Here is a 72,089-nt window from a genome sequence, read left to right as displayed (position 1 = left end):
TTTACATTTTTATTGTTTTCATACTGTGGAAGATTTATTTTTCTATACGTGTATTTTGAAGCTGACTTTCCTACTTAATGAGTAATTATTATGTTTCATTCATACCACTAGGTGGGAAGGTATTCATTTGACAGCTATACAATATTCTATTGTGTGACTGTTCCATCATTATTCATTGCCCCTCCTATGGATGTTTGGCTTGTTTCCAGGTTTTGCTATTGTAAACAATGACCTCTTTATGTCTGTTCCCCATTGAACATTAGGTGCTGTGCCCCTGTTTCCTACCACTCTACACTTCAGCCCATGCTCTGTGGCTTTCAGAGGAGCATGACTAACACATGCGCCTTGGCTGGAATTCAGGACAGTTCTATAGAGCCCAGAAAGGACCTCCCCTGCAGACACCATATGGAAAAGCGATATGACCCTATAACAGGAAAAGGAAAACATCTCAAAGTGGAGAGAAAACAATGGTTACTATAAGCAAAAATAGATGTTTATCCGACCCTGAAGAAGTCCATAAGTGTTTGGTGATGTGAGGCATGGGACTGAGAAAGAGCAAAGTCCATTATCAAGTTAGTGGACTAACAGCTAGGAGGCTTAGGGAGTTCAGAAACTGGAAGCTGGAGTAGCCTGAGATGAGGACATGTCTGGGTGAGCCCACGTCTACAGAAGTGTAGGCCCACAACCAGTGCAGGAAGCTTGAACTAGCATATGGGGAAGAAGATAATGTGCCTTCATTATACAGTAATCTCAATGTTGATATATTTTTATCAACTATATTAGCACTATACCTAGGCTATCCAAAATGTATAAAAGCAAAAGGTAATATCACATTACAAGTGTGCATCTAGTTTAAGTATAGTCATTAGGTTAAAGGGTCCAGTAAACGTGGTCTCACAGACAATCAAGAAATGCCGGAATGGAAAATTACCTGTCCCACTCAGTCGAGTCTCTGGAGACATACATAACTCAGGTGATGAGCACAGTATGCACAAATAGTTTAACCCTACAACCTTCTCACGACAAATGGCTTGGTTGACAGGTGATAACACTAGTCATGTATGGTCAGACACTGACACATTAATAAAAGGGGACAAAACTGCTCCTTCCCTCAGTAGGCCAAAAACTGCCACAAACAGCTATGTGTTTTAGTGTTTGGTAGGCCAGAGAAAAACTGTTCTTGCCTAAAATGACATCATTCTTGCACCCTGTTTACTGTACCCATATTTCATCCTCCCATCACGGCACCCTGCTTTGTCTCTATAATTTATACACACTAAACTCTTGCTTAATGTTCTGTTCCTGTGAATAAATGTCTAAACAATTGTTCTTACTTAATTCAGTTTCACTAACATGTATAACTTCTCCAAGAGAAGTTCAAGTCTCATGACAAAGTTTCTATTTTAGCACGATGCTAGATAACTGGAAAATTGTGACCCATTATTATGGTACAAATGTATAATGGCATATAAATATAACATGACATATATCTCTGCAATTTTCTTAACTTACTAATAATAAGACAAAGAAAAACTAAGTTTCTTCATGAGTTCCCATTGCTTATCCTGCAAATGGGTAAAATTATTCCACAATATTGCTAGTAGCTTAAAGGATAATGGTAAATTACCTACCAAGTAATATAATGCTCAGCTAATTATTTCCAGTGTTCAACAATATAAATGCAGTATTTTAACAATCAGGGAGCTAGGCAAAGATAGTTCCAACAATCCACAATAGATAAGAAAATACCCTTGAATAGGGCAGTTCATGTACTCAATCTATAAAAAAAGAAAAAAAAAGGCTGAATGTGAGCAGAGGTAAATGAATTAGATGAGAGTATTTGTGTCTGCTTAAGAAAACAGTAGCTTTGAATCCCAGAGGTTGTGAGGAGCAGATTTATTGCCATTAATGATGTGTTACATTCTGGGTGTGTACCTGTAATCAATAAAATCTTATGCTGATGCTTTTTTTTCATCCAGAGTGCTTGGGAAAGTCTGAGAATGCGTGTCTGCTTCCTCCTCACAGGAAATCTTTGTTCTTCTACTCAGCCTACAATGCCCCAGTAACGAAAGGTGAAGGAAACTGGGCTTTGTGTTCACAGCAAAGCTATTTCCCTCTGTCCAAAAGCAAGAAGCTGGCACTCTGCATGAGGAAAGAGTAGAAAGAAAAAAAGGAAGGAAGAAAGAAAGAGAGAGAGAGAAAGAAAGAGAGAGAGAGAGAAAGAAAGAAAGAAAGAAAGAAAGAAAGAAAGAAAGAAAGAAAGAAAGAAAGAAAGGAATGACTATCTTACATAAAACTGAAAATCCCAAAGCTTTAATACCACTTCCCAGATTCTGTCATTTGGAGTCATCCCCACCCCACCTCCAAGCCCTGTATATGACAAATAAAAATAAAATTTTGTCTTTCACTGGATTCATCTAAACGAAATCTTTTCTCAGAGCCCCACCTCCTTTTTTCTTTCCGTAGAGTCAGCATCACAAGAACACCTGCTGATGCAGGATGGGGTCAGAGAGCAGGGTGGTCAAGGGAGCCTAACAGAGAAAGCTGCTCCAAGAGAAACTTATTCCACCTCCTGGGGTGTGGGCTGCCCTACAACAGCCATAATAAAGCTAGAGTATCAGGAGGCAGGAACGAAGCCCTTGTCTTAAGTGAAATGTAGCTTATTTCCTATGACTAGCAGTTAATGTGTATTAGGCTACTGTGCTCTGAAAATGTTGTCATTTCAGAGAACGGGCAGCCACAGGAAGCAGACCACACAGAATGCTCCAAAAGCAGAAGAATATAGATTCAGTCCCTGCCAAGATGTAGGGAAAAAAAATGCCTAAGGAAGGTCAATTTGATTTAGAGGGATTTATTTAGATTTTTTTTCATTCCCCCCCCCTTCTTTTGAAAGCTCTATTTAACTTTACATGGCTGAGTGGAGAACAAAGAAAAACAACATATTTGGTTTTATTTTCCCAGGATGTGAAATGCTTTAGCACACAGAACTTCCAACAGATTTAATCAGCCACTTGAATGATTGCCCATACTGAAACTGTGCATCCCAATATAAATTAGTAAAAATATTTTGATACACCCATGATAGCTATCTTCTAAACTAAATTACATGAGGAACCACCTCAGGCTGTTGGCAAGATCCTAAGATGACTACAAGAAAAGAGGAGCAAAATGTATATTCGAAGAGGTTTCCTTTCCATTCCGTTTGGGGCTTGCATCATTTTCATCTGTCTAAGTCCCAGAAGAGAGAGCAAGTGTGAGGATGTGACTCACAACAACTAGACAGTTATGGATAAAATTGAGTGTCTGTGGACTGTGTTTGACCACGCGGTCCTTTGCATGTAAGCAGATGAAGGAGATATAAAAATCCAATACGCATGGTCAGATGAAAAGATACGTGTCATGAGCCAAAGCCTTCTACTACAGTTAAAACTGTTCGTGCTGTAGAATTGCGTTCTCAAGAAATAGCAACTTGTAATCAAAATAAGTCATCTCGGGTCTCATTTCTTCTTCCAAATTAGGTCTTCAAATTAATTTATAAAAAGATTTGATCAACGGTATCAGTTTTCCCAATTTGTATGTTAAGTGGAAACAATTCTTGATGTATCAATCACACACACAAATTCAGACGGAATTTAAAGATCATGTCCTTCCACAGTCTTCAGTTGTCTTCTCTGTTCTTGTCGAGAACAACCCCCCTCCCCACACTCCCAACCTCCCAGTACACACACTGTCAAAGGAGCAGATTCGCTGACACTCACTTACCTACTGACCCTTCAGGCCTCAAAGCCAATAAGAAAGGATCTTAGAGGCTTCTCTCCAAGGCACTCTGAGATGCCTCAGACACAGCTTGTGTTTCCAAGGACAGGGAATCCACTGTGTGATAAAGAGCATGCTTTAATCCTTCCAGCTAATTCAGATAAACTGATCTCCTCTGTGGGAGCCTTGACGCTGGTTCACGGCTTCAGCATTTCTTGCCTTTTCTCAAGGCTCCCAAAAGTATAGAATCTGCATCTGGGGAGTTGGCTCAGTGGGTAAGAGCACTCACAACAAACACGTGGGCACAGGTTTGAACCCCTAGCAGGCACACAAAAGGCTGAGTATGGCCATGCACACAGCTGCAACTCCAGCATTAGGGAAGGTGGGAGAGAGAGGGAAAGCAGGAAGGTTTCTGGGTTTGCTGGCCAGTAGCTTAGCTCCAGGTAAGTGAGGAGCCAGTTCTCAAGAGAACAAGGCAGAGAGTGGTGGTGCAGGGTAAATGATGACCTCTCTAGCTATCACAGATGCCTACACACATGTGCATATACCACACACACGCACGAAAAGAAAAAGTCATGGATCTGCGCTCCTGGCCACCCTTCCTCAGAGCCTCTCCACCCTCTCAGTCTGCAGCCTTCCATTTGCTGTATCTCCTACAATTTGCAAAAAGCAGTAACCACCTTAGAGGAAAGCAACATTTAAATACATATTTAAAAGGGTAATATCCCACTTTGAAACAACCACATCTTTACAATACCTTTTTATTGGTTAAGTGTGGGGAAAAAATGGCTGTTCATTTTCTGCTGGTGAGAATCTATACTGAAAAAAAAAAAATTAAAGACAAATGGGCAAAAGCAATGAGCTCTAACTGTATCTATTTTTTGACTCAGTAATCCCACTTCCAGGAATTGATCCTGAATAAACATTGGAAAAATATGCATTGAAGTATAACAACAATAATAAAAATGACAATAACATCATAGTAAGAAAACAGGATGCAACCTAAGTAAAGGCCCCATGTCAGGGAGCTGAATAAATGAGGGACAGACATCCATGCAGTGTCTCTGTACGTGATAATAGCTTGTTCAAAATATTTATCAGCAAGAAAAGAAAATCATGGAAAGAGGGTGAGTGAGAGACCGCATGTAAAGGTGCTTTCTGCCAAGCCTGACCATGGTGTTTGATATAGCGGAGGCAGAGAGCTGACTCTAACAAAGTTGTCCTCTGGCATCCACATGCCTGCTGTGCACATGCATGGGCACATATACACACAGCCACGCACAAACAAATAATAAGAAACATAAACAAACTCTCAATGCAACATCTAACTAATGTATGTGATAATCTCTCCATTTGTGTGTAAACGTATGATATGAAAGAGCATGTATATAAGTACATGCTTATGCATATAATGTTTAAGAAAAGATGGTCTAGAATCATATAAACTATGCCATTTTGTTTGCAATAATAACATACTCAATGCTAGTTACTTTTTAAGAGAAAGGTTTTCAGCACAGAGTTTCAGAAGCTGTTCTAAGATCTGCTGGTTCCATTTGTTCAGCCTGATTAGGGGCACCTTGATTGCATTACATCATGACATATAGCCTGGTGGTAAGAACCATAGGAGAGATCATGTGGCAATATTATCACAGATATACATAGGTACTGAGTTTGATAAACGGTCTAAATGAATAAGAAATGCAAGAACCTAAGAGTGCAATCTCCAAAAAAAAAAAAAAAAAAAAAAAAAATAGTGCTGTCTTGCAAATACAATCAATCAGACTTAAGGCTGAATACTTTTCAGAGGACACATTTACATAAGACCCCCCAAATATGTGTGTGAGCTTTTTTCTCTAAGTGAGCTGGCCTATTTATATACCCACTCCTTCTTGATCCAAACTTGTCATTTAGTGCCTTGATCAGGATTCTAAAGTTCCTAGACCTGGTCAGATGATCAGATGAGACAATAATGAACCCATAGGAAAATAAAAAAAAAGAATATCTGTGTCCTGAGTGTGCCAAAGTATATAATAAGCAACAAACAGTATTCATTAACAGTGTCCTGTCTATACTTTTGCCTCCATAACCCGCATACTCATTGTGGTGGTTTGAATGAAAAGGGCCCCCACAGCCTCATTGCAAGTGGCTCTGCAGCCTCATTGAAGTAGGTGTGTCCTTGATGAAGGAAGTGTGTAACTTGTGTGGGCTTTGAGGTTTCAGAGGCTCAAGCCAGGCCCAATGTCACTCTCTCCTCCTGCTGCCTTTGGATTCGGATGTAGAACTCTCAGCTACTTCTCAGCATGATGTCTGCCTGTAGACTGCCATGCTTTTTGCCATGATGACAATGAGCTGGAAGACACCTCCCAATTAAATGTTTTTCTTTATAAGAGTTGCTGAAAGCTGGACATGGTGGCACATGCCCTTAATCCCAGCACTCTGGGAGGAAGAAGCAAGCAGATCACTGTGAGTTTGAGGCCAGCCTGGTCTACAAAGAAAGTCCAGGACAGCCAGGGCTACATAGAGAGCACCTGTCTCAAGAAAAAAAAGGAAAGAAAGAAAGAAAGAAAGAAAGAAAGAAAGAAAGAAAGAAAGAAAGGAAGGAAGGAAGGAAGGAAGGAAGGAAGGAAGGAAGGAAGGAAGGTAGGAAGGAAGGAAGGGAAAGAAAAAAGAAACAAAAGAGTTGCTGTGCTCATAGTGTCTCCTCATAGCAAGAGAGCCAAAACTAAGACACTCCTGTTCTTGCTTTTTGTTTTTGTTTTTGTTTTTTAACTCTCTTTGTCCTATATGTCTCAGTTATTCATTCCTCCTCAACAAGTCTCTAGAACAGTGGTTCTCAACCTGTGGGGTCCAACCCCTTTGTGGGACAAGCAAACCTCTCACAGGAATTACATATCAGGTATCCTGCATATTCAATATTTACAGTTCAGTTCATACCAGTAGCAGAATTTTATGGTTGGGCTTCACCATCACCTGAGGAAGGGTATTACAGGGACACAGCCTTAGGAAGGTTGAGAAGCACTGCTCTGGAGCCTCTGCCTCTTGATACTTGCATTGTGACAAGAGCCTGCATTTGTTCCTCTCCAGAAACCACCAGTACCCATTTAAGTCATCTGACAATGCTTCTGCGCCAGTCTACCAAACACAATGACCTCCTGTTGCGTCCAAGACAAATTATGAATGTGTAGTAAACCATCCATGTGAGTCCCTTAAATCTGTGCCTCTCATCTGCCCTTCCCAGTTTACCTTGCACTGCTGTGAAACCATATAGAATTTGTACAAAACACCTAGAAAGCAACTCATCTCTGAATTGATGGGGCATACATCCTTTTCTCGTGTAAACTGTTCCATCTCCAGGAGCGCCTTCCCTTGTCTTCTGTGCATTGACCCTAGAGCCCTAATATTGTGGATTCATATGGATGTATCTTTGTTGATGTCACCTTTCTGTAAATGAATGAGCTTTATCTCTTCTGAAAAGCAATGTTCCAATGGCTAGAAGAAAAATTCAGGAGGGGTGCTATATGCTCTACAACACAAATTTAGATGGGAAAATCCAACCAACAAAAATCTGCACCCTGTTATGAGCTCAGGGTTATAGTGATATCACTGACAACCCAAATGTCTCTTTTAGAAAGGAGTCTATGATTCATTCCTTTCTGACCAAAAATATTGGCTAAAAATATATAAAGAAAAATTGGTTCAAAATTGCTTACATAGAAATGTGAATTATCTGCTTGAATGTGTGGGAAATGCAGCCTTCAAAGAAAAATCTGTAAAGAATTTTTTAAAAAGTGAGTTCCAAAGAGTCTTTAGATATGTGAGGAAAACAAATATTACACATTCAAATTTACTGTGTAGGTAGACTGGGGGGGCTTGTAGTTTAGAGTTATATATTTTACTGTTGCTTGGACTTAAATGAGCTAGTCTACTCCAGTATTCTGATTTCATAAACACAATTAAATATTTTGTTCCCCTCATCAGATACTTTGCCATGTGACCCTCCCCTCCCCTAGGGATGCTGATGTTTGGATGGGAATAGGAAAAACAAGACACTTGCTCTAACTTTCACACTATGCCACGTATAGTCACTCTACTATCCATTAGGATTTTGTAAATTATTTTGAATTCTTCTTTTCAGGATTATAGACCATAGGCATGAGCATGATGTCTTATAATTACATAGAATGAGTCTGTTCCTTTCTCCCCTTTATTCTATAGTGTTCTTCTAGCTTGTTCCCAGGGTCAGAGGACCCTTTGGTTCAAAAGCCTTATGAAACTTCTCAATTGGAAAACTCTATGTAGACTCCCATAAATCCCATGGTTCACACTACTATTTAAGAATTTTTACAATCTGGTTCTCAACTATCTGCTCAGTCTTACCTCTTGGTGACTTCATACTTCATCATATCATATATTCACATAGTCTTACTATTTTCTCTGTCAGGAATATTTCCTCCTCTTTCTGACATCTTTCTACCCATTAAACTCAGCATCAACTCCTTTGCAAGGATTCCCTCAAATCTGCCATTTAATTAGTTGCTACTTCTTTATTTTACAAACACTTTCTCATGAAATCATGGCCCATGCACTAGCATTTTCTTTAACTCATATCAATTTGGAATTTATTTAGGACAAGAGTACTGACCACATTAACTTTTACTCTGTTTATCTTGGTCCTAAATCTGAGTGGATATGGATTCAACAAAGAGTCACACATCTGAGTTAGCCTCTGAAGGTGTTTCCAAGATTAACTGAGGAAGGAAAACTCTCCTGCAGAATGGACAGCACCTTCAGGCAATGTTGGTCCAGATATAAAGAAGTTTACAGGTGAAGTTTCTGATTTTGCCTGGTCCTCCAGAGAACTCTGACCAATATATTGTGGATTTAAACGTTTAAGGATCAAGTCACTGACATTTGAAGCAAATATTCATTATCACTGTTTCCCTTCACTATTTTTGCATGATAGGTTGATTTTATCATATAAAGTTATCATATTACAGCACTCTGATAAACACTACATCATGCTTTTCTTTCCAGCCCAAGTAATGAATAATGCCCAACTTCATCACTTCTGCCTCCCTCTTTGGGCTTTATCATCCCCATAACTTGATTTGGCTCTTTTTTTTTAATTTTAATTTTATTATTTACAGTTTATTCACTTTGTATCCCCCTGTAGCTATCTTACTCCTCCCCTCCCAATCCCACCTTCTATCCACCCATGCCCCTCCCCCAGTCCACTGATAGGGGATGTCTTCCTCCCCTTCCTTCTGATCCTAATCTATCAAGTCTCATCAGGAGTGGCTGCATTGTCTTCCTCTGTGGCCTGGTAAGGCTGCTCCCCCCTCAGAGGGAAGTGATCAAAGAGCGGGCCAATCAGTTCATGTCAGAGACCGTCCCTGTTCCCATTACTATGGAACCCACTTGGACACTGATGGGCTACATCTGTGCAGGTGTTCTCGTTATATCCATGAATGGTCCTTGGTTGGAGTATCAGTCTCAGAAAAGACCCCTGTGCTTAGAATTTTGGTTCTGTTGCTCCCCTTGTGGAGCTCCTGTTCTTTCCAGGTCTAACTATTTCCTTCTACTTTCATAAGATTCCCTGCACTCTGCCTAAAGTTTGGCTATAAGTCTCAGCATCTGCTTTGATACCTTGCAGGGTAGAGTCTTTCAGAGGCCCTGTGTGGTAGGCTGTGTCCTGTTCCCTATGTTCTCCCTCTTCTGATGTCCATTCTCTTTGCATTTCTGAATGGGGACTGAGCCGCTTAGTCAGAGTCCTCTTTCTTGATTAGCTTCTTTAGGTGTACAGATTTAATGCTTATCCTATATTATATATCTAATATCCACTTATGAGTGAGTATATATCTTGTGTGTCTTTCTGATTCTGGGATACCATACTCAGGATGATCTTTTCCAGTTCCCACCATTTACCTGAAAATTGCATGATTTCCTTGTTTTTCATTGCTGAGTAATATTCCATTGTGTAGATGTACCACAATTTCTGTACCCATTCCTCAACTGAGGGGCATCTGGGTTATTTCCAGGTTCTGGCTATTACAAATAAAGTTCCTACAAACATGGTTGAGCAAATGTCCTTATTGTGTACTTGAGCCTCTTTTGGGTATATGCCTAGGAGTGGTATGGCTGGATCTTGAGGAAGCGCTATTCCTAATTGTCTGAGAAAGCACCAGATTGATTTCCAGAGTGGTTGTACAAGTTTACATTCCTACTCAATGTCCTTAGTCATCAGGGAAATGCAAATAAAAACAACCCTGAGATTTCACCTTACACCCATGAGCATGGCTAAGATCAAAAACTGAAGTGAGAACACATGCTGGAGAGGATGTGGAGAAATGGTAACTAACCCTCTTCCACTGCTGGTGGGAATGTAAACTTGATTTGGCACTTAATGTTAACTGTTCAATAATGTCTTAAGTAATAACATCTTATGAGAAACAATCTAAGCCCACAAAGATGCATAGACAATGAAATTATTATGATTTTCCTCCCAGGTAAATGAACTGAAGAGAGGCCAAGCCAAGCCTTATAATAGAAAGGGGATGGTTACTTCTTGGTCTTGAAGATCAAGAATCACTAAATAAAAATAATAAGGTAATGTCTGAATTGGAATTGTCTCTTCTAGGAAGACAGTTGGCCAATAAAAGTTTCATGTAGAAGAAACATTAAATAAAGATACAGAGTGTATGAACAGCATATCTATGTTTCTAGAGAGCACTTAAAGGGCAGGTACAGAAAAAGGCAGAATACAGGACTGTAGATGCAGGAGAGGGACATATCAAAGGGTCTGGCTCAGTTTACCAAGAATTTGGGCTTTGACTTCTGTATAGGTAGGCATCTAACAGCTCTAAGTAAGGACGTTACATAGTAGGTTTTTGTTGGAGGGCGTTATTGAGACCAAAGGAAAGAGCAAAAATGAGGAGATAATGACAACAACCTTGGGAAGAATTAAAGAATATCAAAACTTCGAGCCAGGGAGAAAGGAGGGAAGGAGGCAGTTGGCACTGATTTAAAGGCAGCAACACAAATTGTTGGAAACACTTGTATGCAGGGGGTTTCAGGAAGGGTGGCTAGAGCAAGCCTTGCTCTCCAGCTCATGTGTCTGCCGGTGGCAGAAAAAGATCCCTGGTTCAGCCCTGGGCAAAGTGAGTCTGTGGAATCTGTATGAGCCTTTGATGTGCCCATGCTCTTCTTCCAAATGGCTTACTTTTAACGCTGGGGTGGGAGTCAGGGTGGAAAAAATAAGACAGAGGAGGGAGAAAAGAGTCTACATAATCCCTCATTCATTTGTTCTGATTCCAACATTGAGGTTTTTAGAGCAAGAGGTTTGAAACTACCAAAATAAACATGTAATTGCAAGAGAAAAACGTTGCCTTTTCATATTTTGAATATTTCTTGATAGGTCCCTAATGAAAACCTTTCTGAACAGTTCTGTTGAAGGTAGAAGGGGGAAGTTGATACTTTTTACATGGTAAAGCTTTATATAAATTACATTTTAATTCTTACAATACGCCTTCATAAATTGGTGTCATTATCTCAATTTTACAGATGTGATACCTCAAAGCCCAGAGAAGTTAATAGAATTTCTCTAGCACCCCAGATGGAAATGGTAGAAGCTAAGTCTAAATCTACAGCTGCCTACTTCTAAACTCCAGGCTTCTTCCATTACATGATACTGGATGTCAATTACTCAGGGAATAGCTTGGCTCCAAAAATGAGAGTCTCAAAAATAGCTAATTATGGGAAAACTGAAGGGTTTCTTTGTCCTGCAAGCTGTCCCATGCTCTTAAAAAAAAAAGAAAAAAAAAGCATTCCTTTACAGAAATATTCCTGCCAAAGGCTGAGACTCAATTTTACAAATGATCACACTTATCTTCCTCCATCCAAGAAACTCTTCTCATAATGTGTTAAATGAAAACCAGTCAATCACAACTAGATCAGTGAGAAAATACAGTGAGTAGGACATTCCCTTCCAAATCTACAAATTAGGAGGCAATTCTTATGTTGTTCTTTAGCAGTCAATACCAACCCCCAGAACTCTTCACCTAGGATAGACCTCTGTCCTAATAGAACCAGGGTGACTGCAGAGGCCAAAGGATTTCTCTTGGAACTGCTGTCTTAAGAAGTCAAAATACCATTTAATGGGCACTATTTAATGGGCATATTAGTACAGTATTGTTTTTTGATGTGACTAATACTATCCGGCATTGTGGGTACCTTTTCCTCAGAAGTTTCAAAGCAGCCTTTCCATGACCTTGGAAAGATGGGCGTGGAGAGGGGGACTACTTGCAAAACAATTTACATTTGCTTAGGATCCCTAACCACACTGTACAACATATGTCAAAATTTTAAAGAGAACAGAACTTCTTTCCTCTGTGCAATGTATACAGTTCCTAGTCTTTGATGTTTCTGCTTCTGCCCCTTTATTTGTACAAAATTGCTTGTTTTTTTTTTTTAAACAAAAAAACTTTTATGTCTCAAGACCGACCTGTCAAACATTATTTTAACTTAAAGAATAGCTGACTGCGTGCAGCAAACCTGGAAAAGCCCCTGTTTAAAAACAATCTGCCATTATGCTATGTGTATTTACTGTATTTTAATTGAGGGAGTGTGCCGCTAAGAGAACTCTTGTGTGTAGACTTGAGTGATTGTAGACACGAAAGTGGCAGCAATCACCTATAATCTGCTATGTCCATTGCTTGTGGCTCAGTGGGTCCGACTGGAAATGGAACCATCCTCTTAACACCAGTTCTCTAATTATGCATGCTCGCAGGTTAAGAGTGATCTCCCAACTCTGGAATCAATGGACTCTCTTTAAAATGAACTGAATATTTCGTTTGGAAAAACCTCTCACTTGACTGCTCTACCTCTACCAACCCCCACATTTTCCCCCATTGTTTGACAAGTATTGACTTGACTCCCCCTGGCCAGTCCTGTAACCCTCCTGCAAGAACTGTTTGAAGTGTTTCCTAGCAGCCTTGCTGAGGGGGAGGAGGAGGAGGAGGTCACAATGCACAGAAATGCTGTGTGACTTAGTGAGCTTGAAAGACCTGGACATCAGAGGGAAGGAAGTAGGGGGATCTGCATAAAAGGAGTGCTGCTCATGATTAAACCCAGCGGAATGGTTGGGGAGGAAGCGATGCCTGCTCCCCCCATTCACAGCGGTAGAGTTCTGCCAAGAGGCAGAAGGTAGTTGGAGACACTATAAATGGACCCTTACGACTGTTTAAAAGCCCTGGCATTGTCATCAATGGCGCTTTTTCCATTTATATCCTGCAATTGTTAATCATTGTTTCTGAGAATACGGAAAATTATCTTGTATTATTTGCTGTTGTGTGAGTTACTTTAGTTGATAATGGGCTCTAGTCAGAGATTTTGAATTCTATCTTTACCTCAGAGATGCTGAATAATCAATCATCCGTGGGGATGACCATAAATGAGGACACAAAGAAAAAAAAAAAAAGGCTAAGAGTTAATTAAAATACACAACAGTTGAGAAACATTTCCCTTGGAATTGCTCTTACTTTGAGGATTTAGAATACAAAATCTGAAATTAAATTCTTAATTTAGTCCCTGGATTCCAGTAATTTTCTCTAAGACACACAATGTCTGTGGTCCTATCTTCTAACTACAGCAATTCATTTTAAAAATATTTATTTATTTAATTTATGTGTATTTTTCTGGGTGAGTTTATATGTACAGCATGTGTGTAGGTGCCCACAGAGGTCTGAAGAGGGTGTTGGGTCCTCTGGAACTGAGTCCCCATGAGGGTGCTGAGAACCTTGGAACCAAACCTGGTTTTTCTGCAAGAGTAAACTGAACAGCCAATCCAGTCCCTATGACCCCTCCCCTAAATAGAAACTGCCAATGCAATCCAAGGCACTGTGCTTCAATCAGAACTGAACACCCCCTTAAATTTCTATATAGGACAACTTATATCTTTTCCAAATACTGCGTGCTAGCTTCATTTGGAATTTTCACTTAAAATATATACATCTTTAATGTTAATACATTTATTAGTTGAGTGTTGTCATGAAACGGATATAGGTTCAGGAAAAAAAAAAAAAAAAGCTTAGAGTATGAGCTGCTGTCTCCCCAGGAATAGGGAAAATATTCCAGCCTGAGAGTGTAGGAAGGCCCAGGCTCCACCAGAGCATTCATTATTCTAGTCAAGGAGAGAAAGCTAGTGAGTAACAAATGAGCTCCAGTCAATATGATCACATAGGGTCAAACAGATAAAGAGGTCGCAGTGACCCCTGGTCGGACTTCAAGGGGTTTACAGGAATTTTGAGATTTTATAGGAAAGGGAAACAAGGTTTCACAGCCCCCAAACAAATTATCTCAGTCAGGGGGATGGTGTGGGTGCTTTTCATCTCTATTGTGCTTCTGCAAGGTGGTTCCAGAGACATAAGTATCACTGTTGCTGTCAGCTGTCTGTTGCGGAAAAGTGATTGTTTCTGCTCCAAGGTGAAGCTTCAGGTCCGTCATAGGCAGCTGCTCCCACATGGTGGATGAGTGATCAGTTTTGTAAGACTCCAGTGGCTTAAAGGGAGTCTTGATCCCTTGTCATAAAAGATACTTATCAGCCCTGTCCTCCCTAGAATCCAAGATAACTGCAGAAGGCAGTGCAGAAGCAGGAAATAAGGAGGGAAAAGAAACAGAGACAAACGGGTGACTCAGGCCAAGAACTGAGTTCTCTTCATTACAGTTCTTTAACCCCCCCCCCATCGCTTTTCTTTGAAATGCAGAAATTTCTTACATTTCCTCATTATATGTTTAACATTCAAATAAACAAATAAGGGCAATAATTAAATAAAGAACTTGCTTCAGAGGTAGCTACTGTGTATATGTTGTTAAATAGTCTATGGGTAAGTGCTGAGGGATTTATTGTTTCAGTTAGAAAATTCTTTAGTTTGATGATTTATTTGTTCATACATCAGTTATCTTATTTGAATATGAGTTTGCATTTGACTATGAGGATGAATTTGAATTTCTTTAGGCTCTGAATTAAAATAGGATCGATATCCCTAATGAACAGTCATGGGTCAGTACTCTAAATTTTTCTTGCTGTAACCATTCTTTCTGGCTGGTACTCAAAATGTATTTACCATAATGCTTTATGGGTGGACCAGACAGCTCAGTAGCTTTTAGGGAAGGTCCTACTGAGTTCAGTTCTCAGTACCAACATCAGGAGACTCATGGCCTGGAACCATAGCTCCAGAGGGACCCAGAAGTCACCAGCATTTCCATACAAATACCCTCACATCAGTTTCACTTTTAACCTTTTATCCCTCTCACTGTCCCTCTGCCAAGGAAGTCTTCTATTCCTGTGTCCCTTTCACCTCCTCTCCCTTTAAATGCCATCTTCATGGCTTTGACCATAAGGGACTGCACCTGAGGAATTACAAAACGACTTATTTTTTGCCCCTTTTCCTATAAATATTTCAACGAGTTGATTTTATGATTACTTAGTATCAGTTATTTTTGACATAGATGACTTAACCTACATTATTCTTTCATTTGTTTGTTGGATCTTTCCACACAGGAAATTGCTTACAGTGTACCTCACATACTAGGAAAGCTGGTTCTCCACTGCTCTTGCCTAACTTTTGGGATCCTATTTAAACCAGATTACTTTTAACATCTTCTTTTCACACTCCTCTTTCTCTTCTAGGTAGACTTCTGTGAAACAATGAAATACTTGTTTCCTTTTGTTTTTAAATTAACAAAAAAAGGACAATAGAATATACCAGTAAATCCCTAGACATCAGCTCCCTGTCAAGAGAAGGGTGGCGCCAAGCACTTTTGCTTGTGTTCTGTGACCCTCTTTCTCTAAGTGACTATGTTCTGCCTCATATCCAGCCTCAAGTTGCTTTTGTACAACAAGGGAAATTCATTAAGAACATAAAAACATAAGTGCAAGTGGATGGAACTTAAGGTTCTTAAGAAATATTCATGAGAAATGGAAAGCAGTTTTAAAACAGGAAAACAAATGTCTACCATAGACTCAACAGCCTCAGAAAATAGCAAGGAAGATGGACTAAATCATAGGCTGGTAACCTGTGAATGCTTAATCAAGCCAGCAGAAAGGGCACAGAGCTAGACATAAAAGCCTGACAGTTAGGAGATGTGGGCCTCCGAGCCAGCCTCCCCACAGAGCCTGTGGCTTATGTGCCCGCACTGCTGGTATTGTTTATATATAACACAATGGGAAAGCGCAGCTCTGACATAACTAAAGCACAATTGTCTTTTATATTCCATTGTCCCTTGAAAATAGATTCACTGACGGTGCCAGCAAGTTTACTAGAAACACTAATTCAGTAAGGCTTCAGGATGAAACCAATATATCTAAAGTCTTTTTATTTCTGTGTAGTATTAAAGACTCTCTGAGAAGTAAATCAAGAAAACAAAGCCATAGCCAGAAAAGAAAAAAAAATGCTGTGAAATAAATGTAAGCAAAGACATGACAGATATTTCCATTAGAAAATGTAAAGCATGAATGGAAGAAGTTGAAGGACACACAAATGGTAGGAATGGGGTCCTCTATTCATAAATAGAAGAACTTATTTTGCTAGTATGTTAGTACTGTCTAGAGTGGCATACAGATTCAACAGAAGCCTAGCAAAATTCCTATGGGCTAGGTATGGCTGTGCATGGCTTTAATCTCAGCACTTGATAGACAGAGGCAGGTAGATTTCTGTGAGCTCCAGGCCATTCAGGATTATCAGCTAATCAGCAACAGAACCCTAAGGAAAAAGATACCCCACCCACCTCCTTCTTTCCTGTATCCCTCAAGGCTCCCCTGCTACCTAACTTGTTCTAGGCCCTACTTAGAGGCATCCTTTTCACATTTCACTGAGAAACCCTAACTATTGGGCCTCTACATCATAAATGAACTGGAACATTTACAAAGACTTCATCAGGATATCCCTGAGCTCCTATTTATCTGCCTAAGTCACATTTCACAGCAGGATCAGCCCTTGTCAGTAACAGTTGTAGGACCCATGTCAGCAAACTCAACCCATTTCCTAGAGGTTGTACATGAGCGACACTGGCCTGGAGGGACTGCAGATTCTACAGTGAGGATTGTGACACCAAATATTCCAAAGTTTCTTGGAAAAAAAATTTATGTGAGAAATTATATAATTGAATGATGTCTACAGTAAATCTTGATGCTCAGATATAAAATTATATTGACATTTTCACTGAAACATAATGTATTACATTTTCTTTAGAGATGGCATTTTTTTTTATTAAACTCAGTCATAGGCCCTTCTCTCCTCTCCTCCCATTCCCACCCTCCCTTCCTCATCCCCTCTCCTCTATTCCTGAGAATAGGGGAGCTTCCCCTATCCAGAGAACTCTATTCCCATGAAGACTGAATTTGTCTTCCTCCCCCATGGCCTTGTAGGAGAGTCCCGTCAGGGGGAAGTGATCAAAAAGCAGGCAACTTAGTCCTTGTCAGAGACATCCCCCATTCTCCTAATTAGTGGGTCTGCATGAAGCCTAAGATGACCGTCAGGCTTGTCTTCTTGGGGTCTGTGCATTGCAGTATGTCTATCCTATGCTATATGACGAAAATCTGCTTATAAGTGAGTATATACCATGTGTGTCTTTCTGCTTCTGGGTTACCTCACTCAGATGATCTTTTCTAGCTCCACCAATTTGTTTGCAAATTTCCTTGTTTTTAATGGCTAAGTTAGTATTCCATTGTGTAAATGCACCACAATTTCTGTATCCTTTCTTCAGTTGAAGGACATCTAGGTTGTTTCCATATTCTGGCTATTACGAATGAAGCTGCTATGAGCATGGTTGAGCAAATGTCCTTTTGTATGGTGGAGTATCTTTCAGGCGTATGCCAGGAGTAGTATAGCTGGGTCAAGTCTCCATAATGTAGTCTTAAAATGTTTTTAAAAATGTTTGTTCGGAACTTATACTAAAATATGCTTAGGACAGATTAACGGAGAATGCCACTCCATGAACACACAACAGAGTTCCCTCAGACATGCTCAGCTCTCACTCAGATATGTTTGCTGGCAAAGGCTCAGACAAGGAGACAAAAGCCGAACATAACAGATTACTGTTCTGCCTGAAGCATTTGCATACAAGTACTATGAACAAGACAATCAGTGTTGATAGGGAAGAGCGTGAGTGCTGGGTGACAACGCGCTTTTGCTTTTCGGGTTAGATGGGAGCCATTTTTCACCTTTCTTGTGTATTTACAAATATCCAGACTGGTCAAACAAACGGACAAGTTTCCTTTAACCGCACTGATTTTAGCCTAAGCATGTGTCTCTTCCTGCTTTTCTTTACAGCTCAAGGGCTAGTGCTGATGTAAAAGTCACAGGTCACTGTCTACAAGGGGATTACTCTCCACTGGGCTGATGCATTTGCAACCTAATTTCAGAACATTTTTTTTTCCAGATGCCTTGAACCAACAGAGCTTAAGCTGCTGAATCTTAGATACCATAGAAAGAAGGCCAGTGGAATCTTCACTATGCACAGAAATGCACCTCCACAGATGACCAGATTCTTTTGCCAACAGTGCAAAGAAGAATGTTTTAAACAGTGAGGCAGGACATTCATTTACTTCTCAGACTGCTTTTGTTTACATTCACAATTTTAATGACAAGTTGAAAACTGAGAGGAGAAGTGGGTGTAACAACCATCAATACAACCAGAAGAAAAGATTATCTACCTTAACTAATTTTTATTAATAAGATCATCAAATATTATAGTCTCTTGTTCCCAGCACCCTGAAGAATCTCCTGATAGTTGTACTTGAAGCTAGAAAGCTGATATGTCTTGTTGGTGAGTTACACAGGCAAAATGTATTACCAGCTCTGAACCCACCTTTTTTTTTTTAGTTATATGAACAAATTAAATTAAATCATTTGTATAGGTTAAAGCTTTTGTGAGAACACACAACATCACACTGACCTCAATTTACTAAGTACATGAATAGGCAAATCCAAATCATAGTTATGACAAGTTGAAGCTATTAGCGTATATAAATGAACTTTAACATCTGCAAGCTTTCTAAGCCCTGAATCAATTTTTATATGTCCAATTTTAGTCCTTGAGAATCTGAATTCAGTCCAAGCAAAATGAAGAAAAGAAAAACAAAAACATATCAATTTAATTAAACAGAAGTACACGACTAAAAACTGAATTATCCAGAAAAATAGGAAGGAAAGAAAGAAGGAAGGAAGGAAGGAAGGAAGGAAGGAAGGAAGGAAGGAAGGAAGGAAGGAAGGAAGGAAGGACAAAAGGAGCCATAAACTTAAAAGACAAACAGGTAGTCATTGAGAGTCAATTTGGTGGCTTTTAGGTAACCAGTTTTATCACACGACAATGCCAAAATGGAATTCCAAAATGGAATTCACTCTAACCGTTCTAATTCAGAACACGCTAGCGAGTGTCAGACACACCTGGCTCTCATGCCAGTCAGTGCCCAATACAAAATGGTGCCCAAAACACACAGTAAAACCCATTGCCTCTGAGCATCTTTGGCTGACCCTGAAAACCACAGTGGAGCGCCTCATCTGCTCATGAGAAAGACAAATGGTACAAACAGAGAACAATGAGTTCTGGGCTGCACGCCATCAAGACATCGCAGAATAATAAACGCTGGGCTCCTAGATTCTGAAATATTTCATTTTATCACAGGAGGAAAGGTACATTGACACCGGCTCAGAGGGAAAGGAGAGTCCCATGATAAATCTGCAAGCTCTCTGGCTCTTAACTTTTGTAGAGGGCTGGCAAGACAGGCCTGAAAGAACGCCGTGGTCTCTTCATACCCACACGGAGCCGCCAAGTTCTGTGTCACCTACCAGATCATCTTACTGGCCATAACTGACTGACTCTCCATCAGCAGCTTGCCTTATCTAGAGAAAAATGCCATGAAATACATACACTGGAAAAACAGACTGATTTAAGTTTGGGCCAAAACCAAAGAGAGAACCTTTATCCGTTGACACTTCCTCCATATCAGTACTAGAGTTTAGAGAAAGGACAGAAGAGAAGCCAGAAACCTTTATCTGCAGATTTGGCTATGGGCCCCAGAATAGGACCTGAGTACACAGCCTTCTCTTGAAGGCAGAAGTCATTTTGGAGCAGGCCATTTTCATCTAAGCATGACACATCCTACAGGAAACTAGAACTAAAAGGACAATTTTATTTAAAAAAAAAAAAAGTCCTAATTTCAAAGAGGGTCAATACAATATTTTAAAAGTATGCCAGAACTAAGAATGACAATTTTGGGAGAGCTCTGTTACAATTTTGACAAGAAAATTAAATTGAACAACCCAAACAAATGTTTATAAGGCTACCCATTTTTCATTAATGGAGTTTATTAGCCACAGAGCAAGTTGAATTTTGTTGAATCTGTTAACCGTGTTAAGTCAAGGAGAATTTAATGATTATACATGGCAACACATGTGTTTACTAATATGAACAAATATCTTGATAATTTCATCAATTAAAAATAAGCCTTAGAGATAATGGTTTAATAAAAAATTTTTAAGGTTTTGTGTACTGTCCGCCCAACTTATCATTGATTGAATACAGCATAATGTATGATCAAAGGCAAAGGCTTAAAATAATTACTAAAACAATAAAAAGTAAACAAACGCTAACTGAAGCAGACTACAACTGCTGTAGAGGAACTCCAGACTCCAAGTTCATTTAAATTATTAATGAGAAAGTGTGTCTCAAGGCTGCTGACGTACATTGAAAAGTACTGTACGTACTACATGGGTCCACATACATATCAACCTGAGACATGTAAACAGACATATGAAGATTCCTTTTCAATTTTTATTGTAAACAGTCAGCAGTGGTTGAGGTATATTTTACCACAGTGTAACCCAATTGTTTTCATCTCAAATTTGTAATTTAAAACAGCACGTGTAAATTGCTGGTGTTCAAGGAGACTCCACATCTCTAAATGGCATGTGACTGCACAAAGACCTCAGACCCCTACCTCATTTCTAAAGGTCTAAAATGACTTGGGGGAGAGTTAAAATAACAAGAAGAGCAGGGCAGCTGCAAAGCAAAACTGACTGGTTCAAACACCTCGTTATTACAGCTTCTTCAAATTGTGGGTATTGAAGAGAAAGATATTTTTATTAGAGTCAGAAAATGGAAAGGAGGAAACTGTAGCCAAAGCGTTGTCACATTAAAAGCAGAACCAAGCCTTCATGATTTTCCCCAGTTTTTCCTTCAAGCGAATCAAAGATGCCTCACTTACTTTAAGTCCAAGCTGCCTGTGATCTGCTTCGTTTAAAAGCCAGAACATTTAGGTTGGGTCCAGAAACACATTTTTCATTAGCTGCAGATTTAGAAACTGGAAAATCCCGTGTCAGCTGTGAGTGGAGATATTTAAGAGAGTATGATCAGTGGAGATGTTAAAGAAAGTGTGGTTAACAGGCATTCTGGGAAGGAACAGCAAAACCTTGCAAAAGCCAAAGTCTTTGTCTAGAAAGATGACTTTTCATCACAAAGGACCACAAAGAGCCAGGACATTTCCAGTATGTTTGTTGTTATCAGAATTGTTGTCCTTCCTGCCATCTAAGACACCTTGTCAGTAAATAGAATTCTCCGCTAGACTAGGTACTGGGAAATGTCTACCTGATTAGTTAAGTAAGAATGACTTGTATATAAAACATTGGTGGTAGATGATAGCTTGTAGATTCACATTCAAAAGTAGCATAAATAAGACAAATATGGCAAGTCTGACCAAAAGCAACAATAACACTCTATGAACTTTATAGCATTCCTCTCCAAAGACTTCAAAGCCTCTGATAAATTGTGTCATGAGCCAGTCCATAGACAGACAGGGAAAATACCATTCTCCTTAGCACATGGGCATAATATCAGAAAAGATAAAAGGAGTGGCCCTCACTCAGACTTTTCTTCAGTAAAAAGGGCAAAAGGGTCACCATATAAATCTAACAGAATGCTTCCAAACAGAGCTTTGTGATTAACTTAAGCAAAAGAAGGCTTCTTTTAGTAGTTACCAGGATAATTTTCACACACTGACTGCCTAGCACCCTCACAGATTCCGTCTTCAGGCAAACCTCCAGTCTACCCAGCAAAATCTGCTGTTGTCTTTTGTTATCTTAATGCATATAGACCTGATTAATGGAAAAGTCCACTCACTTGCATTCTTCAGTTTGTGTGACCCCTCGTGCATTTATTTATTCCTTCACAAAATATATTTCCTTCTACTCCCATTTATATTCTCATACCACCGAATATATGTTGTAAAGAAAGAAGATTTCAACATTTTCATGATTTTTCCTATTAATCATTATCATTGTTAATGCTGATACTAGATAACCTAGATTTTTCAGTATGTAATTTGGAACTAGAAGAATAATCACAAATTCAAGGCTGGTCTGGGAAAGCCCAGTGGTAGGGCATTGGATTGCTATTCATAAGGACTGCTGTTCAATCCCTAGTTACACACAGAGAGACATGATGGAACACACACATTTTCATATCTTAAATATGAATTGCCGAATCCTCAAAGGTAGTGAATCATTTAGGTCTCTGTCATTCTGCGGCACTTTGTTTTTCTATGAATGCTTATTGTTTTACAATTACTTATAGGTATTTCTACTTGGGACACTTGGACTTGAACCCAGGACTTAGTTCATGCTAAGCAAGTGCTCTACTCTTAGCCTCATACCCAGTGTTTATATTTAACATTAAGATTTTAGACACCAGGAGCATGTGTATGTTTCTGTATAAGAAGCTGAGGACATTTATAGAATATCAGTATCTCAAGTTGGCTTTGCTCATTATGTGCAGGTAACAGGCATGAGTGAATATCAACAGTGGACTCTACCTACAATAATTAGGTTTATTCCTCATTTCAATAATACTCTTGTTATCAATATTATTCTATTATTCTTACTAAGAAATGCTGCATAAGGACCATAGAAAAGCCTTAGTGGTTAAGAGAGCATACTGTTATTGCAAAGGAGCCAAGTTTGGTTGCCAGCACAAACATCCATTAGTTTAAAACTACCTATCACATCAACTCCAGGGGATCAAGGTGTCTCTTCTATGCTGGCCTTAATGGGGACATGCACTAATGTGCATATAGTCATGCAGAGACTTACCTAAATACACATGATAAAAATACATTTATAAACTGTATATTCTCTCTCCATCACACACACACACACAATGCATTCTGCATCTATTCTCCTGAAGCTGACACTATTCTAAGTGTATTGCCAGTATCAAATACGTACCCAGCTACAGCACTCCCAGTGATATTCTCCAGTGCTTGCCCAGAAGCTGTATCTATAAAGTGACAAAGACTTAACAGCTTCATAACATTTGCTCTAGAGACATTTCTAAAAGCACAAAGCTACTATCCGACAGCCTTAATCTCTTTTAAAAATTATTTATTTATTTTATTAATTATAGTTTATTCACTTTGTATTCCAGCTGTAGCCTCCTCCCTCATCCCCTCCCAAACTCCCTTCCTCCTTCACCTCCTTCCATGCTCTTCCCCTAGTTCACTGATAGGAGAGGTCCCCCTCCCCTTCCATTTGTCCCTAGCCTATCAGGTCTCATCAGGACTGGCTGCATTGTCTTCCTCTGTGGCCTGGTAAGGCTGCTCCCTCCTCAGGGGAGGTGATCAAAGAACTCAGTCAATGAGTTCATGTCAGAGACTGTCCCTGTTCCCCTTACTGGGAAACCGACTTGGAGACTGAACAGCCTTAATCTTTTAAACTAATCCTCATGACCATTTTTGCATGCTCTCCATTGCTAGCAGCCATCATCTGATACGTAAGCTGCTCTTTTAAAAGGAGCTTATATAGTGATGAACAGATAGAACAGATAACTTTTTTAAATTAGTTGCTCCTGAGTGCTTTCTCTACAGAAACCTCATTTAATGTGTTTCATTAGGGATAATTAACACGATACACAGTTCAAAATAAATTAAATGAGCTAATGTGACCTCCCTTTCAGATGCATTTGCGGCAGTTGGAAGAATTATTTGACCTTTGTAAGTGGCACAAGCTTCTATGAGTCTCTAACATTACAGGTGAGATTTATTTATTTATTTATTTATTATAGGTTTTTTTCATGTCATATATTCTGATTGCAGTTTGCCCTCCACCAACTCCTCCCAGATCGTCCCCATTTCCCTACTTACCAAAATCCACACCCTTTCTGTATCTCATTAGAATGCAATAAAACAAAATAAAAATAACAATAAGACAAAATAAAAACAAACAAACCAGGATAGAATGAAAGGAGCAAACACAGAAAAAAAGAGAGAGCCAAAGAGTATACCCAAGAAACATACATAGAGGCAGAGACACTCATGTACATGTGCACACATAGAAACCACATTAAAAAAAAAAAATAAAGCCAGAAACTGTAAGATGTATGATACAAACAACCTGTGAGGTAAAAATAAAACCTGTGAACAGTTTTATTTTTCTCTTTTAAGGCCTCTATCATTTGTATAAGGATATTATGAGGCATAAAACCAAAGAAGATAAATAGCAAGGAGGATTCAATGGAGAATGCATAAATCTCATTTGAAAGGGGAGATAGAATAGTGGCTAAAGAGAGGTAACAAGGTAGGAGAGGGGGTGAAGAGTGTTAAGAGGGTGGTGAGCAGACCTGGGAAGAGTGAGGGCTAGACTACAGAAGGCCTACAGAGAAAAAAGAAACTGAGGGTAGGGACATCTCTGTGACAAGCTGGAGACCTAAGTCAGGGTAGGCTCCTGGGAGGATATGAGGGGGATTCAAGCAGAGACTCCTAGTAGCAGAGGCCATAGAGACAGAAGAGGATACCCTCTAACTAGACTAGTCTTCTAGGAGAGGGAGGGGAACACCAACTCACCCACAAAATCTTCTACCTAAAATTGACCCTGCCTACAAGATATGCAGGGATAAAGATAGAGCAGAGACTGAGGGAATACTCAACAAATGCCTGGCCCAACCAATAGCCAACCCTATGGGAGAGTACCAACCCTTGACACTATGAATGATGCTCTTGCAGCAGGAGCTTGACAGAGTTGTCCTCTGAGAGACTCTACCCAGCAGTGCCTCAAACCAGATGCTGAGACTCACAGCCAAACACTGAGCGATGCGGGAGATAAAAAAGAAAGGGTGTTAGAGGTGACAGGAGCTCTACAAGACCAATGGAGCCAACTAACCAGGGCCCAGTGGGGATTGCTGAGACTACAACATCAACCAAAAACCATGCAGGAACTGGACCTAGGCCTCCTACAAAGATGTAGCAGCTGGGCAGCTTAAGCTTCATGTGGGTCCTCTAGTAAAGGAAGAGGGACTACATTGGACACAGACTCACTCTCCAGCTTTTTGATCACTACTCTCTTGCAGGATTGCCTTGACAGCCCACAGGGGAAGAGGATATATTCAGTCCTAATGCAACTTGATAATCAGGGGTGGATGGGAAAGGGAGCTACCCTTTTCTAAAGAAGAGGCAAGGAGACGATGGAGAGGAAAAGAGCAGAGGACTGAAGAGATGGGTCAACAACCAGGATGTATTTTTTCATTATTAATATTTATTATTATTATTTTCTTTTTTTAATTTTTATTTCCTTTTAACATTAATAACAGATTATTTACTTTGTATCCCAGCCGTAGCCACCTCCCTCATTCCTTCCCAATCCCACCCTCCCTCATCTCCTCCCTGTCCCTTTCTAAGTCCACTGATAGGGGAGGTCCTCCTCCCCTTCCATCTGACCCTAGCTTATCAGGTATCTTCAGTACTGGCTGCAATGTCCTCCTCTGTGGCCTAGCAAGGCTGTTCCTCTCTCGGGGGCTGGGGGAGGTAAAGGAGCCAGTCCTTGAGTTCATGTCATAAATAGTTCCTGTTCCCCTTACTAGGGAAACCCACTTGGATACTGAGCTATCATGGGCTACATCTAAGCAGGTGTTCTAGGTTATATCCATAAATGGTCCTTGGTTGGAGAAAAAGTCTCATAGAGGACCCCCTGCCCTGATATATTTTGTCCTTGTGGAGTTCCTGTCCTCTCCCAGTCATACTAACTCCCCCTTTTATCATATGATTCCCTGCACTCTACTGAAGGTTTGGTTATGAGTCTCAGCTTTGATGTGCTGCTAGGTAGAGTCTTTCAGAGGCCCTCTGTGGTAGGCTCCTGTCCTGTTTCTTGTTTTCTCCTACTTCCCATGTCCATCCCATTTGTCTTTCTAAGTGAAGATTGATCATCTTACCCTGGGTCCTTTTCTTGTTATCTTCTTTAGGTACACATATGTTAGAATATTTATCCTATCTTATAGGACTATATAAGTGAGTATATACCATGTGTGTCTTTCTGTTCCTGGGATACCTCACTCAGGATGATCTTTTCTAGATCCCACCATTTGCCTGCAAATTTCATGATTTCCTTGTTTTTAATTGCTGAGTAGTATTCCATTGTATAAAAATACCACAATTTCTGTATCCATTCCTCCATTGAGGGACATCTGGGTTGTTTCCAGGTTCTGGCTATTACGAATAAAGCTGGTACAAACATGGGTGAGCAAATGTCCTTGTGTACTTGAGCATCTTTTGGATATATGTCTAGGACTGGTATAGCTGGACCTTGAGGAAGCACTATTCCTAATTGTCTGAGAAAGCGCCAGATTGATTTCCACAGTGGTTGTACAAGTTTACATTCCCACCAGCAGTGGAGGAGGGTTCCCAATTCTCTACAACCTCTCCAGCATTAGATGTGACTTGAGTGTTTAACCTTTGCCATTCTGAAGGGTGTAAGGTGGAATCTCAAGGTCGTTTTGATTTGCATCTCTCTGATGGCTAAGGGAGTTGAGCATCTCCTTAGGTAACAACCAAGATGTAAAGTGAATAAAAAGTAAATAAAATTTTTAAAAAGAGTTTGTTTTGACCTACTGTTACAGGGCATGGGGCCTGCCCTTAAGAGTGGTTTATATTCCCAGTAAGATTTCATTGGCAAAAGCTAGATGCTTATCAATATGGAGACTGTTTCCTGGTTAGGGATGAGCACTTGTTTTCACTTGTCCCTTTCAACATTGGTTCCCACCTGGCCCAGAACCATGCAGCCCCAGTGTGCGCCTCTACCGTCTCTGTGAGTTCATGTGTGCATCTTTACTGCTGTGTCTAGAAGGACTCATTTCCTTGAAGTTCTCCATCACCTCTGACTCTTAAAATCTTTCTGCCTCATCTTGTACAGGGTTTCCTGAGCCCTGAGGGGAGGGATTTGATGGAAACACAAGGAAGGGTTTTATTTGTCAAGGTGTCATTTAAAAAGCAGCATTTTTAGTAAAATAAATAAATAAATAAATAGATAAATAAATAAATAAATAAATAAATAAATAAATAGATGAGCAAACAAACAAATAAATAAATAAACCATTCCAGCACAATTCTGGACTGAAGCACACTGAACTGTGCTGTTTTATGTGCAGTGATGGACACTTTTAGCTGTCAGTAAAAGCAGTAGAACGTCCATGTTTAGATACAGTGCAGCATAAGCTATATATTCTGATAAGCAATGTGGAGAACCTTCAAGCTTGAGAAAGAGTAGTGGTGTTAAGAACATGGCTACATGCCAAGGAAAGTTTCACTTTTAAGTCAAGGAAGGAAGAATAAAATGATATGTAAGACTGTGCCAGAAATTTACAATTTAGACATGTAATAGGAAAGAAAACACATCTCAAGAGAGACAGCCTCAGAGAAGAGTAAGTCCCAAGTCTTCCTGCTTCCAGGGATATCACACGAACTTTTTATTTTTAAAAAATTTGTGCAATATCTTTTTATCATATCTTTTCCCTCCTACAGCTCCTCTCAGGTCTTCCCTACTGCCCTACTTAAAAAAAGCTATTTGCAATCAACACCTGCTGAGAAAAGGAAAATAATTTTTCCCCAATGGAGTAGTCTCAGTAGTTATATCAGAACCATACTAAAATGCACACACTTTTTTTGGACATCTAGAATATTATCTAAATAGAGGAGAAGGAATGGAGGGACTTGGGTAAAGAACTCTTTATTTAGTAAATCTGCTACCTTTGTAGATCTACTGAGACCATCAAAAACTGTACAGCTCATTCTAAATAAAACAGACACAGAAAAGACTGCACCACCCATTTGTCTGTTTACTTTGGCATTAGGCTTGAGCAAAGCAACAATGTAAGTTGTTACCATTGGTCCTTTCTTAGAGTTCCATTCACACACACACACACACACACACACACACACACACACACACAAACACACGAGACTTCAGGCTCACCTAGACTTAAAGAGCTAGAAAAAGTTCATTTCAATAAACTCCATCACTTTTCCCTGATGTAAGCCAAACTTCTGTATGGAAAAGCATTCTTTGTAAGTTGTGCCAAAGCAATGTCATGCATAAAATGTATATAAGCATAAACTGTTAAGTTCCAACTCAGAGGACAAAAGATACCACCATCTTTTCTTTCATATTTTTCTATTGAGTAAAATAAATTATTTTCTTGTTCTCACAACTTCATGTTTCTTTTGAAAATATACAAATCTACTTCAGCCTTGATCACTATTAGTTTCATCCCTTTTCTCATGCTGTGTCTCTAAGAAATGCTAAGATTCATTTTCTTCAGTACTCAGCTATTTTAGAGGAAGCCACATGTACCCCCACATTTTGGTGACATTTGGTGATCATCAAATGACTACAGTGGAATGGAAAACAAGAAAAGACATTCCAGCTCCCAGGCATGGTCACTCAAAAGCCTTTAAATCATTTACAATCCAGAACTGTAGGTTCCATTAGCAGAATGATGTGGGTTTTTTTTTCACTTTGTCATGCCAAAAAAAAAAAAAAAAATACAGATCAGTGAGAGTAACAGCCAGAATAATTCTCTCCTAGCCACCATGCCAGTTTTCTCTTTGATAAGCTAATAATATCTACTTATTAGACTGATAGTTTATGTTGTAAGTACTACATTGAGACAATTATTTTGCTAAAGACCATAGTTACAAATTATCTTTGTCTGAGCCTGCTGGTGAGTTAGTCCAGCATAACGCCCTTCTGGTGACTTTCATTCTGCCCAAAACAGTAGTCCATCTTGACTTGGGGATGTCTTGATGCTGATGCTAAGTAAAGATCTGACAGAGACAGCCTTACATCATACAACAGTGTTAAAGGGCACAAAGTTATCCGAGCTCTAATTCTACCTGTTGTCATTTTGGTGATTTGTCCGATTAGCATAAATGTGTCCAGCATTCCTTGTAAATGCTTATGGTGTGACTGTAAGAGACAAACTCTCAGAGGTCCCAATGGGAAACTGGTATTATAAAAAAAAAAAAAGAAGAATCCTTCAGATCATTTACTTCAAAACCAAAATTATTATTCAAGTCAGTTATCTTTCAAAATGTAATTGTATCAATCTCAAGTAACACCAAAATTAATTTACTGAGATACTTAAGCATGAATTTGTACCTTTCATCTTGGCAGGTTCACCAAGATCTGCTTCTTAAAACCAGATGTTCTATCAGTTGCATTTATTGAAAAAAAAAATTTCTATAGTCATAGTGGGTGGCTGGCAACTTATGCTTTGAAAATGTTCCAGACTTAATCATTGTGGTCACATGGTGAGGAGAACTTTGGAGACAAAATAAGTCATTTCTTCATATGCTAAAATAAACTCCTAAACTCTTAATGCACTAATGCCTTGGACCTGCCCACTCTTGGCTCACCTCGATGTGGAGGGTGGGTGGCCATCTTCTCAAGAGGTTGTGTTGATTCCTGGTCTACTTTTTACAAGAGACTGTTCACCCTCTTATTCAGCTCATTGACTTTTCAAATAGAGAGACACTCCTTAATCAACAGTGAGGAACTGTATCTTGCCAGAGAACAAGGTCCTGAATCATTGCTAGCTGATTTCTACCAAGAGCCATGTGAAGGGAATTTCAGTCCTGGAGATGATTTTTGAAATATATAATAAGCACATCACTCTCTAGACAGCCACATTCCCACCCATAAAGGGTACTGTACCCATCAAAAAGCTTTGTCAGCCTCTGACAAGACAGTTACTTTGTTGTAGCTGGCCCTCAGCTTACATTAATGGATGCCCTAAAAGAGTCTTTCAAAGCTTTATAAAACAGACTACTGTAATTACTTAATAGTGTCATTAAAATGTCATCCACTAGCACCCGGAGTCCTCTAAACAAAGACACACTCAAGGAGTAGGCCTCTGGCTCTGACCTCAAAAATGATGAGGGCACCTTCTCCTCTCTAGTGACAGACTGCTCGAAACTGACCAGAGCATCTTTGCTTCAACTACAAAGAAGCTCAGAGTTCATGCTATTAACTCAAATATGTAACTACGCAAGTCTTTACAAGTATGCATTTCTTCTACATTTTACCTCATATTTTTCATGACCTCAAGCTTTTGCTTCATATATTTATCTATGGATTCTGTAGCTTTCATTGGAAGACGTCTCCAAAAAGGTTGGTTGGAAAAAATGTCCCATAGCTATAGGGAAAAATAAAATAAGATATCCTGTGAAAGGTATAATTGGAGGAGAAAAAAATGAGGAGATGAAATGGCAATAACAATAAAGCCTGAACTCTTTCCCTTTTTCTGTTTGTTTAAAAAATTACATGAAATCATTTTCTTGCCATATTATTTGATATGTAAATTGTATTACACATTAAATAAAGTATGACCATAGTTTTTTCTAAGCACTAACAGTAAATAAAGGCGGAGATAAACGGTTCATTCAGAAGTGAAAAAGCATTAATAGTAGCATAGACTGAGGCTGAAGGAAAGACTGGCCAAAAGAAGGAACTGAATACTCATGGGGATGCAGTAAATGAAAAGGAATATAAAACAAAGGCTTGTCTGCGGCAGCGCAAGAATGAATACTTTGACGCAAGCACAGAAACAAAGCCATTCAAGCCATGGGCCAACCATGAAGGCAGTTATTCCTTTGTGTGATTGATGCTGAATTCTGGGGCAAGAACGAGCAAACCTCGGTGACAGCCTGTCATAAGCACACCATGTCAGAAACACAAATGAACACATTCGTGTCTTCCCACAATGTCAGACCTTATTGACCAACAATAAATTCACAAAGTACAGTTTTTTTGAGGGGGAGGGGGCATCAGTTTGTCAAACACTCTAACTTTTTTAATTCTCCTGGCTGAAACAAACATATTCTTTCGTTTGAATCTTAATTTCTAATACTAACTTTCCGATCGCTCATTGCATATCCCACAGTAGGTGTATGTCTTTGTGTGTGTGCGTATGTATGTCCATGTGTTTGTGTGTGGAGGGCACAGGACATCTATAAAGGATGAAAGAGGCTTCAGCAGAGTTCAAGGAGGTCTAACTATAGAAATTCAGAAACTCTCATCTAGAGTGAAGTCACTAACAGGGCTGGAGCTCTGCTGGGTATACAACCATAGAGTCCAGCAAGTGCTGGCCTAGATCACAGATTTGAGCAGAGCCACAAAGTTGAGTTCAGTTGAACAAATTAGGTACAGAAACTGGAATGCCTTAGAAGTGAATGGCAAGACTAAGCACAAATGAATAAACAGGCAGATGGATGAACGGCAGACGGATGAATAAGCAGACAACAGGATTACAATTCACGCCCCTGGGACAGCTAGGCATTCTCGGCCCATTGTTCCAGTAATGCACATAGCTGTGGTGAGGTGACAGATCAGTGGGACTGTCATTGTTACAGTGTTAGGTGGTGTCCTCTACCCTGTGGGGTTCAGGTGATTGAACTGAGAGATTTCCTCAGACCTGGAGTGTCTGGTTTAGTTCTCTTGTCTGGATTTCCTGACATGATTTTAATGTTCTCCTCCAGCAATTTATGCTAAATTTACAGGGCGGCCCCCTTTCTACTTTCAGGATTACATTATTTATGAGTCTGTTCCACAATCATTGGTCCTGACAGATAGTACCATTCATGTGTCCACCGAGCTGCAGAGTCATCTCTCCACCCTCAAAGTGGAGCCAAAAGATGCTTGTAAAATGAAGACTCTCTGGCAAGCTACAGTCTAAAAAGCCCCTGTCTTACACAATATGGAGTAACTTAGGACACGGATTAGCCTGATCCCAACAATATCTACCATGCTGTCACCTATAATGGGTTTGATTTAAAGTACACCTTACTCACAGGAATTTTAATCAGCTTACCAATCTTTGATATTCTACTACAATTTCCTTATTTAATATGATCAAGTCCAGGAATTCCCTTAGCACATTAATAAGCTCAAATTTAGTGCACTCGGTATGCTTAGAGTTCTGCCCTGTAACTGCCAAATTAAAAATGATGATGTAGGCTAATGGAAAATAACTATGATGTAAAAAAAAAAAAAAAAACTTGTACAGCCAATGCTCCTCATGTCTAATGGTTTCCCAAACAATGAAACTGTGTTTCTCTTTTCTTTTTTAAAAGTTTACTTTTGACAAGCCAACAGGAAATTACTGGCACATCGGGCAGTTTCAAAGTTGGTCTCTGAGGCCAACAAACTTCAGTGATAGCTAGGCTTACTAAAAATACAAATGTCAGGCTCTGTCTCGGATGTCTGGAATTTATCATTCTTGATGCAGGGCCTCACCCCAGTGTTCCTTCCACTCGGTAGTGCACCTGCTAAACTAGAAGAAGATCGTTTTACTACCAGGAGCGGGCGTCTGTTCATTCATAAGTGTGTTGAATGTGTGGGAATGGAAGCAGACTCAGAAAAGTGGCTCAGAAAAAGAAAACTCACATGTCTCAGACTATCAGAGAATCAAGTTGAGTTTTGGTGCTCTTGCCTAAGCTGATTTTTAAATATTTTTTTAAATTTTTTATTTATTACAATTTATTCACTTTGTATCCCAGTTGTAGCTCCCTCCTTCATCCCCTCCCAATCTCACCCTCCTTCCCGCTTCACCTCCCATACCCCTCACATAGTCCACTGATAGGGGAGGTCCTCCTTCCCTTCCCTCTAAGCCTAGCCTATCAGGACTCATCAGGACTGGCTGCATTGCCTTCCTTTGTGGCCTAGCAAGGCTGCTCCCCCTTCTGGGAGGGGGGGTGAGCAAAGAGCCAGCCACTGAGTTCATGTCAGAGACAGCCCCTGGTCCCCTTAATAGGGAGCCTACTTGGACACTGAGCTGCCATGGTCTACATCTGTGCTGGGGTTCTAGGTTTTCTTCACAAATGGTCCTTGGTTGGAGTATCAATCTCAGAAAAGACCCTTGCACCCAGATTTTTTGGTTCTGTTGATCTCCTTGTGGAGCTCCAGTCCTCTCCAGGTCTTTCTATCCTCCCCCCTTCTTTCATAAGATTCCTGCTTTCTGCCCAAAATTTGGCTATGATTTTTAAGGTGCTTTTTGTATATTTGAGTCTATTTGGGATTTCATTTTTGTTCTGTGCTGCAAAGAGAAGGTTTGACATCAAGCTTACCAGGCAACACAAGTACTGAGCTTTCACATTCACTTGGCTTTCTTAACTTATTATCTTCAAACAGACAACATGACTTACCCCCCAGGTCCTAAGTCATTCTACAAATGATCAAATTTCCTCATAGTTTTAGCTCCATACAGGGATCAACATCACCAGAGCAATTTAGTCACCCCTAAGGTAAAACTTTGCAGCTGTTTAAACAGTGTGTGGCCCATAACAACAGGGCAGTGTAGGGCAGGAAGCAAAGAAGGATCCTATTTCTAATTGAACCTCTGATGGGAGTAGAAATCGGTGGTATTTGATTTCTTAAATCAGTTCATTTGCTTATCATGAATTTTTCAGCCATAACACACACACACATTCTCTCTCTCTCTCTTCAAGTATGTCTACTCTGAAGAGCCATTTCTGCCACTTCTACTTAACTATAGATTTCATTATTGAATCTGCAACTACCTTCTTTGAATTTAGGTGCTTGTAGTTTGAAAATGTCTCTATGCTGTTATAGTGGAAAATATTACCTTCTTGATTACTAGGATAGAAGTAGGGAAAAACAATAAAACAATAAACAATAAACAAAAAACAATTAAAACAACAAAAAAAAGGTTTAAAGGGGCATGTAGAAATATTGGATTTTGCAACCTAACTTAGATATATTAGTAGATAGGTTTTCAAATAAGACACAGGAGTATATGAAATTATGTATATCACCAAGCCGCCATTCCCATATTGGAACCAAGCAAAGAGTGAGTAGACTTGTTATCTAAAATCAAGTATATGAAGGAAAGATTTTAATGAAACAAAGCACTTACCACTAACCCTCTTTATCCCCTGAAGACAAAGCAGAAAGAAAAGCAAAGTTGACTTCTGGTCATTGCTATTCATTTATGTTTATTGAAAATCTTGTTGTCATTATTAGGCTCATTATTCCTGTTATCGTGAGTTTGCATAAACGAATATCTTAATCATCCAGTTATTAGGCATAACTAAACCACCTTAGCTTGAACGTGTCAGCTGTGAAAGTAGATACAGTGGGAAGTTTAGAGCTGCTGTCTTCAGGGAACACCGCTTCTGCTCATAATAGATTCTACAATAACGGCTGCTCAACAGTTATGTGAATTACAGTAAAATTATACAATTACATACCTCTCTGCAGGAAAAACATGAAGACATTATTCCCAGATTTCTTTCTCATCTACAGAGTATGAGATTTCTCTTCTGTCCTTTGGAAGTTTTCCACATATAACTAATCTCTTCTCTTGTGTGAGAACTGCTGAGGGATGGAATACAGAAAGCCATTCATGAAAGTCCAGGCAATTCAGTTTCAAGTGTCTTTGTTAATGTTATTTTTATAATACACCCACACATACTGTTTCCTGTAAAACTTTCCCCTTTGACACTCTTAAGGTCTCTAAAATCTAAAACTTGATATCTATCTTATGGGTCACATGTAATCATGAAATTAGACATTAGAGTTAATCATGAAATCTGACCTCTCAGAATCTTGGCTTTCAGGTGTTTGGATTACAGAAGAAGGAAGGAAGGAAAGAAGGAAGGAAGGAAGGAAGGAAGGAAGGAAGGAAGGAAGGAAGGAAGGGAAGGTGGGCAGTGAAGAAATGGAGACATCATACAGAGGAAGCAAAGAATGAGGGAAAAGGGAAAAGAAAAAAGAAGAGAGGGAGGGAAAGAAAGGAAAAGGAATGAGGAAGGGGGAGAGATATATGCAATGAACTCACCTAAGACAAAATTGTCTAAAATACTTTGTGTCTTTAGACATCCTGGGATTAGTATCAGCTATATATTTTCTTATTTCACCACCAACTTCATTGCTATAAGGAAAGAATGGTAGAAGTATGTTGGTCATATTCGAACATACTTTTATAAAGTGAAAAATTAAAAACAATAGATTTCTTTAAAGAAGTTAAACCACTAAAAATATTTAGACAATGACTTTCGGATTTTTTTTTCCAAAAATGATAAATAATCAGCTTAAGAATTAAAAAAAAAAAGAGTTAGGAAGACTCGGCCAGTAAAGTGCCCGACATGCAAGCGCACCCCTGCCCTGTCTCAGAGAACTTGAAAACACTTGTCACTTCAGAGATTTTCTTCTACTTTCGTCTCTCAGTTCACTGACCTGACAGTAAAGAGCTATCCCATATCCAGCAGGACCATCCTTCCGGTGAGATGTCACAAAATAGAACCTGTTGAATTTCCTGCACTCTATTGTTGAGTTCAGGGCGGAAGCCTTGAAAACTCACTTCAGATACGGAAGCTTGAGATGAAAGCTTCATTTTCTGAGCTCAGGGAGGCGGTCAGTTTGGGATCTGAACTGCATCGCTGACATGAAGCTGTTTCTCACATTTAAAGGGTGAAGACCACAATCAACTCACATGGCGGCAGGAGGATAGGGGGCGCAGTGGAACAGGTGGTCGTCTCTGGCTCAAGTTATTTTTTTTTTGCTATCTAGACAAGCAGTTTCTTTTGATTGGTCCCAAGTTATGGTTAGGGGCAGCTGTACTTACAGTTAGAAAATTTCTGGGAACAACAAAATCACAGAGTATGCTGAACATAAACATAGTTTTTGGTCAACCTGACCTTGTACAGAGATTCTTTTTTTTTTTTTTTCTATATCAGTAACAATCTGAGATGATGCAGGTGGTAGGCCTGAAACAGAAATGACTATGGTTAGTGCTACCCAAATTGAGCAGGCTCATCACTATGAAGGGATATGGAGAGATAACATAGGAAGCCTTAAAGCAAACCAGTCTTCCTAAAGATGCAAATGGCTATAGCAGTGAAAGAGAAAATCAAACATTTTCCTATGGGAAGCTCTCTAGACAAGGGCATCAGACTATACTATGTGAATCAAAGAACCCACTGGAGGCTTCTAGAAAGAGATATGGGAGCCTGTGAAAAGTAATGTAATAACAATATACAGAAGACAATTATATCAGAAACAAACCACCATGAACTTTTTCTCAGTCATACAAGGTGGAGGCTAATGAGTGAGTAATCAAATTCATTAGCAAAAAAACAAAAAAAAAAAAAAAAACCACACACACACACAAATGTTGATGTTGAGATTGATTGATCTGGAGCTACTATGTATTCAAATGTTAGCTGCTTGCCCACCAAGATCCTTATGAGCAAATTCTCATGAATCCAAAGTAATGTTGTGTGAACCTCACCTCTCAAATTATCCTTGATTGGCTAATAAATTTGCCTACTGCCTGGGCTAGGCAGGAGAGAGGTAGGTGGAGTGAAGGTCTGTGGGCTGTGGGGTCACAGAAGGACCACAAGCTGGAGAGATGAAGGAGTAAGAAAGGAGCAGTTTGCCATGGATTATCGTAACCTGCAGCATATGTCCAAGAGCAGCTTGCTCTGAGGACTGGCCTGATGGAGCAGAAGCAGCCCAAGTGGTTCATGTGCAAGTATTTATGGGGATTTAGGATGGAAAACAAACAAGATAGCTTAGAGGCTTGATATCTTTCCAGCCCTAATGTTTAAGGCTTATTATAAATTTAACAAATTTCTGTGTCTTTTATTTACAAAACAGGGAGTTAAGGAACTGCTACCATACTAATAACCAACATTAATTAATATTAATAGAATAATTCCATTTACAAGAAATGCAAACTAAAATGCTGCACAACATAAACGATTTATTTCAAAATGTGTTCCAAATCAAATGATATAGTTTAAGAAAACAAAAAAGCAAAACCTGAAATTACTTTTGCATCCATCTAACATTAGTTAACTTCGAGAACAGAAAGGAGATGTAAGGCTGCAAAGAGTAACAGTTACCGGAGGCCGCCACTTGGTCTCTGGGGCTGAAAAGAAAAAGATGAAAATAGCAGGACTCAGAATTTAGAAGAGGAACCCGAAAGAGTTAGTCCTCCGGTGAAAGCACTGTGAAGTCATTCATGTTGGAGTGTAGCTGTTTTCCTTCAGACATAACACGCTCTCCATCTTGGAATAGAGACTACCCTGTCGAGGTAGAAGAACCAACAGAATGGAGTATTGACAGGCCTTCGTAGTAAAAGCCTTAGAGGAGAGTCATGTGACCATCACCTGAAATTTCAACTCTTTGTCATTCCTGCCTTCTCATCCTCAGCTGCCAGTAATTTCAGGAGATGTTAGTGTATACAGAAGCAGGAGAGGACCTGACTGAAAGAGGGGCTCCATGACGCAGTTTCGGTAAAGTCATCATCCACGATAGGGTGGGACTTTGTGTTGATGCAGCTGTTTGCCCCTTCACTCCTTTCTAAAAGGTATCCTCAGCTGGGCCCTGTAAGTAAGCCCATAAACTCGATCTTCGCCGAGTTGGGATTTGGTAAAATCATCCTTTCATCTGGGGTAAATAGACATTTGTCTTTTCCTAGAAAAAGTTAGTGCAGTAAGTCGATTCTAGAATATCCATGCTTGAGGTGGAATTGCTAGCCTACCGGGTACTAGGACACATGTGGAGAGGAGAGAACCCAGCAGATACCCACAGTGTGTGCCTCAGTGTGCATGAACTCAGAAGGAATCATGTTCTGGGTATCCAGAGAAGCTGGTCCTCGAGATGACCAAAGAACAGGGAGGCTGGGAAAGCCTCCAGCATCCAGCATCTATTATCAACTACTTACTGCAGGCTTCCCATTACATTAAGAACTTTAAAATGTTAAATGGAACTTTAATTTTATTAATAAGGGAGAAAAACATTCCTAAACGCTTTAGCAAAACAGAAATGTGTATTTCAAACACAAGCATTAGAAGAATAGAAGGACCCATTGGGGACAGGAGCTCCACCAGAAGACCAACAGAGCCAACCTAGCTGGGCCGGGGGGGGAGCTTATAGAGCACCAACCAAAGACCATGCATGACACCCACATACGTAGACCATGGGTGGCTTGGGCAACATGGGGCTCCCCTAGAAAGGGGAGAGGAAACTGCTTTTCAATCACCTTTCCCTGCAGGGCTGCCCCTACAGGCCATTGGGGATGAGGATGTGCTAAGTCCTGATGTGACCAGATGTTTTGATCTGAGTTGGTAGCAGGAAGGCTCCTCCTATCTGAAGAGTAGGGGATGAGGGATAGGAGGAAGTGGGAGGGAGAATGGGAATGGAAGAAGAGGACGAAGGGCCTACAATCGGGATGTAAAGTGAATAAATTAATTAATTTACAAGTATATATTATTGATTTGAGCCCCAAATATAATCTATATTAAAATTTTGTGCGTGTCAAAAACAAACAAACAAACAAACAAACAAAAAAACCCCAGCAAGGTGTAAAACATTTATTAATCTACCAAAATACTAGTGGCTTTGCCCAAGAAATGCATTTATACATTTCTTTTCTCTATTATCTGTATTTTTGATTACCAATACATTTAAAACTTATTATTTTTTTCTGAGTCAAAGGACATGTGTGAGCAGCCCATGGGAAACAATAATTTAATATTGTACAAGGATGCCAGCGGCCCTGCAGTGTAGAGGCTCAGCATGGAAGAATGGCATAAAGAAATTCTCCTCCTCCCTCCTGCAGAGACTACAATTCCATCACACCATCTCCACTCTTTTTCCTTTCCCCCTACAGAGCTTAAAAAATCTGCCTCGAATGTACATTCCACAGTCCTCTGAAGTATTACAGTAATAACAATAAATTCTTCACATGACACTTGGACAGAATCCAGGGAGGCATACACATGAAAACCTTGCTTTCTCTCAGGTCTGAAATAGGTTTTAAAAAAAATAAATAAATAACATCTAAAAAGGAACATTGCATTTTGGTAATTCTCAGTGTGGTGATTTCATACGAAGTATTAGGAAACCAGCTAATGCTGGATATTGTGGCTGTTGCTGCATTTGTTTTCACAACATCATAGAATTAGCATCTGCTTTATTAGAGGCAGAGTAGGTCAGAGGTTATAAGCATAAACGGACAATACCTTCATGCAAAAGGAAAGGGATGCGGGGAGGGAAGCCAAGGCTCTCTCTCACACACTCCTTCTGTGCGGCACATTGCTCCTGAAAGGTGCTGGGAAGCTGGGAAGGGCTGCTCTCCGGCTGTGCTTGACAAATCTGGGTTCATTCCCACCCCACGGGTTTATTTTTCCTAGAAAGCTATATGCAAACGTGTTTCATACACTTGGGCAAAACAGAGTTTAGAGAGATTACTAAACATGCTGCTATTTTGTAGAAAAGGGGAATATACTCAGGACCAATAAAGTTTTATTTTAGTTAACTTACATTGCTTCTGTCACCTTGTAAATGGAAATATAAAATAACTATAAAATATAAATATGCATGTTTATAATATAAAAATACGGTGGCATGTGTGCTAAGGGATAACACTGACTCATCTGTTCAGCAAAGCAATGCCATTTGGAACTGTTTCGCCATCAGATAAACTGAGGCAGTACAACAGGAAGCCCTTCAGTGAGATCCGCAGGGAGCTGAGTGAGGTCCAAACCACTGAAGAGGATACCATTATTACCTCGGAGGACACGTGCGGCTGTGGACCGGCATATAGCTATATACAGAGATCACCCACATTTGTTGAACTAATCAGCTGGAAAAGAAACAAACAGACCAAGGCTTTCAAGAAAAAAAAAAAAAAAAAAAAAAAAAAGCAGTTGGGATGCTCAAAGGTAAGAAAGCAAGACTTAAAAGAATAGTGCACTTCCCTAAAAGTTCCTCAGGGAAACACATTCTCGGTGTGTGATAAGTGCACATGGGGTCAAACTGTGCAGCCACGAGCCAGAGAATGACCAGGGAAGGCACAAGGCAAAATAGATGGCTTGTATCCTCACATTATGTGGGCTGTCTAGCAAGATACACAGAGATCGCTCATGGATATATTCTGATTCAATGACCCATCGTCAATAAATAGCTACTCTTCTTACAATGGAAAGAAAGCATTCTTTAAAAACATATTTAATTTTAAGTTAGCTTTGGGATTTATCAGATTGAAAGAGAGAGGGGAAATGAAAGAAAGGGGAGTGCTAATAATTAATAAAAAATTTTTATCAACATCATTTAACATCTAAGGAATCTGAAACTGTTCTCATTGCAGGCAAAAGTCTGATTCTTGGCCAAATGAGAACATGGTCAAGGTACATTTTGCATTCCAGAAATGGTATACTGAGTGCTACAATGAGAGTCTCCTCCATCAGCAAACCACAACTGTGTCCAGGAACAACTATCAGAAGATGTGGAGGTTGGAACATAAAGATCATCTGAAAGTTGGTTACTCAAGTAGTTGAATGCCAGTATGAAGCCATATTCTTCTCTGACTGTGGGAAACAAACTTGGAATCACAGCAGGCATGTCTTTAAAAAATAAATGTTGGTTGAGTAATTACGGCAATTATTACATATACAAACTAAGCTTTGTTATTAGGTTAGAAAATGTATCACAGAACGTGTTAAACACATATCACATGCTACGCATCACATACTTTAGATTATATACCACATAAAAACATCTTTCTTACATATATATATATATATATGTAGAGTTATATTTAGTATTATTCACATTTAGTTTAGTAATTATTGTGTTTTAGCTACCTTTAAATTATTATGTATCTTCTAACTAATAAACCAGGAAAAAAAAAGGGGGGGGCGAAGGTTTAAAAAATTGTGGAAAATGTGAAATTGTCATATCAAAGGTGATTCCTGTTATCTAAAAGCTTATGTAGTGGAAGTGCCAAATGGCAAACTAGCAGATGGGGTGGCATTTCCAAAGGCTTATAGGGGGCTATAAGCCGTATTGTTTTTATTTGAGTTAGGGGTTAACACATTCCAGGCTGGTCTCCAACTCACTAGGTAGTCGATAGTGACCAAGTTTGATCCTCCTGCCTCTACCTCTCCTTGCTAATGTTCTGGGTATGGAGCACCACACAGTTTTAGGTGGCACTGGTGACTGAGTCTAAGGCTACATGCATGATAGGCAAGTACTCTATCAAACCCATAAGACATATTTTTGAGAACTAGAAAAAGTTCTACTTCTATTAAGTGAAAATATCAATGTATTATGCTAGTGATTTCTGAATAATGGTGTTAGAACATTCTATAAATTATGCAAGCCTGAGCACTTAATGTCAGGTGGTGCAGATGACAGTTTAATTAGAATCATTAGGAAAAAGCCACTAAAACATAATTTTTGTTAGAAAATACAGAATATACTTTAAGCAAAGCAATCATCTTTATGAGAGTTCCAGTATTTTCATGCTTCCCATATCTTATTTTCTATTTTAGAAGGTACTACATTGGATGTTCTTGTGTCAAAGACCCCAATGTCTCATTCTATAAATTTTAGTTTTGATGTCGTGTTTGCATTGTCTTTTAATCACTGGTTTGTGGGAAGACTAAATGGATATTAAGAGTTTAAACTGTATTCAGAAATATATCCAGTAAATTACTGCTGCAAAGGAAATAAAATGGAAGAATAACAAAACCTAGAAAACAAAAACTAAGTTTTCATATATTCAACAGTCAATTTTATTTCTAAGTCCCGATGCAGTAACAGCTTTTACTTTCCATGTAATTCTTTAGACTATGTCCTGAAGAATGTTTCTGCTCAATGTGTAGTTTCTGAAGTCCCGGCACTGGCCTCATCTGGGCATCTGTAAGAAATGGGGGAAATGAAACTCCACTTTAAATGCACTGAAAGATAAAGCCATCTGTGACACCTGTGAACTTGACAGATAGCAACCATCAATGCAAAACTACAGGGCTTAAAAGGAACATGACACACACTCCTTTTCTGACAAGAAACCATCCTTAAAAGCATATGTTGTGGTTAATCAATTGAGAAATGAATGAGTGGATCTTGAAATATGTTTGTACCAATCATCACATAGATTTTCCTCTCGTTTTGGTGGTGTGCTCTTTGCTGTAGGGGCATCAATGGCAATTTAATTAGCAACAGTCATATATTTTGGTTAAAGGTTTTCTTAATGTTTTCATGGAATGTGTAAGTACTGACTTTTTTTTTTTCTGATGTAGTTGTACCTAAAAAACATGTCAAATTAAAGCTGAAAATGTATTGTTTTTCTCATGTATTTATTTTACTTACTTTACATCCTTATAACCTCTTCTCTCCTTTCCTCCCAGTCCCCCTCCCCTCTATCCCTCCCCTTTTCCTCAAAAAAGGGGAGCTCCCTTTCCCATCCACCCCTGATTACCAAGTTACATCAGGACTGAACTTTTCCTCTTTGCCTGTGGCCTGTCAAAGCAGTCTTTCCGAGGGAAAGTTATAAAAAACGCTGGCAAGTGAGTCCATGTCTGATGCAGTCCCCACTTCCCTTATTAGAGAACCCACATGAAGCCTAAGCTGTCCATCTGGTACATCTTTATAGGGAACCTAGGTCCAGTTCATGCGTAGTCCTTGGTTGATATTTCAGTTTCAGCAAACCCCTCTGGGCCCTGGTTAGTTGGCTCTGTTGTTTTCCTTGTGGAGCTCCTGTCACTTCCAGGTCCTTTTCTCTTTCCTCCCACTATTCCCCAGAACACCCTATGCATAGACCAATGTTTGGCTCTGAGTCTCAGCATCTGCTTTGTGGTGATGCTCAGTACAGCCTCTCTAAAAACAACTCTGACAGGCTCCTGTCTGCAAGCTTAGCAGAGTATCTTTCATAATGTCAGAGGTCGGCACTCTCTGATAGTGTGGGTGTTTCCTTGGGAAGGTCTCAGTGGGATACTCCCTCAGTTTCTGCTCTATCTACTCTATCTTTACCCCTGCACATCTTATAGGCAGGGTAAATTTTGGGTCAAAATTTTTGTAAGTAGTTTTGTGTCCCCTCCCTCTACTAGAAGACTAGTATAGTTACAGAATGTCCCCTTCAGTCTCTATGGCCTCTGCAACAGGAGTCTCTGCTTGAGTATTCCTCATATCCTCCCAGGAGCCTACCCTGACTTAGGTCTCCAGCTTGTCACAGAGATGTCCCCATACTCAGTTTCTCTTTTCTCTGCAGGCCTTCTGTCCTCAAGCCCTTGCTCTCCTCAGGTCTGATCTCCATCATCAACTCTCTGGGTACCCTCTCCTACCTTGTTCCCTTTCTTCAGCCACTACTTCTGTCTGTTCTATCTCTCCATCTGAGTGAGATTTATGCATCTTCTCTTGAGTCCTCTTTATTACTTATCTTCTTTGGGTCTGTGCCTCCTACTATGCTTATCCTGTACTATATGGCTAAAATCCACTTTTTAAATTAAAATTTTATTTTTTTATATATTAATTACAGTTTATTCATTTTGTATCCCAGCTGTAGCACCCTCCCTCAATTCCTCCCAATCCCACCTTCCCTCCCTCATCTCTTCCCATGCCCCTCTCCAAGTCTACTGATAGGGGAGGTCCTCCTCCCCTTCCATTTGACCCTAGCCTATCAGGTTTTGTCAGAACTGGCTGCATTGTCCTCCTCTGTGAACTGGTAAGGCTGCTCCCCCCTCAGGGGGAGGTGATCAAAGAGCCAGCCACTAAGACAGCCCCTGTTCCCCTTACTAGGAAAAACATTAGGAGACTGAGCTGCCTTGGGCTACACCTGAGGAGGGGTTCTAGGTTATCTCCATGAATGGTCCTGGTTGGAGTATCAGTCTCAGAAAAGACCCCTGTGCCTAAGTTTTTTGTTTTGTTTTGTTTTTTGTTTTTTGGTGTTTTTTTTTGTTTTGTTTTGTTTTTTGGTTCTGTTGTTCTCCTTGTGGAACTCCTGTCCTCTCCCCTTTCTTTCCTAAGATTCTCTGCATTCTGCCCAAAGTGTGGTTATGAGTCTCAGCATTTGCTTTGATATACTGCTGGTCAGAGGCCCTCTGTGGTAGGCTCCTGTACTGTTTCCTGTTTTCTCTATCTTTCAATGTCCATCCTGTTTAAAATCTACTTTCAATTAAGTACATATCATGTGTGTCTTTCTGGGTGTTACCTCACTCAAGGTGATCTTTTCTAGTTCCATTCATTTTCCTGTAAATTTCATGATTTCTTTTTTTTAATAGATGAGTAATATTCCATTGTGTAAATGTGCCACAATTACTTTATCCATTCTTTGGCTGAGGGACATCTGGGTTGATTCCAGATTCTGGCTATTATTAATAAAGCTGCTATGAACATAGTTGACCAAGTATCTTTATTATATGGTACAGCATCTTTTGGGTATATACCCAGGAGAGGTTTAGCTGGTTCTTGAGATGAAATTATTCCCAAATTTCTAAGAAAGTTCCAGATTGACTTCCAAAGTGGTTGTACAAGTTTACACTCCCACCAGCAATGGAGGGGTGTTCCAAAAAGGTATTTTTTTAATGGACATTTTTATAATCCCATAGCTGGGGCCCTTAATCTCATCCATTTTACTAATAGCATCAATGTTTTCTAAACAATATTGTCAAACCATTTTACTGACATCAAATTGTTTCCCCAATATTTACTTCTATTTCATGTTCTATAATTGTTTTCAATGTTCTCTAGATTTTTCCTTAGTGTAATATTATAGTAAGTTGTAGTTTCTGGTTACTAATTTTAATATTTCCTTATTTTTGTTTTATGTTTTAGCTGCTCGCCTGCATCTATGTCTGGGAACCATGTGGGTCTAGTGCCTGCAGAGGCTATAGAAGTCTGGCGTCAGGTTTCCTTAGAGCAGTGATTCTCAACCTTCCTAATGCTGCAACCCTTTAATATAGTTCATCATGTTGTAGTGACCCCTAACCATTTTGTTGCTACTTCATAACTGTAATTTTGCTACTGTTATGAATCATAACGTCATTACCTGATATGAAGAGAATATCTGACCTGAGACCTCTGTGAAAGGATCATTTGACCCCCAAAGAGGTCATGATCCATAGATGGAGAGCCACTGCTTTAGATCTATATCCTATGCAAAAAAAAAAAAAAATGTCGGTGCTGGGAGTCAAACCCGTGTCCTCCAAAAGAGCAGCAAGTGTCGTTAACTGCTAAGCTATCTGTCTAACCCAAACATAGATAATATTCTTGAAATAGATGATATTAAAAATTTATTGTTGGCAGGTGAGATAGTTCAGCAGGTAGAGGCACTTTCAGGCACACAGCCTGACAACCTGAATTTGTTCCCTGGTCCCACAAGTTGGCAAGATAGATCAAGGCTTGAGAGCTGTCCTCCAGCCTATGTGTCCCTTGGCTCATTTAGGACCCCACACTCACATCACATACACAGAAAAATAACATAAAATAATAATTATTATTATGTAACAATAAATAATAACTAAACATTATTATGTATTTCTCACAAATGGTTAAGGGATATACAGGAATTACATACCTGAGAATTTTTACAAAGATTTTTTTGCAAACACTTATATTTTCCACTCATTTTTTGACTATATAGTAGTGTATCATTTCCGGGGTTGTGTTTTTTTTTTTGTTGTTGTTGTTGTTGTTTTTTGTTCAAATCAGAGAGAATTATATTTCATAGAAAAGAATAGATTCCTAAAAAAATGAAACATTTTCACAAAAATATTTATTTATGGCTGTCTTTAATGTCACTTCCACCTGGAACCTGTCATCCATACAGGTGGAAAGAACTGAAAAAAAAAAAAAAAACAAAAAACAACTGAAGTTGCTGACTTTTCCTGAGGAGAACTGAGGAGCCAAGACATAGCACACTCCAAGCCTGAAGAGATAAACTAATACAGAAGCTGAGCTGAGATGAGCTTGGCTAGACCAGAAATTTGGGATCTGAAAACTGGTGGGGTAACCTACATAGTCATTATTGCACTCATGAAAAAGAGCCACACAGAGGGTGGGGAGGTTCTATGTCTAACATCACTTATAAGTGAGTATATACCATGTGTGTCTGCTGCTACAAACGTGGTTGAGCAAATGTCTTTGTTGTGTACTTGGGCATATTTTGGATATATGCCTAGGAGTGGTATAGCTGGATCTTGAGGAAGCGCTATTCCTAATTGTCTGAGAAAGCGCCAGATTGATTTTCAAAGTGGTTGTACAAGTTTACATTCCCACCAGCAGTGGAGGAGGGTTCCCCTTTCTCCACATCCTCTCCAGAATGTGTTGTCACTTGAGTTTTTGATCTTAGCCATTCTGATGGGTATAAGGTGAAATCTCAGGGTCGTTTTGATTTGCATTTCCCTGGTGATTAAGGACATTGAGCATTTTTTAAGTGTTTCTCTGCCATTTTGTTCCCTCTATTGAGAATTCTGTTTAGCTCTACACTCCAGTTTTTAATTGGATTACTTGGTTTGTTGGTGTTTAATTTCCTAAGTTCTTCATATATTCTGGACATTAGCTCTCTGTCAGATATACGGTTGGTAAAGATCCTTTCCCAGTCTGTAGGCTGTCATTTTGTTCTGACAAGTATCCTTTGCTTTACAGAAGCTTTTCAGTTTCATGAGGTCCCATTTATTGATTGTTGATGCTAGATCCTGTGCTGTTGGTGTTCTCTTCAGAAAGTTGTCTCCTGTGCCAATGAGTTTAAGGCTCTTCCCCACTTTTTCTTCTAACAGGTTTAGTGTGTCTGAGGTGGGCTTCCAGGATGCTCACCATGCTCCCACAATGGAGAAAATCATTCTTCCATTCTTGGCAGAGGAGAGAGTGTTCAACCTAAAATTCCCCATATCAAATGCCTACTGTCCTGTGAAACCAGAAGCAGAAGACATGAAGCAAGAGCACTGCAGGAAACAGAAATATTTGCAGGCACAGTAATATCAAGTTCTGTCATATTAAAACTGCAGAAAGTCAGAGACAAATTTAAAATGTTCAAAGGAAACACAAGGGAAAAAATGAATTTCGCACCTACAGGGGAAAAGATAAGAGTGTTGATTATTTCTCATCAAAAATCAAAAACAAATATTACTCAAGAAAGGAGATGATAGGGTGAAATATTTGAAGTACTGAAAGAAAAACTAAAATGAAAACTCATTTCAACCTATAATTTCATATTCAGAAAAATTATTCCACAAAGGTAAAATTGCAATGAAGACATAAAAATGGAGGAGTGTATTGCTAGCAGACACACCCCACAAGTAACATCAAAAGATGGGAGAAAAAAAGATGGCACACATCCTAAACTCAGATTTATATAAAGAGAGGAAGAAGGGATGAAGAATGTGGTTGTGAAATAAAATATTTTATTTCCTTACTCTTAATCTAACACGTAATTTTAAAACACTAAGAATCACAGTTATTTTTATAGCACATAAATCACATACTTTATATTTTATAGCATATGAATCTCAGTCTTTCTAACAGCACTCATGAAGAAATACATTACTGACAATAAAAGCATGTGTTTATGGGAAGTTTATTCTACAAATCCAAGAGCAACTACTACAAGAATTTTGTAAGAAAGTATAATTGATGTCGAGAGAATATCAAATCATATAAAATGCCTAATTAAAATAAGAGAAGGCTAAAAAAAAGAAGAAATGAAAAACAAGTGACACAAATAGTAAAACCTCCACAGATATATCAGTTATTAATTTGACAATATTAATACTCTCTTCATTGTGAGTGTTTAAATACACAGTTAAGAGATAGAGACAATAAACATGGATTAAAAAGAAGAAAGCCCATATTGTATGTTTTTGCCCAAATCCTGAAATATCAAAACATAGGTAGGTTAAAAGACAAAGGTGTAGGCTTGGGACTATGGCTCAGTGTTTGTGTTAGGTCCTTGGCACTGAAAAAGAATAGGAAAGGAAGAAAGGAAAGGAGGGAAGGACTGCGAAAAGGAGGAAGGGAAAGAGGAAAAATGGAGGGAGAGAGGAAAGGAGGGAAGGTAATGAGGGAAGGAGGGGGAAGAAGTTAAAGAAGGAGAAAGAGAGGAAGAAAGGAAAGGAGAAAGGGAAGAAGAAAGATGAGAAATAGACAAAATTATGTCATGATAACACCAATTTAAAAAAGAGATGGAATAGCTGTGAGTTTCTCTGATAATCTAGACCTCACAAAAAGGAAGACTAGAAGGGACAAAGGGGACTTGACATAATGATTAAAAGGATTCATAACATTTGGCCCCGTGATCTAAAAAACATCATTCTGAGTGAGGTATCCCAGAAGGAGAAAGCCATGCATGGAATACACTCACTTATAAGTGGGCACTAGACCTATGAGATAAGATAAACATACTGAAATCTGTACACCTTAAGAAGATTAAACAAGAAAGAGGACTCTGGGTAAGATGATCAACCCTCACTTAGAAAGACAAATGGGATGGACATTGGTTGTAGGAGAAAACAAGTAACAGGACAGGAGCCTACCACAGAGGTCCTCTGAAAGTCTCTACCTCGCAGTGTATCAAAGCAGATACTGAGACTCATAACCAAACCTTCGGCAGAGTACAGGGAATCAAATAAAAGAAGGGGGAGTTAGCATGACCTGGAGAGGATAGGAGCTCCACAGGAGCAAATATATCTGGGCACAGGGGTCTTTTGTGAAACTGTATCTCCAACCAAGGACCATATATGGATATAACCAAGAACCTCTGCTCAGATGTAGCTCTTAGTAGCTCAGTATCCAAGTGGGTACCCTAGTAAGGGGAACAGGGACTACCTCTGACATGAACTCAATGGCTGGTTCTTCCCCAAACAAGTCCACGGGTGACCTGAGACCAAAGTTCTCACCTCATGTGATATTCCCTGTCGTTTATAAAGCCTCACCGTCGCTTTCCTGGCTTCAGAAGTCCTTCCACTCACCCACTCAGGTGTTCAGCTCTTCCACAGTTCAAAAACTGTGCTTGCTAGTCGCCATCTTGGCTCCTCCTCCCCCGAATAGAAATCTTAAATGTTTTTTTTTAATTAAAAAAAAAGTTTTCTTGCATTTAGTCATATTTTAAAAATATATTTTATCTACGGCGATTATACTTATTTAGGTTAAATGTTAATTTAAGTAATGTATAAAGTATGAAAACATGGTAAACTTTTTGAAAGCTTAGCTTTGGTGGGGAAAGGAAAGAAAGGCACAGGAAGATAACAAGTGCCTGGCTTATAACGTGTATCTTTCTTGGCTATCTGAGTCACAGTAATGCTATGTACTGTGAAAGGCTGTGTGCGGGTTTCTCTCAGTTAACTGGGATTCGTATTTCTGAAATCCATCTGAGGAGCAAATGGCTGTGCTGCCACCTGCTCTTGCTGATCAGCATGTAGAAGGGGACACTACAGAGGACAGGACTAGGTTAGAGGCACAGCTTTCCCTTTCACCCTTCTCTTGTTCCTCTTCCTAAAGCTAGAGCAAAGCTTCTCATTTGTCTCACAGTGTCGCCTGTAAGATAGCAAACTGATACACTTTCTGCAGTTCTCAGCCTTACTAATGCTGTGACCCTTTAATACAGTTCCTCATGTTGTGGTGACACCGACCATAAAATTATTTTCATTGATACTCCATACCTGTAATTTTGCTACTGTTATGCCTTGTAACTTAAATATCTGTGTTATCTGAGGGTCTTAGGAAATCCCTGTGAAAGCGTTGTTCAACCCCCCTCCAAAGAGGTCAGGACCCTTAAATCATGCAGCTGGTCTAAGAGCATTAATATATTAATATAATTAATAATCACAGGCCCTTAGTGTGAGCCTCGAAACACTGTGAAATTTTGAGGTGGATTTCTAAAATGAATCAGACAAGAAACTAAAAAAATAGTGACTTGAAATCATAATCTGTATTGTTTTGAATGAACGAAACAAATATACATGGTTTGTAGTTGAAATAATGTTTAACATGATTAACATTTGTTGTTGAGACTTTCAAAGCACAACCAAGAGACAGGTATAATGACCTTAGGTTTCACAGGTCACTGTGTTACATGTAACTCTCAAACATCTGTGTGCTGTGGTTCCTTCCACCCACAAAGCTGAACATCACTGTTCACATGAGGTATGCCTTTGGTTGAAGATCAAAGCACTTCCTCGTAGATGAGGCATGCTCCTTGAACAAAGATGAACAGTTCTGAACCCTAAGGCTACAGTCTACTAACATTATTTCCTTGCAGGAGAGACAGAACTTGAGAAGCCTCCTATCTGATTAGTTTTATGAACATAGAAAAACATAAATATGAAATGCAGTGACTTACCTGTGCACTTGATTGCTCCCTTATGTGGACCAACACAACAAAATCTTTAACGTATGCCTTCCCTTTATAAGCTGGTAATATCACTGTGATTTTTAAGCTAATAATATACTCACTGAAAAGAAATTCTTAATAACAGGATGTTTGTATACAGAAAAATAATAAATGTTAATTGCTTGCAGCCTCGTTTTCCAGCGCTCTAATTTTTGTCTGTTGAACTCACTACAGAACATATGATCAAAGGTTTGAATTAGGTTGTTTAACAAATAAAAGATGTCAGTTAGACCTATCTCATTTTGACAGCATGATCTTACCACTCTATCATAAATATCAAGTCTGAAGAGCCTCTATGATAACAGGAAACCAGTTTTTTTAAGTCATTTTTTAACCTAGCTAATGTAATCACAGAACCATTTTGGTAATATTGTACAATTTAATTGAAATCACTTTGACTCAGGCACACATAGAAGTTATGAAGTCATAATTATGTAGCTCTGTGGATATAAAAACTACACACAACAATAGAAGCAAGATAAATTTAAACCAACTTAGGTCCAGTATCGAAAACATAAAACACATGTGCAGATCTTCATGTAATGGGAAGAAAGATGCATGTTACCGAAAGTCTACACATACTTTACAGATGTCAAATTACAGGTCACACAAGTTTTTCCCAAGACTTCATCACTTCCATAACAGCTGCCCTCCACTCTTCTCCCATGAGTAATCATTCACAGAGACAGAGAAAACAAAGGAAAGGGGCGGTTAAGGCAGAGAGACAGAATCAAACTGCTTCTTGAATGTTTCATCCACAAGCATAAAATGTGTGATTACATACATGGAAAGTAGGAATCTCCCTCTGATGAAGGAGGACGTCTTCTCTTAAAGTAAGATGTAACAATATGCATGTAAAATATACATGCTGTCCAAATCACTACAGCTGGTATGCATTGTTGCATCAAGAAGGAAAAATGTGATGTCATGTGAGGTGTTACATCTTACTTTAAGATGTGCTTTTTCTTTATTACCATCTCTAGGCAGGAAGAATAACTCCATTTGGAAAATATTCTTTCCCAAAAGAACAGTTGAAGACTGTTTGAAGACAGTCTTGAAGACTGTTGAAGACAGTCTGAAACTTTTTTTCCTAGATACAGAATGTATGCATTCTGCAATATTCCATTTGCTAAAACAAGCCACAGAGAAAACACTGATGTCATAGATAAGAGGACTATTTATCTCAGAAGAAAGGACAGCAGGGAGAAGAGGCTAGCTTTTGGTACCAAACATATAAAACACACAACTCAGTTTACTATATAATAGATAAAGTATAAATAGGCACAATTATGACTAAGATCGGGTCCTATTCATTTTTCAACATACTTATTTTTTAATAGCCTACAAAAGAAGTGGAAAGTCTGCACAGAAATCTTGAAGACATGCCAAGTAAAAATATGTGAATTTTTTTTTTCTTTGGTGTCATGGGTTTGAATTTCAGTGGTCAAAAGCATGTTACATTCATAACAAAGGGAAAGATAAATGGACATTTAATAGTCTCTATAGGAAATAATTCTTTTAAATACTACTTCTGCACTAATTCTCACCTTTTGCTAGCCAAAAGAACCAATGAATCAGCACACCATCCTAAGCTATATTGCATGCCAAGGTGCTATAAAGATATGTGTGTGTGTGTGTGTGTGTGTGTGTGTGTGTGTGTGTGTGTGTATTCTGTTTCAGAGTGAAAGTGTAAGCAGAGAGTTTAAGGAAATGGATACATTGACTTATTTAGTCTGCTATCTATAAGTATCACCCAGTCTTTGGAAGCTTATAAGCATTTTTCCTGGCATAGAGAGCATTAACATATTTAAGAGGATCTTTACAAAGTCCTTATTTGAGCATCTACTCTTGCCTTACGACACCTATAAGATAAGATATGCAAACCCTCTTTAAAACATAGCCAAACATAATAACCATTGCTGTCAGCTTGTTGAGTTAGGGAATGAACCAAACATTTTAACTGTCTCACTACTGAAAATAGACAAATATATTCCTGTACTTTCAATATAATTTAACATACGTCACAGAAGACAGAACTCTGCTGGTATCTAGCCTCCTTTGTGTACATCACATAATGACATTTTCAAAAACAAACTAAAAATCCTGGAAGCAGGAGAGCAAACTCTAAGTAAGCTCAAATCATGAGGCAACTAACCCGCAGCACATTAAAAATCTACACCACCTGTGAAGGAAAGAACACGACCCTTCCAGTATATTAAATCCAAATTGAAACAAGTAGACAACTTAAGATATTATGACATGTAACAGTGCTAAAAGAAACAGGGAACCTGGAATACATTAACTTCTTTTTTTTTTTAATCCTGGTATTAGACAATGAGTCATCAATCAAAATCAGACCAAAGGAAGTCATACACTATTTTGTTACGATTCTGTGAGTTGATCACTTCTCTGTGCTTTAGTACATAAGACCCAGGTGTGGAAAATTCCATCAAACAATGAGGAAACATAGAATGGACAAAGAGTTCACTGGGAATGTCAAATTGTACCTGACAGAACTTCTTAATGGCTTCCCTCCAGAAGTAAGTTGTTTCTTAGAGTGACATCCTTCTGAGTAGACTTTGTCCTGGAGTCACTGTGGTAGTTTGAATAGGAAGGGCCCGCACAGGCTCATATACTTTTTCTTATTTTTTAATTTTTTTATATTAATTACAATTTATTCATTTTGTATCCCAGCTGTAGCCCCCTCCCTCAGCCCTTCCCAATCCTGCTCTCTCTCCCTCATCTCCTCCCATGCCCCTCTCCAAGTTCACTGATAGGGAAGGTCCTCCTCCCCTTCCATCTGACCCTAGCTTATCAGGTCTCATCAGGACTGGCTGTATTGTCTTCCTCTGTGGCCTGGCAAGGCTGTTCCCTCCTCAGGGGGAGGTGATCAAAGAGCCAGCCACTAAGTTCATGTCAGAGAGTTCCCATTACTAGGGTACCCACTTGGAGACTGAGTTGCCCTGGGCTACATCTGGGCAGAGGTTCTAGGTTATCTCCATGCATGGTCCTTGGTTGGAGTATCAGTCTCAGAAAAGACCCCTGTGTTCAAATTTTTTGGTTCTGTTGTTCTCCCTGTGGAGCTCCTGTCCCCTCCAGGTCTTTCTATCTCCCCCTTCTTTCATAAGATTCCCTGCACTCTGCCCAAAGTTTGGTTATGAGCCTCAGCATCTGCTTTGATACCCTACTTGGTAGATTCTTTCAGAGGCCCTCTGTGGTGGGCTCCTGTCCTGTTTCCTGTTCACTCTTTCTTCCATATCCATCCCTTTTGCCTTTCTGAGTGAGGATCCATCATCTTACCCAGGATCCTCCTTATTTCTTAGCTTCTTTAGGTGTACAGATTTTAGTATGTTTATACTATATTATATGTCTAATATCCACTTATAAGTGAGTATACACCATGTGTGTCTTTCTGCTTCTGGGATACCTCACTCAGGATGATCTTTTCTAGATCCAACCATTTGCCTGCAAATTTCACGATTTCCTTGTTTTTAATTGCTGAGTAGTATTCCATTGTATAAGTGTGCCACAATTTCTTTATCCACTCCTCAGTTGAGGGACATCTGCGTTGTTTCCAGGTTCTGGCTATTAAGAATAAGGCTGCTATGAACATAGTTGAGAAAATGTCCTTGTTGTGTATTTGAGCATGTTTTGGTTATATGCTAGGAGTGGTATAACTGGATCTTGAGGAAGCACTATTCAGCAAGCCTATAACCAACATTAAATTAAACAGAGAAAAACTTAAATCAAACCCGCTGAAATTAGGGACAAGTCAAGGCTGGCTACTTTCTCCATATCTCTTCAACATAGTACTTGAATTCCTAGCTAGAGCAATAAGACAACTAAAGGAGATCAAGGAGATACAAATCAGAAAGGAAAAAGTCAAAGTATCACTATTTGTAGATGATATAATAGTATACATGAGTTACCCCTAAAATTCAACCAGGGAACTACTTCAGCTGATAAACATCTTCAGCAAAGTGGTCAGATACAAAATTAACAAAAAAAAAAAAAAAAAAGTAGCCCTGCTGTATACGAAAGACAAAACAGCTGAGAAAGAAATTAGGGAAACTACTTCCTTCCCAGTAGCCGCAAATAACATGAAGTACCTTGGAGTGACCCTAACCAAGCAAGTAAAAGACCTGTTTGAAAAAAACTTCAAGTCTCTGAAGAAAAAAATTGAAGAAGATCTCAGAAGATGGAAAGATCTCTCATGTTCACGGACTGGTAGTATTAACATAGTAAAAATGGCCATGGCTGTCCTGCCAAAAGCAATCTACAGAGTCAATGCAATTTCCATCAAAATACCAACACACTTCTTCACAGGCTCATATATTTAAATGCATAGTCATTAGGGAGTGGCGCTACTTGACAGGGATTAGAAGGTGTGGCCTTCTTGAAGCAGGTGTGGCCTTTTGGGGGAAAGTGTGCCACTAAAAGTGGGCTTTGGGATTTCAAATGCTCATGCCAGGCCCTGTGGATTTCTCTTCCTGATGACTGAGGATCCTGAGGTAGAACTCTGTGCTACCATATCTGGCTTGTGACACACACACATACACACACACACACACACACACACACACACACCTGGCTGGTACTGAACTAATACCCTAAAACGGTAAGTGAGCCCCCTCTTACATGCTTTCATTTATGAAAGTTGTCATTGCCATGGTGTCTCTTCAGAGGAAAAGATCATTGACTAAGACAGCCATATAAATGAACCTCCTATACTGATTAGTGCTATAGTTTGCCTGCTTATGGGCTCTCTTTTACAGGTGATTTCCTGCCCTGATTAATAGGTAGGGTTTTTTTTTTTAACATTTTATCTCTAAATCTTTAAGAAGTTTCATAACTGCATCCTGGGGGGGGGGGGGGGGAGATGTTCAGAAGTCACAACCATTTTTTTGTGGAAAAAAAAAATGTTTTTCCTCTGAATCGTCGTGACTGTCAAGACTGCTCAAATTACATTTTGAGAATGATTCTTAAAATTCCATTCCATTCACTTAAGCCAGGCGTGGTGGTGTATGCTTGTAATCCCAGCACTCTGGAAGGCAGAGGCAGAGGCAGAGGCAGGAGGATCTCTGTGAGTTAGGTGCCAGCCTGGTCTACAAAGGGAGTCCAGAACAACCAAGGCTACACAGAGAAACCCAACCCTGTATCAAAAAAACAAAACAAAAATTCCATTCACTTAGAGAATGAAAGAAAAAAATGAATTCTCACGCTGTAGATTTTGATTGTCAGGCCTGGTGAGCTATAAAGGGCAAACGAATTTGCACCTCGCAGTTTGAACTCACAGTGTTGCCTAAACAAACTCCATTCTCAAAATTATCATCTGATTATTTGAGAAGGTGGTGAAGGATCACATCCACCAACTAGGAGAAGCAAACGTGCTGACCTAACAGAGAAGGCATTCGGTCAGCCTGAAGAGTTCCTACCCGGCTTCAGGCTATAAACATATGACAATTCCACAGGGCGCGCAGAACTGGCCCACATCCACCCCTGCGTTAGCCGCTGGGTGGGACTGTGGAAGCGTAGAAGCCACGGTGAATGACTAAAGTGGCTTTCAGGGCTGGCCTGTGGCAGGGTGGGCTGCACCAGGCCACACATGTTCCCGCCAACAATGGTTCTGCCGGACGTGCTTCCCCTGCAGTGCCCAGCTACTGATGGCACCTGATGGCACCTGAAGATTTAGCAGGTGAGGAAGCAGGGATCTAAGCACCGGGAGGCACTCCATCCGTTTTTATTTCTGGAATAAAGCACTCCAGTGCTCTGGGAGAGCGAGGAATGACCTGTTTTTAGATCACAGGCTGTTGAGGTTTAGATCACAGGCTGTTGCTCCTCCAACGTGAAAGGGAAAAATAGAAGGGGGATCCTGAGGGAGGCGGTTTTAAAGGCCTGCTAAATAGAAACGGACACGGCCATCCCCCAGAAGTTTCCATTTTGTTTAGAAGCAGACTGAATTTTCTCTGGTGAAGGGAGAACACAAACAGAATTTGTGTTGGGGTTATGGAGGAGGCTGCTGGAAAAGCCAGAAATTACTTGTCTATTTCTAAATGACTATCTTCAAATCACCACACCAGATCAAAGTGCCAAGAGAACTTGTTAGTGTGAATTGATTTTGTCTTCTGTTTAGAACTGTGTTCTTGTAGTAACTAAAACTGCAGATATGGAGGACCATGGAATGATAAGGCACTGAATGACCTCATCTTCCTTCCTCCAGGGAGACTTTGCCAGCCTGCAGCCCACAATGTTCTCTGTCCTCAGTATCCATAAAGATTGGGTATATTCACAGAGTAAAGATGTTTTAAAGTTTCTTTTTACATTCATGTGTGTGTTCCACGGGTGTGTGTGTGTGTGTGCATTTGAAATGGCACGCATTTGGAAGGCAGGGGACAGTGAGTATGAGTGGCTTCTATCCTTTCACCCTGTGGGGGACCTATCTCAGGACATCAGTCATAAGTACCTTTGCTAGCTGAATCATCTCACAAGACCGAAACACTCCTAGAACAGAGGTGAACAGTAGCTTACTTACTGATGAAAATAACCCTCATAGGTGCTGATCTATTAAGCAACCAGGCAGAAAACCAAACGTCTCACCTGAAATCAGCCAAAGGATGGGAGTGGGGAGGAATCACATTTAGAAAAGAGTTTGACTTATGAGCATCTTCCTAATCCAAATGCGCAATCCTTTGCAAAATGTACTCTAATATTTTATGCATTGAAAACAAGTTTGAAGAAATGTTTGAAAAGGGGTATGAAACTAGTGTATAATCCTTCAAATGTTAGAACGTTACCGTTATTACAATTCTCTGAATGATTTTCAAACTTATTTTTACCATTCACTTTTCTTCTTCTTCAGATATGGAATCGTATACATAGGAATATGGAGTTCTGGACTTACTAAGAGTATTAGGCCTGAAAGAAGAGCAATGGAGGGAAGATGTGGGGTGTTGAAAAACAGAACAGTTCTCAAACTGTGCAGATCCTCAACCAGCATATGTACACTGATAGAAGAAAAGCTGGAGCTGGGGAGAAAAGAAAAAAAGATCTGGTTGGAGAGGTGGCTCAGCTGGTAAATGCGCTTGCTCTACAAACCAAGCTTATCCCAGGGGACCCATGGAGAAAGCTGGATGTGGTGGTACTCTTCAGTAACCCCAACCCTCCTGTGGCAGGAAGCTAGGAGGTCAGATAGGATAATCCGCCAGTAGCTTGCAGCTTGGAGTGTGCAGCAGAGTGAAACAGGGAGACCCTGCCTCGAAATAGGCTGGGAGGAGAGGAGTGGCTCCTGGTTACCCTATCATTTCTGCGTGTGTACTGTGGCACACTTGTTCCCATCATGTGCCCATACACACACATACAAGAAAGAATAAAAGAAATAAAGAAAATAAAAAGCGAGGGGGAGAGGAGGGAGGGAAGGAAGGAAGGAAGGAAGGAAGGAAGGAAGGAAGGAAGGAAGGAAGGACAAAATGAAAAGAGAAAAATCTGTATCTAATTATCTTCTTAACCTATGTTCTCAAAAAAATTACACTTCTGGAAACTAAGCCCCAAACCATTATAAATACAGCTGTTGGTAGACTCAATACTCAGATTTCCTGTGATTCTTCTAGTATGTTATATTTCTTGATTTCATTGTGTTTCACCTTGATGAAGGAACTCTGACATGTGTATATTCCTAAAGGACTCTATTGCTGCACTAAAGAGATACTAGCTCATTCAACTTCATTTCTGCTCTACTCAAAATAGCCAAGAAAGAGAAAGCAGCTAGATGTTCATCCATAGATGGATGAATTTTGAAACTGGTGCATTTGCACAATTGAATGTTATTTAGTTGTTAAGAAAAATAAAGTTTTCAAGTATTTGAGTAGAGCTGGAAATAATTATTCTGAGTAAGGCAACCCAGATCCAGAAAAGACAAATGTCACATGTTTTCTCCCAAGAGAATGCCAGTTTTCAGTCTTTCAATATGAATGCTTAAATTGGAGAAATAGAAATCAGGAAACTAGTTAGGGGACATGGAGAAGAGTTCAAAGAAAGAAGGAAAGAACACAGGTGGTAGGAAGGAAGAAAGAGGAATAATGGAACAGGAAGTGTTACATGGGGTGGGGGATGGGAGGGCAGAGTAGAAAAAAAGAGTATGAAGAAGAAAAATTAACACTAAGCCATTTGGCATTTGACACTCGATATCTTATTTTTAAATATTTTAATAATAATTATAATAAAATAAAGGCTTTTGACAATGCTACATGTTAACCTACTATTGTAGATGCTTCTGAAAATATACACATATACATGCATCAAAAGGTTTTGATAGACATTACTCTGTGTGTGTGTGTGTGTGTGTGTGTGTACATCAAAGGATTTTAAATGACATTATCCTATAACAGGAGACAACGCCTACACAAAACACATCAAATAAAAAGTCTAACGCCTGATATGGGTTATCTCCTTTTGAACTGTTTGTCCGTGAGATCCTGGAGCCTCCCTAAACATTATGGGCTATTGTCATTGCTCTTGGATACCTTCCAAACAAGCCCTGAAGACACCACGTACTTGAGCCACAAAGCATGGAGAAAGTAAGCTGTTGTGATCTGGAAACTTCATTTCTGTTGGATAGTTTTCATAATGCTAGAGGATTGACTGCATGCTCTTGGGAGAGAAAAGTCATCAAAGTCTTATAGAGCTATAAACCCCATGAGCTACAGTAACCACTAGCTTGACACACTATGCCCAGCGGTAGGTGCAGTGGGGGCACAAATATTATGGGAGTAGCCAAACATTTTCTGTAGGATTTAAAACCCAGTCCACAATATGTAACTCATGCTTGGTCCCATTAACTAGACTGAAAACCTGTGGCTGACTAGGGTATCAGCCTTAGGGGAGGCCTACTATTATTCTGATAAATGGATATAATAAGTTATAAACTGTGCCTATATGCTCATGTCTGCACCCATATATTTGTGCATCCAAAACTCTTGTGCCTTGATGGGAGGGGTCTGATGGGGACATCCCATTTAAAACTCAGTGTTCCAAATTCTCTCACCCTCTGCACACTGTCCAGTTGTGGGTATCTGTGTTAGTTTCCATCTATTGCACAAGAAAGTTTCTATGATAGTGGGTAAGTGAGATACTGACCTATGGGTATAACAAAATGTCGTTAAGAGTCATTTTATTGCCATGTTCCTTTAGCAGAACAAAAGAGCCACATGGAAATTTCCAAACAACTCAGGCTACTGCCAAGGCTATTGGTTGCTCAAGAAACTTTACAAAGGAGGGAGCTGTTTCTAACATGGACTCTATTGCCGGCTTTTGGATCAATTCCCCCTGGCAGGGCTGCCTGGCCTGGCCTCGGTGGATGATGTGCCTTGATGTTTCTGGGGGGAAAGGGAAGAGAGGAAGGGAGAAAGATGGGTGGGTTAGGAGGAGAAAGGGGAGGGGACACCCTTGAGATGTAAAGTAAATACACTTAAAATAAAATTTAAAAAATTCATTTGCTTGGTGTTTATTTGCATGCTCAATGAAATATCTGCACAAGCCAGACAAAATCCCAGCATAGAGAGGGGAGACAGCCACCAAATCCCACCTCAACCAGTTGATGGCTGCCGAGAGAGTCAATTTTCGTTAAAGGTATGGACTATGACAGGTTCATCATGCTGCAATTGACAGTCACTCACTCAATAGTGTATGGGCAGCATAAATTTGACTAAATGGATTTACAATAAAAAAAATGAACAGACAATAGGGTGGGTGGGGAAGAGTGTAGATCTGGGAGGAGTTGAGAGAGGAGAGTGAGTATGGCCACAATACATTGTATGAAATTCTGAAAGGATTAATTAAGGATAAAGATTGAAGAAATGAGGCCACTTTATGCTCGCTCGCTCTGCCACTGTGTCAGAGGATCTTCTTGCTGGTCTTCACTCTTCCCTTAAGTTTCGGCCATTCTTTGTGACAGCTGACCTCCAACAGCTTCAAAACACCTGCAGCCAGACCAGCAGCAAGCTCACTGAGCAGGTTTCCGCACCAGCTGCCCCAAGGGCACGATGTCTGTTTCTTCCGAATCTCCTGTCCAGTGGCTCCCCTCCCACCTGATTCATGACTGACACAGAATTACAACCAGAGTGTAGGACTGGATCCTCCTCACAGCACTGGCAACAGGCTGCTGGCTGGGTTAAAGACATAGCATTGAGCAGTGACTACCGCAAGGCTTTTGTCTTCCCCTTTGGGACAGGTCTTATTCTATGGTTGTTTCACCATGTGTATGTGGGAATAGAAAATTACCTCTGTAGAGCGCAAAGCCCCACAGTGAGAAGAGGCACCCTTAAGGCATATGTGTGGAGCCTCTTACAAGGGCAGAATGTGATGAGATGATGAAAGCCTGGACTTCCAACCCTGGCCTGCTCACATTAGTGAGACAGGATTCATTCCTGTGAGAGGAGTGATGAGTCATATATATAAACACTTGATACAGTTGGAAGCTAGTTCTCAAAGACTGTCCCCCGATGGACCACATCTTCTAGTACTTTCATCCTCACTTATTACTTCCTTGGTTCTTAATTCTTTTGACATAGACTAGGTTTCTGCTTGGTTCTCACACAGGGGAAAGGCAGGTATCATGCAAGAGTTTTGACTACTGATGTGGAAAGAAAACTCAGTACCTTTTTTTTTCTGCTCTGGGATGGAACATGATGCAAACCACATCCATGATGGAAGAGTTACAGGCTCTGCTCATTCTTGTCGGGAGACACAAACTGAAATGTCACATCCACCTCCAAAGACAATAGCCTGGCTCCCCCCTTGCTCTACTGTGTCTGGTATTTTCACTCTGTCTCCCCTCACTCCTTTCCATTAGCCATGTCAATTCTAGATTAAATCATCCAGGAATATTATACTCATAACGTCACCTTACTATTAAATAGCTCTTCAAAGGGCTCCATCCATGTGGATGAAGTCTAAACTCTTTCATCTGTCTTCCGTCTCTATGTTGACCTCATTTTCTATTCTCCTCCAGAATGAACTTCCTCACTCTAGCAAAGTTATCTCTCAGTACCCCAGCTATACCACAGGTTTCCTGCCACACTTACCCAATAGAAGATTTCTTACCCCACAGTTTACCTACATAAGCTGTGCTCATTCTCCAGTGTTCGACTTAATTCTTGCCTACTCCGTGAATCTCTCTAGTCTCGCCTCATTAACTCTATCATCCTTACTGCACAAATTATATTTTGTATGTGTATGTACAAAATATACACATATTTTGTGTGTGTGTGTGTGTGTGTGTGTGTATGTATACATACAGTTCTTTAATTAAATCATCATTATCTCAAGGAAAAGGTATTCTTTGATTTTGCAACATAAAGGGACTGGTGAATTTATTTCCCCTTTTATGTTCTTCAAATAAAGTACTTTAAGGGAAAATAAATTGTCTCAGCTCATATTGAAGCAATCATACTGACAGCTTTCAGTGAAATCGTTAGTCAAACTGTTGCTGACTCTAACAGTCACATTCAGGAGAGGAATCTAGCAGTTATCATCTAAGTAGGAAAATTTTCTTTTCATTAAAAAATATTAAACCCCTGGAGGCTTGTGATTGTACTCTTGACACTATACCTAACAAAAACTATCTGCATTGTCTGACACTTTTAAGTACATTTACATTAATCACAGACAGCATAATATCCATAAAATTAGAAATTACTTTATTAGACATGCTTTAAATGAGTCTCTTTTTTTCCCCTTAAGAAACATCATTGTTTTCCTTAGTATCACACAGAACAGTCTGGCTTGTTTTGAAAACAACCCAGAATGCTCAGAAACAGAGAAAGATCATATAATCTCTGGCGAGCCCCTGTAATTACCATGAACATATTAATATGTTAAAATTTTATAATAACATAGAAAAGTTTTATAATCAGCAAAAACATAGAAAAAACTATGCTGCACGGAGAAAATCCTGCAGAGATTAAAGTGTTGCCTCTTTCCCTCGGAGTAAGAAAATTTCTCCCCTCTCTGCGGTGCATTCTCCTATTGCACTATTGTACCCGAAGCCAAAATTCCTTGCTTTTAAACTTATAGCAAAGCATTCTCTGATCAATGTATAGTATAGCTTTATAAGAAATGATGTAAGGAGAGTACCTGTAATATGAAAATATGAAATGCAAAATATCTGATTGACCTGGTGTCACAAGTAAAAACGTCCATATCTGGCCTAGGTGACTTGTCACAGTAAAAACACAGGCATACTAAAAACATCCCAAAACACATTTCTGAATGATGTGTAAATGAATGAATGCACATGTATCTGTATATAAGATATAAATTAAACATGAATGAGTATCACATTTAAGCTTGAACTACATCCCTCACATGAATGTTTTAAATATGTCGTATTCCAAATACATCCCCGTAAGTAAAAAATACCCATAAATCCAAAACATTCTTCACCTCAGGCTATTTGGATTTGGTCCACTCAACCTGTACAACTAATTTCTTCATGTTCAGAGATACTATGAAAAGCATTCTTTTGTAGTTCTACCAGCCATCGTAATTTTAGTAATCTCAGAAAATACCCATTCATTCAACCTAAATCGCCCGTTAAGGAAAATTCACTCACCAAATGTCCTGCCTGTCTATGATGAAATAGCTTTAAAGCTATACAGCACGCAATGAGCTCCATACTCCTTGCATGATTTTATGAAAAGGTCTGTATTCCACATCATAATAGACTTGACAATAAGGCTTTGATCATATTCCCTTTTAGCTTTTATGTTTTTAGCCTAAAGCATCCAATTTCTTTAATCGATGTTCATATAGGAGCCCCTTGATCATTGGACTTATTGTTGTCTGGGTTTCCTCCAGGTCTTTCTTGTTTGAGAAGTGCTCAGGAGAACATAGATGACTCCAGTCCTTATGCAGTCGTAGGATCATGTCTTCTGGTTTGTTTCCAAGGCTCTTTGTGAGGTAGGCCATTGGTGCTCTGAAGAGCGATCTGAAATCATTTTTTAGGTTCCTTTCCCAGGCATAACACCCTGAAACCATCATTTCTGCAATGGTATTCTTCTGTCTTCTAATAGGTCTTTTACCTGTGTACACCTGAAAATTCATACTTTGGATTTTTATGTTCAGATAACCGAGTGCCCATCCTTTGATTTATTCCTGCAACCTGGCAGTTTTCGTTATCATCATGGTTAGTAACTTCACTTGTAGATTTTGTTGCTTTGACAATTCTTAAAAATGTTAATAATCGTTGAGGGAAGCCTTCCTCAGAGGTCTCCCTACCACCATGCTCAGCTCCTGCCCCTTTATTCTCACACTTCGCTTCCTGTCTTTCAGTGAGTCCTTAACACACACACAAAAAGCATTTCCCCCAAAGACATGGGAACTATTTTTAAAAGTGTCTTTTATCAAATAGTTTATTTTTACAATGTGTATTAAAGCAATCTGACCATGTTTTACACATTCCAACATCTTGTCCTGGGAACTAGTGAAAGCATTTTTTCACATATTTCTACCGAACACATTTAAATCAAGGGAATCCCATTGAGAGCTTGGGTCTAGTAACTGAGAGTTGGTGGTTAGAAAACCTTTTCCCCTCACCTTGCAGTGTTCTCTATCTCAGAGATTCTGAAACAGAATGAAGGGTGTTGAGATGGCATTTCTTTGTGGCCTTTCTACAGCTGGCTTTGTCTTCTCTGTTTGTTTGGGTTATTTGGTTTCCTAAATTATTAAGACTGTCCAAATGTATACCAATGTATACAGTATGATACCAGGGCATTCATGTAGTTATATATAGGAAACAAAGCAGATAATGTTACGTACTGCCGTGTTTATTCAAATCTGTGATCAAAATAACTGTAACCAATGATGTGGTAAGAAAGGAATGTTCAAGTTTTAGAATTTACTCTTCAGAACCTTTAAAAATCGAAAGTAGATGTTTTTAATCTTTAAGAAGTTAATGCTGGGGGCCTGAGAAATGTATCACAGTTTAGAGAGAGCTTCTCGAGGCAGGAAACCACGGCATGAACTGGGCATGGTGGAGTATGCCTCTGTCCGCTGCCTTGTGGTGGAGATAGGGGGGCTGGAAAAATTATCAACTCCAGTCCACAATCAGTCAAGACCATCCTCATCGACCTAAGTGAGACTCTTTCTGAAGGACAAGGAATAAACACTAGCCCATATTTAGCGCCTTATGTAAAGGCAGGTTACCGGTGCGGCTAACAGAAATCTAGGTGTAAAAATTTAAACTCTGACATTTCCCAGTAAACCCCACAAGAAAGTCTTTGTGAACCTGGATTATAGGAAGATTTATTTTTTTAACTGGACACACACATACACAAAAGGGAACCTAAAAGAAAAAAAAATTACTTTGTGTTTCATCAAAATTTAAAACTCATTATAATTAAGTCCTAATCCCTCAAAGTTATATTTGGGAAACGGGGACTTTGGGAAGTAATCCGATGAAGTCACAGAAATAATGTTTCACAGCTGGATTAGTGTCTCTATTGGAGACAATAGATAGTTGGTGTGATGGCTTACCTTGGTTGTGAACTTGGGTATATTTCAAATCAACGAAAACCCAAGCCTCTGGGCACATCTTTGAGGGGTTTCCTTGGTTGGGCTATATGAAGTGGAAAGACGCACTGTAAATCTGGGCCACACCTTCTAGTGGCAGCCCACTAGAAGGACACAGAAGAAGGAGGCCTTTGCTCTTCCCTGCTTGCCCTCACTCTCGGTCGCAAGCTCATCAGTCCTCTTGCGGAGGCAGCCTTCCACCGGTGCTAGAGCCTTCCTCCTCGGGGCTTGTACATAGACCGAAGACCAGCCACTCCCTAGGAACATCTAGTGTCATGACTGGACAACTATGGAATTCTTGACCTGTCCATTTAGAGACATCAACTGCTGCGTTCCTCAGGCCACAGACTATTAGCCATTCTATGTTTTATTTATGACAGATATAACATATAATGTAGACATAACATATACATATGTAATATATATTACACAGACATGTATAAAATATACATATTCATCCTAACAATTTTGCTTCTTTATGGAACTCGTACAATTGGCTCCTCTGTAGTTTCAGCCTGTGAGAAGCCGGTGAAGATGTGGCTAGTTCTGAGCCAAGGACAGAGACTCTGCTAAAACCAGTCTTTATGGCACCTTGAACTTGATCCTTTACGTCTCCAGAATTGTGACAGAGAAATGGATTATGTCTAAGCTTGTGCTATTCTGGGCTAACAGAATCCCATCAGCTTTCGCATTTCAGTGAGCTGGGAGGCTTCCAAGGGACTGTATAGGTCATATACCCCAACACAACGTCGGGTCTTCCAAACTGAACGTTGAACCGTGACACCAAGCACACTTGAGGCTGGCCACATTCTCAGAAGGGTAACAGGCCAGAGGAATTCAGCTTCTAAACATATCAGATACATCAGAGCTTTACAGGGTCACGAGTGAGAGTAGAATGGAAGGGGGCACTAGTAGCACTACTTATACCACATAAGGCCATTTCAAAATGGTGAGGGGACTGACAGTGAGTTGGGGACAAACACATACTATTATTCAAATCCTGGCCATCCAATCTCTGTGATGTTGAGCAACTCATTTCCAAACTTAGTCTCAAATCTCCTTACCTGCATAATGAAGAGAGGCAATTTCCATACCAGGGATGGCATTGGGTATTGGATGAGGTAAGACAGAAAAAAAAAATCTAATATACAGTAGATCCTCAACAAATGTTAGTACAGCCTGCCTGTATAGGGAAGGATGACCCTGAAAAAAAAATGGTGCATACAAGTAAAATCAAAGCACCAAGTAAGCTCTGTCAAACCTCTCCAAGCAAGACCCCATCACCCAGAGGACCTCTTTGTGATAATATCTATAAGTGAATTTGAAACTCAAAACCAAAGCACTGATGCTGTCGTATTATGTTCAAATAGCAAGCCGTTGTGGTGGAAAACCACATTAAGTAGTTTAAAGATGAGCAATGCTTAATGCTAATGTGGCATACTTTCCTGTCTGAAAACTGGAGAAGGGTCTTAGGTTATGGAAGACTATGAGAACCTCATTGGAGTAACTGGAACCCCACAGACCCCCTCATCCACATGTATCCACGGTCCTTATTGATTAACACTATTGTAACATTTTTAAAGATGCTCCACCAATCAGGACCCCTAAAACCTACTGAGGACAGCCTGCAAGGTAACAGCCCACAATTGATCTCCATCCAGAAAAGGGAAACGAATGCTGTTGTATTACGGAACACAATTGTCAGCCATGTTCACAATATCTGTACTAGAGACTTCATATAACGTATAGAACACGAAAGAATCTGCTTACTCTCTGTCAATGGTACAGATGAGCTTTGGAAGGCAGCCTCCTTCGTCACTCTGTTAATGGTCAGCACTGCCCTCTAGTGGCAAGCATGACTAATCACAGCTCTTCAGTGACCCCAGGGAGAGCAGCCAGGGCATAGAATTGAGGAAGAGAAAAGTTCTCAATGTTGGCCACACTAATGATCAAGTGGAACCAGATTTTGACACTTCTGATTTTTTTTTTTAAGCAGGAGCATTTTCGCCAGTTCCTGATGGAAATCTGAAGTTTCATGGAGCCTGGCTGAAAAATGAAAAAAAAAAAAAAAAAGTAACAGTCTGACGTGTGTGTGTGTGTGTGTGTGTGTGTGTGTGAGAGAGAGAGAGAGAGAGAGAGAGAGAGAGAGAGAGACCTCAGAAGGCCAACTCATGTAAACGAAGGAATGCAGATCTTGCATGTGTTTCCTTTTATTCTCTTCATTTGTGTCAAGACAAGCCTGGAAAGATAGTGAGTGGTCAGTCAGTCAAAAACAGAACTGAAACCCTATTATCAGAAAAGTGATTAGACTCTATAGAGAAAAAGAGAAAAGAAAGAAATATTAATCTCTATTTCTACTTCCAGGAACAAAGGAATCGAAAAGGAAAAAGAGGACTCAGGTTTAGTTTTCTCTCTTCGATGAATCAAACACACAAGCACCTTTAAATAAACATATAAAGGAAGAGAAAGCAAACCAACGCAACAGAGGAAACACATACGTTGGGCAGATATAAATCTGGGACCCTTCCCTTTCCCCAGCGGTGGTCAAGCCAGGCACCTTAGTAATAAAGTGCCTACTGCAGTCAGTTAGTGTAGGAGTATGTGTACACACGCGCGTGTGTGTGTTCATGCGTGTGCAGGTGCACAAATGTGCACGATGTAGAAGCCAGAGGACAACCTTGCCATTCTTCATCCAGAGCCATCCAGCTTTGTTTTGATATCGAACCTTTCACTGGCCTGGAATTTGCCAAGTAGGCTAGGCTAGCTGGCCTGAGAGCTCCGGGAACCCACCTGCTGCAGGCTTACAGTCACAGACCGCTATGTGTGACTGTTTTGATGAGCTCTGTGTCCTCATGCTCGTGTGACAGACACTTCACTGATGGGGCTATCTCCCCAGCATGACTGCAACCATCTTTGACAAGAAGCAAACGATGGATTCAGAAATGTGACTTGGCTCCTTGAGATCCTAAATCAGCCAGGAGAATGCTGTGACTTGGATCCCTGCTTGGGTCGTATTTGTGTGTGTGTGTGTGTGTGTGTGTGTGTGTGTGTGTGTGTGTTTCACTCCATGGATGTGGCACAACTAATGACAGCAAAACATCTGTTCAACTTGACTCTGGCCTTTGAAGAAAGCCAAAAAGGCAGATAAGCTCCTGCGTGTTCTCCGGCCAAACCTGATGATACTCTTGATATCCTGAAAAAAGTAAGTCCCAGAGATCAAACATCAGCAGTCACTTCTTGAGGACTTATTAGTCCACAAGGTCATGCTAGGCAATGGGTTAACAACAGCAACAAGCGTTCAGATGGCAAATATCCTCTGTAACCACAAAGGGAGTCTTGGTCCTGAGGAAAAGGAAGACCATGTTTTAACTTTCAGGATTTGTAAGAAAGCAAAAAAAGATTTATAATTCTGTAAATCAAAATACTGTCACAACTTAGAGCTCCAGAGAGGGTAAAGGAATTACTCAAAGACACACAGCTCTTTCGCGGCTCAGTCCTATGCTCCACCTAATTCATATTGCATTAACAGAGTGCATGCATGGCTTTGGCTTTGTACTCACCAGCTGTGCTTTGGGAGCAAGCGAGAAACACACTGCTTAGTGTCTTTGGAACACAGTTCACTGAAGAATGCTTGAGTAGCTGCTTGATGAATGATTTTTCCAACTGACTCTTATTCTAACTTGACCATAGAGTAATAATGATGATTTTGCATTTTCCCCTAGTGCCTCCTAAAGCCTTTCTACATCTACTAACTTTGATATAACACTCAAATTCTATATCCTAAATGTTTTTGTGCAAAATGACTTAAATATCCCATAATATTCTGTCTTCAAAATAAAAGAGAATCATATCTCACTAAAATGCTTTGATTGTGAACTCACACTGTGATAATGGGAATCTCTTTTCATTTGCCTGGCTAGGATGGCTATATCTGGTTTCACCTGAGGTTCTGCTAAATTATATTTGAACTCTTTCTCTGGTTAGATTATCTCAATTTCAAATGAATTTTCTTATGTGACAAGAACAAATAAAGAGTTACAGAAAAATACATAAAACATTTGTAACACCACTAGAGAAAATATTTTTAATGAAGAAGACATTCTACACTTTATATCAAGTTTTAAGTTTGACAAGTGAACATCACATAATACAACATAAAATAATAAAAGCGAAACTCAGGTTTGTTTATGACTTGAATTCCATTTATGCCAGTGCTTTGAATGAGAAATGTCCCCCACAGGCTCCTGTATTTGAACTCTTGGCCACTAGTTGGCAGCACTGTTTGCAGGCAGTTATGTGACTTTTCAAACATGAAGCCTTGCTGGGAGAAGTACATCATTGAGATCTTTAGGATTTGCATACCCTCATTCAACCTCCTGTTCTCTCTCCAGGCTTCCTGTGTGAGAAGTACAATCACCCAGCTTCCAGCTATGATAACCTGCTGCCACACCTTCCGAGCTATCATGGATTCTCAGTTCAAGTAAATGGTTCTTCTGTAAGTTCCTTTTATTCACATTTTTTTTTAAGTAACTGGTAAAGAAACTGTTACCAGGAATAGATTGTTGCTGCAAAGAACATGGTCATGTTGTTCTATGGAAGAATGTATAGGACTTAGTAATCTTGAACTCAAAAGGTGGTTGAGGTTACAGAGTTTGATGGACCATTCTAGTAGAAGCCTGGACATGGTGCTAAAAGTAAAGTGGATGGTGAAAGCCCAACTCATTACATTTTAGAAGGAAATAAAGACTTTATTAGCCACTGGGCTAGAGCCTAATCATGTGACATTTTGAAAAATAATCTGAATGTTTCATCCCCACATCTTCAAAAAAATAAAAATAATTTGGATTCATAAACGTAAAATTTAAAAATAATAATAGAATAATTTCTTTGGTGGAGGAAATTTTAAGACAGTGGAACATCGAGTCTATGGCACGGGCATTACTGACAACTCTTATATGGGTATCCACAGTGATACAGAACAAGTGGGACAGAAAAAAAAATAGAAAATGTGCACAGTGGAGAAAAAAAGAACATTAGATAACTTAATTTTGCCACAAAAACATGTTCTGAAGAACATACTGAAATTGTTAAAAGATATTTGCACTATGGGGGGGGGGGTCATTCTTTGCATTGGAAAACTAAGAAAATTGCTCTGAGTTGCAAGGACAACCCTCCTTAGTCTTTTTGAAAGAAAAAGACCTGAAGAGTTCTGTGCTATAACCAAAAAAAACTCAAGCACTGTTACTTTAGTGTTGAATTTTCTATGATTATTTATTACCTTTATTAAGGAAAGTATACATGTATGATAAAAATGTCAATATCTTGTTAGCCACCCTAGTTAAGAAGTACTCCCAATCTTTCTAGATATTTAGATGCAAAAGAGACTATTGAAAAACAAAATCATCAAGAAATTAGTCAAATGGTTGTCTTTCTTTTATTTCTGCCAAAAGAAATAAAAGAAAGTTTTTAAAGTTAATTCACATCAATAATTATTTTTGGGTCTCTATTGTATTCTCAGTATTTCTCTGAGAATAAACATTTTGTTGCTAAAAGCATTCTTGGAACATTGTTCTGTGTGAAACTTTTGAGCTACTTAGAATTTATTAGAAATGTAGTTTTTTTTTTCCTTACCGAGTTTTTCTTATATACAAATTTCTAGAACGTATGTATGATTTACTTTGACATTAAATTTACAGTGGTGGTAATTTTACCTAACTTTCTTCAGTGTATTAAAATTTTAATTTGTTTTCAATTATACTATGAAATAGTTGTTCCCCACTGTACAACACAACACAGCAATTATTTACAGGACCTAATCCTAACTCCAAGAGCAGAGGGTACTTACCAGGACAGCCTACTAACACCAGTAAAGATCTCAGACTACATCTTTTGATACTAATTTTAGGGGATCTTTTAATTTTCCCATGTTGGAAGTAGCAACCATCGATTAGTGGGAATGAGATATTATAGTTCCACTTTTAACCACTTGTATTTTGAAACAGCCTAAAATAAATGTGTTCATTTCCTCTTAGTTTATCACATTTCTTTACAAACAGGCACTATATTTTATTTATATTTCTTCCCCACTAAAGCCTAAAATGATGGTTTGTCTGTAGAAGATACTCAAGGGAATACTCTAGGAGTTAAATTATTAAATAATATACAAGTAGGTTATCACTGAGAAATAGTTCTCTGCATAACATATAATTTACTGCCATAAGAAGCCATTTGTTTAGCCCATGATACTGCTGGTTAAAACTTACTAGGCTCAACTAAGAAGCCATGTCTAGCATCTACAGTCAACTGCTGGTCCCATGAGGACTTATTCATCTATAAAGACCTCAGATAGGGTGATTCATATCTGTTCCACATGGTCTCTCATTCTTCGTCTGGATATCCTGGGTTTGTTCTCTTGTTGTGGAAGGATCCTAAGAGACAGGAAAACTACACAAGGTCTTTGGAAGTATATACTCAGAGCAGGGATACAATAATTTTCACAAGATTTTCTTGGCCAACAAAATCCAAGAAAACAGCCTATATTTTAGTGTGGAAGAAACAGACTTTACTTTTTAATGGCAGGGACTGCAAAGTTTTGTTTCAAAGACTTGTACTCTCAGGATCAGAGTGAATATTTTGGTGTGTTTGAAATCAATTTAATGCAAAAATTTTCTCACTTAAAAACATCTACCATAATAGAAATTTTGTTAATGTAGTCCCCGAAATAAAACATTGCCACTGTAGAATTGCTGTAAATTCCCACTGGTGCAACAGTGCCGCAGATGTCAAGGGAGTGAGTAGCCTTTCTGCTTGGCTTTATGACCTGCTTGTTACACAAGATGAAACCCACACCAGGCACCATGATGGAGCAAAGACCATATGACTAGATAGGTCATAGACTTCAGGGAAGAAAACAAGACTATTATTTTTCTAAGTGCATATAGCATTAAGCAGACTCCTAAAGATGTAATGTTATACCCACATGCATGTCTCAACCCTTTTCAGAGATGCTTTTATTTGCAGTAGATGGCGATTAACATACAGACCCAGGCGTGGAAAATAAGAAAAGACAAACTTCTTAACCCTAAGTTATATATACCCTAATATATATACTCTACCACTACCTCCTCCAAAGGCTCGAGAATCATTTTAGAAGAAAGAGCAGAAAGAATGTAAGAGCCAAAGGCATTGGATAACTAACTGCAAGGAAACGGTGTATTCTGGGCGCAGCAGGGAAGCCATACATATTAAGTGACAGGACGGGT

The sequence above is a fragment of the Psammomys obesus genome, unplaced genomic scaffold (genome assembly GCF_907164565.1).
Source record: "Psammomys obesus unplaced genomic scaffold, mPsaObe1.curated_primary_1811, whole genome shotgun sequence".
NCBI lineage: Eukaryota > Metazoa > Chordata > Mammalia > Rodentia > Muridae > Psammomys > Psammomys obesus.
Note: the sequence above shows the minus strand (reverse complement) of the source record.